Source organism: Lepisma saccharinum, chromosome 1, assembly GCF_977018435.1.
Source record: "Lepisma saccharinum chromosome 1, izLepSacc3.1, whole genome shotgun sequence".
NCBI classification, from domain to species: Eukaryota; Metazoa; Arthropoda; class Insecta; order Zygentoma; family Lepismatidae; genus Lepisma; species Lepisma saccharinum.
In genome coordinates, this window is record NC_139229.1 from 123,250,077 (window position 1) to 123,322,165 (window position 72,089).

Consider the following 72,089-nt stretch of genomic DNA (forward strand, 5'->3'; position numbering starts at 1 on the left):
ACTATATGTCAGGGGTCCCGGATTCTAGTTCGTTTCGGACATGGATGTTTGTGTTTGTTCCAATGAGAATAGAGAAAACAGAAAATTGACATACGTGAAAATTGAGAATATGTGAATAACGGGGTATACTACCGCATAGGGGTAATCCTTAAAAAAAAAGAAAAGTCGTTTGGGTGCCTGGCAACCATTCGAGAGACCTCGGGTTCGATTCTCGGTGGGGAAGAACCGAGATATTTTCCACCTGTTGAAGCGGCTCCAGCGCCCACCCAGCGTCGTATAAAGTGGGTATCTGGAGGGTAAAGGATGCCAGTAACGTGATGCTGATCACATCACCCCCACCTTCGTCCATGATCAAGTAAGTGTGGGGCTCTAACTCCACACCCTCTACGCATTCATGGCATCGCGCAAAGCACTTTATTTTGTAATAAATATAAATATACGAAGACTTATATTATGACCAGTAACATAAGTAAAAGACATGTTAGTCTTTACAAAATATTATATTACAATAAATTAGAATTAATGATCGGTTTGTGTAATTTGGTTGCAAGAAAATTTTCAGCAGAAAGTAACTGTAAAAGTAACTTACAGTTACTTTTGAAGTACAGGTAACTGAGTTACTTCTTAAAATGAGTAACTGTAACTGTTACTATTTTAAGCAAGTAAATGTAACTGTAACTAGTTACCTTTTTAAAAGTAACTTTCTGAACACTGCTTTCATGTACAATATGTGTGTTACACATCGGCAACATGGAGAGACGTAAAATAAGAAAACACTTATGCAACATGTTAACACTAAATTGTGTACGTATTCAAAGTTTCTTTAATACATAATATATATTATTTAAATACATTACATAATCAATTCATCCATCTCCTAACAAAATCTCACAGCAAAAATATATATATAGAAATATAGATTGTCTCTCACATGCGCGCACTCCTATTCCTCAAAACAATTGTTCATGCATTAAAGACAAAATTATTTAGCAGTAACAGTCTGAAGTACATATTTGGTCTTAGTTCTCTCTCTGGCAATTTACAATGCATTACAGAAAACAAATGATATTGCGAGCGAAGCGATAAAAAAAATGTTGGATCCAATTCATTGCAAACTGAAAACAATATCGATTTAATAGGGCGCAAATAATTTTACAGGTCGCCATGGCATTCTCTTTTACAACTTTTTCCATTCAGATCGTTCGGCGCCCAGGACCGACTCCCGTCGCCCCCTAGCTACGGCCCTGAACTTAACGAGACTGTAAGAAAAACAGATATTGCTAGTAAAGCGAGCAAGAAAATTTTACTGCAGAGAATTGAATGTAAAGCACTAAGCTGTGCGCTGTAATCGACTGTGTGCCCTCCCTGCAGTTGCGCCAATGTACTTCATCTACAAACATCAATGGCGGCGATTAGGGGAGGGGGGCAGTTGCCCCCCACTTTTCGTCACCTTTGCCCCCGCACTATGTTAAACCTTATCTACATAGGGAAATATACTGTCTTCCCCCCAGGCCGAAATCTCAGGAGAAAAATTGTTACGCTTCCCCTAGGAGACTCGAACCTGTCCGCGTCCCATGGCCGGAGCCCAAAGCATGACGTCTTAAACCGCACGGCCACATTGCGGGACCTTCAAACATATAACATCTTCATTATTCTATAAAACGATTAGATTTTCAGGTTTCCTAACGCTCAAACCCTTTTCCAGGCTATGTAAACGTTTCCCAGAAAAATGTTCCTACTTCGTTCAAAGTGATTTTGACCCAAATTATTTGTATGTAGGGCTAAGCAACACACAGAACTATTCACTCACAATTCCGTGATGAAATTACGTCATAGTTGAAACCTCCAGGTTAAAGTCTTACAGTAATTACTATTTATATTTCTGGTATTCTGATAGTATACATTGAGCGCTGCAGTATCATTTACTTCCAGTCTTGGAGGTCTTGGGTTGAGCGGCATGTCACCTGATAGTAATACAGTACATAGCATATTTCCAAACGAAGCATTTTGCTCATCACTGTACAACGAAAACTGTTGTTCGTGAAAGCCGTTGGCTGGCACGAAAATATATCTTCTCATAGCACACTTCCATTGTGACACATCGTAAAGATCTGACTTCTACAGCGAGAGTTTGCATCTGATAGCTCTGAGCAACAAGGGATGGGCAGTTGCAAACACAAAATACATAGATAAACGTACTTTGTTAAGGAGCTCACATCTCGCTGCTTACACGATGCCATATTGAAACTCGAAAAGCGTGTGAAAATGATAAGGAGGTCTCCAATCTTCTTGAAGTGGCAGGAGCCGAGTGCACCACTGCGCGGAGAGACGGAGATTTTGATCCCGCAAACACTAACAGAAAACGACAGGAAATTAATTTCCATTATGATAACGTCATATAAATGTAATTCACTACAAAATAGATTTAATAACTAATTATACAAGGTAATCCACAAAGGACGCCCGATTGCGATTGGCTACTGTAAAGCGTAACGCAACTCCCATGCTGCGTTTGGGATCGAACTAAGAACCTCTAGATTGAATTGGGCGATGTAGTTATTTCTCATTCATGTCTCAGAAGGTTACCACTCGCTTGGCCTAAATGTGATAAATGCAAGAGGTTACATTTAAAGCAATGGCGATATAAATTAACTTAGGTTAGATATGGGTTTTATACTCTCCATGACTGAACCGATATGGATTGGGTTAGAAAAGGATATTACTTGCCTTACAAATAGATGAAGATTATTCCTATACTTGTCCTCTCAAATGTCACTGTCTGACCTCCCCGTCAGACATAGATTCAATCACACATCATCGTCCAATAATCGTTCTCCACTTTGCTTCTCTCTCACAATCCGCAGACCTTACTCTCTCTCGTATTCTCGCCCACTGATCATTCTCTCTCCCTTCCAACTCTCATGCCACATACGCCTTCCAAGTCAATCACCCGACCTTTGCCTGATTACTTATTCAGCATTCCTTTCTCTGCTTCCTGCTATGCTAAGACTTTATACTTCTTACCCAATACCTTGGGTACGATACGAAAGTCAACACTGGTCGGCGCTGCCTGGCGGCAGTGAAGCGTAGTAGTGGAATGTACAAGATTGTGTTCGCGCGGTGGAGTTGTTTATTGAAAGAATGTTTATTGTAGCAACCCAACGAGCTTTCCGCCGACTAGGCCAACGCAGAGACTCACCGGACAGCCACACCATTCGCCGCTGGGAAGCGAAGTGGCGCGAGAAAGGTTAAGAGTCGCCTGGAGGTTGGCATGAAAGTAGTTTCCTGGCCCGATGCGATACAGAGACACCTAGCGACATATCAGAGGACTAGGAAGAGAACCTTCCTCCCTTCACCACCCCCTCCCCTCCGCGTGACTCCCGCAGTGAGGTTTCCAGGAAAAGGACCCCCACCTGTTTCTTTTCATTCTGGTTTCGGAGGCTAAAATTTCTCCACTGGCAAAGCAATTCGCATTTCACTGCTTGCTGGCTGACTCTTGCATGGAACGAGAAGAGTGGCAGGCTCCCGAGACGGAACCTTCATCGCTGAAGTTTTGATTGAATAAATTTGGTTGATTACAGTGGCTACTATAATTATGTTGAATTTTCTTTTTGAGGTTAGAATTATCAATTGAGAGTAAAGAAGGAAAGAAGGAGGTAGAGAATATCAGTTGAAAGAAAGTATTTTTTTTAAGGGGGTGTTCTTTTATACAAAATCGATATATAATAATAATGACAATAATAAGGCAAGAATTAGTAACAATTATTATTGCAACTATTAACGAATCGAGTCCCTCTTAGAGATGGGCAGGAGCGAAACTACCTGGAATTTAAAAAGGGGAAACGTGGACATGCGTAATAACATATGGAAAAACTAAAAAGGAGAAAGACGGACAAAACAATGTAACAAAATGTACAGTAGTAACAAAGATGTCAGGAAACAATAGTATAATATTGAACATACACTTTGATGAAGTAGTTTTCTTTGTTATGATCTGAATTAAGTCCCTTTGCACAGTTCTCATCGTTGGAGTTCACAGCAGCTTTAATCGGCCAATATTGATTGATTTTGTTTATTTTACTTCGCCTTTCTGCCACTCTTGGCTAATGATGATATGATGTAATCGATGAAGAGACGCTCACGAAGGACACGTATGCCCAGACCGGATTCGAACCCGGAACCACTGGCGTCGTAGCGAAATGAGATAAATACTCCGCCACGGGGCCGGCTAATCGGCCTAGGGTGGGGACAAACTCTCAGTGGTGATGGGAATCCCCTGTGGAAACATATGACCAGTTCCTGCATCACATTAGTTGCTTTCTCCTATTGTGATTTTTCCCAATGTTAATTGATTGCTTCCCAAGTGAAATTTCAGTCCAACTAATGATAGTATGATCTTCAAGGTCAGCACTATACGTGTTATGAAGAATTCGAAGTAATAATTTGTCAAGTTAGAAAGTCAGCAAAAATTATGTTTTTATACTAAATTTTACATTAATTGAAGATTTGCAAAGAAACAGTAAACCTTTTTGTTGGTTGATTGATTTAGTGTTTTAAGTCCACTTTATGCACAGTAAGGCTAAGAGGGACTGGACCTACAGTTTAAAGTTGAATCCGAACCACTACGTGCCTCCACCGGGTATCGAACCTTGAACCCCTTGATTACAAGGCGGCGACACTACCACTGCACCATCGGGGAGGCCAGTGTAAACCTTTTCGTAATCGTTCCACTCCAAAAACAGATGTTTCTGTAAGAGCCACATCAAGTTTGTTTGGAAGTAGTGATGTTCTATGACACACACACACATATATCTCCTCAACAGGTCCTATAGACCAGCAATGTCAAACTCAATTCGTGAGTAGGGCCGCATAACGATAATGTCAAAACTATCCGGGCCACACATCTAGAACCCCAACACCTTAAAATCCAGAACTAAGTGGTTCGACCCAAGGGGGCCGAAGGGAGGGGGGGATTCCAGTGATTATTATTGCAGCATCGATATGTAAATTATATAGACTTCCCCCCATATTTTATCATGGTTATAGTATTTTACATGTTACTTTCGAGTATAAATTGGTTACAATTGTAACTGTTTGTTTGCAATTATAGTTTCGTTTCGCACAGATTTCACTGTTTTTTTTTTAACAAGCTTCTCAAAAGTGTGCAATAAGTTTTTTGTTAGCATGAAACTCTTAATGCAGACAACAAATGTTTTGTCAGTCATTCTTGATCATTCGGCTGTTTCATTAATCTTCATTATGGAAAACAACTTTTCACCAAGGCAAGTGCAACCAAAATTAATAAAATTTCTACAACAAAATAGCTTATTCGAAGATACTGCTATGGGAGATATAAGAAAAATCAAGGATAGCCCACCTATATGAGTTGCACTGCAATTAAATATGTTCCATTCGAAGTCAGGACTTGCACACGCATCATTAAAAGAAAAGGGACCAGAGCAGAACAATATTATTGCCCTTCGCACCCTCTGAAGTCTTGAAACCTGTTTCCAACTTCATCACGTAGTATTTTTACTGTGGACAAATATTCCTGTCATTCCTGGTATTCCTGAGAAGTTGGGAAGGACAAATTATAACTTTATTAAAAAGTTTTAATATAACGGAAGACTGTAACTTTGCAAAATGACCTCCACTTCCTTCAAAATATCAACTCTTGTGTCACGGGGAGGAATCATTCAAGTAGTTTTACTGTCATATCGAGATAAGAATCGCATCCACGAATGAAGGGAGCTAACCGAACTAGCTCACAGACGTGCGTAATTTCGCATATTGTGAGGGAAAAGGCAACAACACGAACAAATTTCGCTTTCAATTGTTCATTGACTAAGTCATAAATCCTCTCCTCAACTGTATTTCTGATTTTTTTTATTAGCGTTGCTTTTCTGCCAGGTTTGCCTAATGGCGACGATGAGGATGAGTAATGATATGATGAAATTGATGAAGGGACACATACAAAGAAAACCCATGCTCAGGCCAGGATTCGAACCCGCAACCTCTGGTGTCGCAACGGGTTGTGCTAACCACTCCGCCACAGATTATGGCAAATTTATTTCGTGATAAAGAAATACTTCTGAATGGATTTATTTTATCAGGGTACAAAAGTTCTACGCTTTTCAGTATTCACTTCACAACAAAAGTAAGCATTTCACTTGAAAAATCTACATTCCTCTTCTCTAGTCCTTTTCTTACTCCCACGAAGTTTGGGCAGCGATATGGTTCTCTGAAACTTTTACAGAAACTGGCTTTTCTTCCAGGTAAATCCTTGAAAATCAAGAAACAGACTCATAGGCGACAGAAAGTATGCACGCTGCCCTCCCCCAGCTGGCAAGATATTTTCGTACTTCAGAAGTAACGTGTCAATCACCTTGCTTAGTTGACACAACACCTACTCTATAATGGAATGTATACCTGTGTAGGGAAAATTGGTCAATGTGTTGAAGTTTGGATGAGTCTGCTCTTGTATCTCGAGAAAAGAGAAAACGGGATAACTAAAAATGTATAGATAATTTCAAGCATGAAGTGTTAAGTGGGGCCAAGGCGGGTCGCATTAACAGATGCTGGGGCCTACAAGCGGCCCGCGAGCCGCGAGTTTGACTGGCCGAAATATCAGGAGAAAAGTTGTTACGCTTCTCCCAGGAGACTCGAACCTGCGCGCGTCCCGTAGCTGGAGCCCCAGGTACCAAAACTCGGGACCTTTTGACATTATGAGGTTCATCTTTACCATTACGCTATAGGGGAGGCAAAATATATCCGAAACTAAGAAGACATTTTGAATGGACATGTAGAATGTAGGAGGCAGGGTTCGCGCTGAAGAGGAAGAAGACAGGGAATTCTCCCTCCCCTTTCCTAACCTGTACATCTCTAATGTAATTCTCAACCAAGCCAAGAATCTTGTCCTTCTACATTTTATGTCGCTTTTGTTATTGTTAATGAAGAATTCAAATTAATAATTTCTTTAAATCTCAAGTTAGCAAGTCAGCCAAAATTATGTTTTTATACTAAATTTTACATTAATTGAAGATTCGCAAAGAAACAGTAAACCTTTTCATGATCTTTCCACTCCAAAAACAAATATTTTGTAAGAGTCACATCAAGTTTATGATTGGAAGTAGTGAAGTTCTAGGAACCACACACACACACACATATATGTAAGCAACAACAATAGTAGGCTATTGTAATTTGGAGAGGATGTGATTTGTGAGCGGAACAAGCATGGGAATTTAACGAAGTTCCTTTGCGAATCATCAATTGTGCGTGTGTGTGTGTGTGTGTACACGTATTTCCTATCTGCACAAAGTACTACATGTGAGGTAAAACTATCGAAATGTAAAAAGAGGAAGCGCTACCACCCTCCCCGCCTTTTCTACATTTTATTCAAATCGAACACGAAGCACGTATCTAGATATATATTTCGGAGGGGCGTCCTAACGTAATGTCTCAAAATAATAATATTAATAATGTTAAATTAAAATAAGTATAATTATATTAAATTAATATATTTTTATTACATGAATAGGTAAGAAGGCGGTATAACAACAGTGCAGTATAACATCACGTATTCATTATCTAGCTTACGTGTAGTTAAGATCGGCAAAATTTGTAAATAAATAGAAACTGCCCTGGCAAGGAAATTAATGTCAAATAGATAAAGAATATAATATTTATTGAGTATGAAAAAATGATGTTAGATCCAGTTGACGAAAGTAAAATTCCTGGTAATATTTTGTTTGCATATTATTATAAGTAGTAATAATTCTTGCATAAATCTTCTTTGGTACTGTCATTCAAAATCGTATTGCTTTCCAATATTCTTGCGGAAATAAACAATTTGCGATTAAACAACAACCTTATTTTCATTACTTAATTGAAGTTATTTTATAATCTCATTATTTTCATTATTTAATTTTTGTACTTGGTAAGTCTTTCGGGGGGAGGTTGGGACACCTGGACCCCCTAAATACGTCCTTCGCGGTAGGGGTCGAGATAAAGTTACTGTGTCACTGGTTGCAATTCACGGTAAATATGCTCTGCTTCTCTACACTCAAACATACACAAACTCATGGCCTTCCTGCTTTCTTGGTTTCTTGCCTGGGAAAGAGGCAATAAATCAAGCTGTGACAGCTACGGGACCTTCTGACGAGGGGACGGAACCCAGCTGTGCAGAGAATTAAAACACCCGCTCGAACTAGCCCTCCCGTCACCCTGGGGCAATTTTCGAACAGAGACATCTAGTGGCCAAGTGGCGAACTATCATGAATGAAATTCGGCTGAAGCGGCCGTATCTTTCGCCGTCGATAATACATGACATTTTTAAACAATCATTTTGGGCTGTGCAAGTGACTTTTGAAAGAAAAGCCCTCCCTAGCTTAGTCATAGAAGGATTGAGCATTACGTTAGTATGCATCATAATGGCCATTTTCGTTGGTGCTACCCACAAATCCTATAACCATTCTGTGCTTATTTACGTATTTCCTTATGGGAAATTGAAAAAAAATAATGGAATTTGTGCACATTTATCGAACTGAAATTGCATAAATGTGTCATGTACTCAAAGTTTCATAAAGTAAGTTCACATCTACTGCGTGTTTTCCGGCAAATTTTTGTCCTAAAACGTTATATTCAACAAAATGCAAAAAAGCCCATGTTAAATTTAAGCACTTTTCACGGCGACCTTCGCCAAACTCCACCTCCCTCTTAAGTTCGAAACAGCACGTCTCCTGGCCGACCCCGAGCCGTAAGGACACAGGAAAACATCGACCGTGTATGGGCCGACATCCAGAGAAATCCACGAAGATCAGTGCGCCACAGATCGCAAGCACTACATGTGACGTATGGCAGTTTGCATCGCATTTTACACTTGGATTTGCATACGCGAGCGTATAAGGTGCAAGTAGTGCAAGCAATGACCCCAGTCGACAAAGTGGCACGTGTTCAGTTTTATAACACGTTTCTCAACATGTGGGCTCAAGATCCACGCATTGTCGACAACCTCCTGATGTCTGACGAGGCGCAATTTTTGCTGTCCGGGTCGATCAACAAACAAAATTGCCGTTTCTGGGGTACAGAAAACCCGCGACGATTGCATCAGCGGAGTTGCACAGTCCAAAGTTAACTGTGTAGTGTGGGATAAGTACATCAGGAATCATCGGACCATACTTCTTTCGAGATGCCACTGGTGCAACATGTACTGTCAATTCAGAGCGCTATGTGAGCATGCTCCAAGACTTTCTCGTGCCGGCGCTCCAACGCCTTCCTCAGATCACATGGTTCCAACAGGCAACGACACACGCAGCCCGGGTTTCCATGGCCAAATTGCGCGACCTCTTTCCGGGCCGCCTCATCTCCCGACGAGGCGACGTGGCTTGGCCGGCACGTTCGCCGGATCTGCCGGCAGCCGATTTTATCTTTTGGGGATACTTGAAGTCCCGGGTCTACGAAAAGCGCCGCTATGAAATCGCCGCTATTCCTGTTGCTATGCTGGAGAATACATTGTGGCGTAGCTTCGTAGCTCGGCTGCATGAGTTCTCCGACAACGGTGGTGCCCACCTGAGTGATGTGATATTCAAAACCTAAGTGATGAGTGATGTGACATTCAACATCTGATTGACATATCTTGCGTCAAACTCCCATGTCTGTGTCACACCTCTGTACTTGTAGCTTGCAATTATTCGCATAAATAAAGTGATGATCACCAATTAATATCGGGCGTCCTTTCTGGATCACCCTGTATAAGTGCAGAAATATGTGCTGGTTGGTTGCCTAACCTTGCCACCTAAGTTGCATTGCATATCGAACATTTCAGTATCCACAAAGACGAACGCCAAATATGAAAGTTACGTTGCATGGAATAAAGGAAAAATGTTAAAAACACATCTGTTTTAAAAAATATTGAACATTTCCCAGAGGAACATTACCAATGCCAAACAGACCAATCACGAGTAAAATAAACGCACCGCCAATGTCGTTCATAGAAGGAGAACGAAGAGGCTCCATATTGTCGAGTGCGTAATTTAGAGGAAAAGCTAATTTCCAGGGGTGATGAAGAAGAATATCCTCTTCCCACTTCACTATCATTCCAGAATCCCTCCGAGGTCCCAAAAACTCATTGAAACTCATAAGCACAAATTAGTATGGTGGATATGAGAAGTGCCCAGACAGTAAGAAGACGTAGTAGAAAGTATCTTGATTGAGATGTTCCTACTCCTGTCATAATCCTAATAGAGTTCAAGAAGTGATAGCTATACACGCGAATTGAGTCCTCTACTTCCAAGGGATCTCCATGTCGTTCAAACTTAGAAAATATCTTAAATATTACTAACAACAACAATGCATACATGACAACAATTAACCAGGTTAGAGCCTCAAATGGAGAAAATATACTCCATATATAAACAAATCTTCGAGGCTTTGGGGTTAGAAAAGTTACACCAGAGGATGAACAAAATACACTAACATCAAAATACATGTCAATCTCTTGAGAGATATAGTCTGCAGGAAGTGCTGCTTGATATTTTAGACTCTTAAGTTTCCAAAAGTAAGTGTGATTACCAGCATCATCTATAGGGTATCCCCAATCATAGTAAGTAACTTCTGGAATCCAAGTGAAGTTGAGCTTTCTTGAGAACTCTAGCAAGACTTTATAATCTGTCCCGTCGTAGCTATCCTCAGTAACTATGGTGGCAGGGCTGTAAATCATTAGAAGTAAATTCATTGAGATCCCATTCAAATTCGAAAACTTATCTTTTTTGAAATCAACCCTTTCACTGAGTAAACCGTTCTTCCATGTGGTCGTTAATTCAAGCGCTTTTGGCTTCAAATTATCCCGTGTATCATATGTCATGATGTTGTATTCGCCACATTCAGAACAACACTCTACTGGTGTAATTGCAACAACATAAGGAAAAAATCGGATCCATTCTCCCTCTAGAAGGGAGTGTAATTGAACTATGTCATTATGATGCACCACAATATATTTATTTTTGCTTCTTACGATAGCTTCTGTTACTGCATCATACAGGGTAGAAAATGTATCCGATACATTCCTAGGTGCTAGAATAAAACTTGAACAGCCTAGATTAAGGCTTTGGAGAAACAATTCCTTTCTTAAATCAGTTATATAAATAACAGTTATGTTTCTATCAATAAGTGGATGAATTTTGATATCCTCTCGCTGATTGTCTTGTACTTTCATGAATATCACCACACATGAATTATTCTGAAACATATCGATACCAATTTGATTGAATAACATCCCCTGTGAATCTCTTCTCTCTACAACATTGAGGGTAGCTCTAGAAGATACGACGACACTGAAGATGAAAACTTCAAGCAGCAATACCTTCATGATGAGACAATTCAGTTTCTACAGAAGAAAAATAGTTTTGATTTTTACATAGTATCTATGACTTCTGAACAAGATCTTATGTTACATTCATCCATAGCTGCTAATAGTTTTTCTTGCATTACATTAACTCTACAATTTTACAGCAAAATTAAGTGTAATATGGTGTGGTATTAATACACATAGACCCATGCCTGCAAATATGCTGTCTCATCACTGGATTGAAAAATAGGACTATGTAAATGGAATTATATTCAATTGGTTAATTAACGGAGAATACACAAGTGTACATGTTGTTAAAAAGCGTATCAGAAAGGTGATCCACGATCATATTCTTCCAATTTTAAACAACTAGCTTTACACACATTAATTATAATTACATTAACAATAAAAATATTGTTATTCCATTTAACTTTGTTAAGTAAATGTGTGTGTGTTATATTAATAGACTTTCAAAATCATCAAGTAATGTACTGTTTTGACCAATTTTGAGATGTTTCATTTTAAATTTTATTACACATCATTATTACATCATTTTGTGTAAATGTTTACTAAACCAACGTGGAGGAAATGGTTGGGCCCATTAAACCCTCCTCTCACATACGGCCAAGCATACTAATCAGAATTTGCCACATGCGGAGACCATATTTTTATTTCCTTATAAACGGTTTTATCTTTATCCTGAACAGGCGAAGAGAGGTAACAAGGTTTAATCAAAACGTTGTCTCATTTGTAATTTATTCCACAAAATATTGATATGAATTATTTCTGACACAGTAAAAAAAACATTATAATTCAGTTTGTTGTTGTCAAAAATATAATTACAGAGAAAATTAATGAGGGCAATGCCACGTCGAAGTTCTCAATTTATCAAGAAAAGTTATCATATTTGTGATTAATTTTGAAGTTTTTGTTTGTCTGTATGATATTCCCAAGCATGTAGAATGAAAATATTTTACAGTCATTGATAATAACTCCAAATTTGATATAATTAGGATCGATAATTTATAAAGAAAATCGAGAACTTGTATAGCATAACAATTTAATACAAAAGTAATTTATTTATCAATCATAGTTTATGTGAATTCTTTTGTTTATCTTAGCTATTAACGATCAAAATCCAAAAGAAGAAAGTTTATCAGAAAATGTCACCGAAATGTCACAATCAAAACATGATATAACTACCGATATTTTCTTAATTAATTTCCTTTCTGCTGTTGATGGAGACTTATTTTTCAAATGAAACATTTGCTAAAGCAGCCGCTTACTATGTTACTTACGTGTTGGCAGAACAAAACAGGTGGACAAAGTATGATATACGCATCAATACGTCTGTTGTTGGAGGGTATTATTTGAAGTAGGCTACACTGAATTCGTTCAGGCAAAATTCTAGTTTTATATTCTTCCACTGAAAAAGTCGATTCGATTGTGTCAGGTTTCGTTCAACAAATTATATATTGCATGTTTGTACGGTTTCCACAAATGTGTATTGATCGGAGGCTGTTTTATAATTCCTCGTTATCACAATTGTTCTTCAGAGGAAATATAGAGTCACTCGGGGGAACATGCCAATATTTTTTAAAGTTTGCCGCTAATTATCATCACTAAATATAGAATTATTCCAAAGATAAATATTTAAAATTACACCTACAGGTTTCATTATAGATAACTGTACAATACCTCATCTTAAATTTCATAGCAACAGAACTATAGACAAATAAACAGAACATCATCATTCCGGGCGAATTACCCCGTGTTCCGGGTAAGAAGCCCACTTAATAAATGGTAAAATGGCCAGTGCAATGCAATGTACAACTTGAACTTTCTTTTACTTTACTTTTTTGTCTTTAATCCTTGCGGGTGAGAAGGTTTGTTAATAATTGAATCTATTAGTAGACCTGAAGGTTTTGAACACTAGAAACAGGCCAAATCGTTCTTGAACGAAAATCCACATCAGTTAGCATTTAATCTTGTCGTTTTCGCTTGGAAATAATAGTTGGAATAGGTAATAGTTCTTCAATGGTATCTCTGTTTCCTAGTCTCTCGGAGACCTTGTGCGTCTCCTACAAGCGTCTCCTCAACCTTCAGCTTTACTAACACTGGGGGGTCCATTAAATGATAAACTTTCGATCTCGACACCGAAGTTCCGGTTTCGAATTCCAATCTGGTCATGTGTGTTTTTGTAGGTGTTCCTTTATCAAATTCATTTAATCATCAATCATCCTCATCGATGTGTAGGTTCAAGCCCCTCCGGTGGCAGAAATTTTTCGTAAGTTTTAGGGATATCCCACCACTTCGTGAAAAACGGAATAATTCAGTTTGGATTTAACAATGGGGGAGGGGAAATATTAAATTACAAAATCTCCATTTCAACGAACCGAGAAGTGGAGAAAAATTGGATAATTCTTATAAACATTAAAATTACATTCATGTTTTTAGTGATATAATCGCAGGTAAAATCAAAGATATTACGTGGAAGTTTTTTCTAGCTCTGAACTCAGCCAAAATGCTTTTCGCACCGATCTAATACATTCTCTAATACATTTCAAAATGTTAATGAATATTTCAAGTCGATAATTTGATCAATGCATCAATTCTTGACGCTGAGACGATATTTTCTGCAACTACCTCTTCTCTCCTCTAGTCTCTAGTCCCTTCTGTTCTTCTCTTCTCCTTATTCTCTCCCCTCTTTTATTTCTCTGCTTTTACCTCATATCGCCTTCCCTACTTTTCTCGGATCTTCTCTCCATCCCATTCTTCTCCACTTGTCTTATATCCCCTCCTGTCTTCGATTTACGACTCCACTGCACTCTTCTCCTCTTCTTTTCGTTCTTCTCTTTCTCTCTCTTTTACTCTACTCTCCACTCCTCTTCTCGTCTCCTCTTCTCTTCTCCAAACTCCTCTTCTCTCATCTCCTTTCCTCCTCGTATCTCCTCTTGCTCCATTTTCCTCATCTCTCCTCGAATATTTTTTGCTATCTTCTCATTACCTCTCCTATCCATTTCTTCCTCTATTTTCTTCCCTTCTTTACCTTTCCTCTTCCCCTTTCTTTGTTCTCCTCTCTTTTGTCCCCGTCCGTTTCCTCTCTCCTCATTTCTTTGTGTAGACTCATCAGCAATGAAGTACTAGAATTTCGATTTTCTTTCTTTCATAAATTATTTCTCATTTGCTACAAATGTAATACTGATATTTTTTCTAGTTTTATTCAATAATAGTTAGATTTATTTCTTTCGCGTATTTCATAGATATATATTGTGCATGTGGCAACCCTGAAATTGAGCCTAACTCTACACGCAACCCACCAACGCTTTGTGTAAATTTGGTTGCCTAGTTTTAAATGTCGTTGTCCTAAGAATTTTGCGAGACACTGTACAGAGAATCTAATCAGATTGATTGATTGATTGATTTAGTTTATTTTACTTCGCGTTTTGTGCCTCTTGGTTAATTTGCGAAGATGGGGATGAGTGATGAAATGATGAAATTGATGAATGGTCACAAACAACCAAGCCCGACCGGGATTCGAACCCGGGACCCTTGGCGTCGTAGCGCAGTGTGCTAACCACTCGGCCACAGGGTCGGGCGAGAATCTAATCAGAACTGAAAGTACGTATAATTCATGTGCTGAGCCTTTAGCACGCACTCACGTAGATTATTATGGAGTTAATTAGCTTAATTTTAATGGTAATATTTTCGCCGTAACTGACTCAAGTTTAAATTCACTTCACTACACAATTGGTAATGATAATTATAATAATAATTTGATAATGATTTTGACGACGATGCTGAAGTATAACAATTTCTGGAAGTTCTTAGTTCAAACAAACCCTCTCCCAGTTGCGAGTTCTAAAATGCAAATCAGAGTCCATATTCGAAGGCAATTTAATAGCAATTGCACCAAGCCAAGAAAAAGTATTATCATGAAGTCAATTTCTAAGTGGTCATGTCTCCATATTCTTCCACCTGTTCCTTTTCTTCTTCTGGCTTTGTAGTCCGGCATAAACTTCATTCTTGTGACGTATTTTCTTCCATTTTGATTAGCTCTTACGCGGACCATCTCCTTGAGGTCGCAAGTGCCATCTCTTCTGCCCTTGAATCGGTTCCTGAACTCTTGTCCTTCTAGTCATCATCCCATGCTTAACTCTTCCGTCTGGTTCATGTCCAAACAATCTTTGTGCCTTCAGAAACTATGAAACAAGTTCGTGTCCTTTTCTTCATTATCTGCCAACCTTCATCGATCGCATTACATTCTTAATATTTTTATAGTTTGTTTTCTGAGATTCAAGCTACTTTTTGTACTCCGATATGAGTTACAGGTTATATTGAAAGAGAAAAAAACTTGTTAAAATTGTGACGAGAATGGGACCAGGTTCTTCGAGACTCTTTGAGGGAAGACCGAGAACATTTGCTTGAATTTTCTTTTAAGTCTACTTTACGTACAGAAATGCTACTTGGAACACCAGACTTACAGTTTAAAGCAGGATCCGAAGCACAACGTAACTGCACCGGGTATCGAACCCGTGACCCTTTTTTTATTTTGATTGATTGAAGTAAATAAAAATTCTGCGTGCGTCAGCACTTAGGTTATTTGCATCCGTCATATTATACGGGGTGCAGCTTCTTACCATAACTAAAATTGACACATGTCACCGATGACTGAAATCTCCTTACCGAGGTTAAAAGCTGAGGCTGTAAAGAGGCACTCAGCACACATAAGGACAAAACACAGGACAACACACAGCCCTGTAGAGCATTATATTGAATGTAGATCCAGACGCCAGAGCCTCGTTGGCATGCAGCATTGCAATTACTGGGGTGTACTTCAACAAAGTGAGTTTGGCTTTTGGGGGCATACTGCGAGAAAACACCTCATACATCTCCGGTGGCACTTTGTTTACAATGGAACGACGTTATCACTACGCCACCGGGACGCCTCACGCATGTATTGATTTGATAATTATGTTTACATAATATTGATTACACAATTAGGTTTTCCGACGATTCGATTTCGCCGACTCGCTGCACATGTTGTTTATACTACGTATTTCGAGATTCAGATGATTCGAGACTGAGATGTTTATAAATCAAGACGAGACCGAGAGCAACAATCCGAGAACGAGACAGACATTTGCAACTCGAGAGGAGACCAAGACTCTGCCAAGTCTGGTCTCATCTCGTTATGTCATCTTAAGCTTCTTCCGATATTATGCAGTGGATAGATATTTTAGAAAAATTTTTACTAGCAACCTAAATTAACCATGTATTACAGGAAATAAACAAGCCCTATGAGTTTTGAATTTTGATGAAGGTCCATACAAGTTAATTTTGGTTCTTCGGAAAAACCGCGAAAGTGAAATTTTCGCGTTTATTCCGTTTCGCGGTTATTCCATTACAAATAAAGAACTTGGTTTTGTTGTTGCCCTTTTTTTTTCGTTATGCGAGCATCGTTGAATGAAACAACCAGGACGGGAATTTCTTTACCTTGAAATTTGGACTCGCAATGTGAAGGCTTGCTTTTGCGTGAACAAAGGCTAGCGGTTTGCCTTGATGGAATGTGCCACGCCTTTCAAACGTGGAAGCAGATGCCTTTTCTTTTTTGTTCTGTGGCGGATCTTAGACTTCCCTGCCATTTCATGGCATGTGGTGCGCTAAAATGATAGCCATAGATGGACAGCCTGGTAGTTAACAACCAAGGTCAATAGCGAAAACAAAAAGACCTAGAGCATGGAATAGCCCTTCATTTATTACATTTACACTTGTTGGTCATTGAAAATTACTCTCTACATCAGCAATAAAATACGTGAAGGGACCATTTCAATGCATCTTGCGCTTTCTCTTTAAATAAAAATAACGCAGTGTTACCAAGTGGAAATGTGTATTTGAATTAATACACCAGATGCGGATATTTACAGTACAATCTCGATCTTAGCAAGGATGCGGCAGTACTTAGTGGCGCCTTTTGAAATGACCCCTAGGGCAAGAAAATAAAAATAAATAAATAAATAAAAATCGACCGCCTCTCACAATATAGTTCGGTGATGCCCAACGCTAACTATTCTCGTTGTTCAAACTATAAGATTGTGGAATATGTAGAATAATTTCTATTCTCTCTATTCTGTTAGAATTTGTGGGTTAGACATTGGGAGAGTTGATTTATTTTCTGTGTGTGTGTGTGTGTATGTATGTATGTATATATATATATATATATATCAAGTAGCAAACGCTTTCCTTTGCCAACTGGTTGAAAATACCAAAAAATTACAACAGTTGAAATTGTTTTATTATGTAAAACCTTTTGTCTAGTTTTTTTTAATTAATATAAGTCCATTAGATTTCACACTTATATACTTATCTTGGATTCTTGTTTTACTTTTATTTCGTATAGATTGTTAATTGTCTCTTGAAAGAGAGAGGTGGAGAAAGAGAGAGAGAAAGCATTTAATACTCACAAACACAGAGAGGCAGAATTTATTCTTCGTGCTATTGTCTGCTTTTAATATTATCATTAGTAAAGTATATTTGAAATCAAAACTAGTTGCTTATCTTTGTTTTGTTTTAACAGAAACTCCCCCTACCCCGAGATTTTTGGTGGGGTGATTTTTTACAAGAATGATGGTGCGGGGAAAATCCCATCGTCCCACCATGATTTCTCACTCTTTTTGTGTTAACCCCTTCAATTCAGGAGAATAAAAATTCTAGATTTTATGTACATATTTACTATACGAATAAAGTATGCACCAGTGAAACAGAAAGTAAAATTCGTGTGGGTATTAATATGTCTGACAAATTTACAATTCATGATGGGTTAAAACAAGGAGATGCATTATCTCCATTGCTCTTTAATTTTGCCTTAGAATATGCTGTTAGGAAGGTAAAAGAAACTAAAGAAGGACTAAAATTAAATGGTGTGACTCAGTTGTTAGCATATGCAGATGATGTAGACTTACTGGGGGATGATGTGAATACAATTAAGAATAATGCTAAAATATTTTTCAAAACTGCTAAAGAGATAGGTTTGGAAGTTAACAAAGAGAAAACTAAATATATGCTTACAGGCCGAAACCAAGTGTTATGTAATAATCAAAATCTAATTATTGATAACAACTCGTTTGAACCAGTTTCCAAATTCAAATACTTAGGAGTAATATTAACAAATGAAAATTATATTAAAGAGGAAATAAAAAGTAGGCTTAATTCAGGAAATGCATGTTACTTCTCTCTTCATAAACTTTTGTCTTCTCGTTTAATATCTAAGAAACTAAAAGTTAAAATATACAAAACAGTAATTTTGCCTGTAGTATTATATGGATGTGAAACTTGGTCCCTTACATTGAAAGAGGAACATAAATTAAGAGTATTTGAAAATAAGATCCTTAGGAAAATATTTGGACCTAAAAGGGATGAGGAGACAGGTGAGTGGAGAAGGTTACATAATTTAGAACTACATAATTTGTATTCATGTCCAGATATTATTAGAATAATTAAATCAAGAAGACTTAGGTGGGCAGGCCATGTGGCACGAATGGGAGAGGAACGAGGAGTTTACAGGATTCTTGTTGGGAAACCTGATGGTAAGAGACCTGTAGGAAGGCCAAGACGAAGATGGAGGGACAACGTTGAGATGGACCTAAGGGAAATCGGTAGGGATGGAAAAGAGTATATAGAACTTGCTCAAAATAGGGAAACATGGAAGGCCTGTGTTGCTGCAGCCATGAACCTTCGGGTTTAAGAAGGCTAGAGAGTTAGTTAGTTAGTTAGTTTACTATACGAATATATCGAAGAATTAATGTTAGGAACATATCAATGCATATTAACCATATTATTATAAATTTTGATTGTGTACGTCAATGATTATAAGCGTATAAATTCAATTATTAATACGAAAATTTGTCACTTTTCCCACAATTTCATATAGGCAATAGTTTGTCTACTGTTAACAAACATCCTCAACATATGTTCATATTCAGGCACAGTGCATTAATTGAAGAAGGTGTGTTTTGAAGACTATGCATTGCAAACAAAGCAAGAATTAAACGTGATATGTAGTTTATATGCGAAACGTATAACCATTAACCCAAACCTGCAATGTTTCTGCATTGCTTAAAAGGCAGAAGAAGGTTGGTGAGCCATTGTTAATCTGTCACTGGAATTTAAAGGCAGACTTAAATTATTTGGTATTCCTTTTAAAGTTCAGACTGTTTTGGAATTTATATTGATCAATTAGCATTCCATAGGCTTAATATTGCGTTGTTGATCGCAGGAACAATGTTAATCCTCTACCGATGCAATTCAATGTTTGATGTGAAACTTAACAATTAGTAAGTGACCTTGCCACTTGTTTACTCAATGTAGTTCAGTTAGAAATACTTATATCTTCAGTTACACGCTCTCAACTCATAACGATTAAGTTATACAATGGTGAGTACTGAAGAGATTATTGAAATACATTCGACTACTTATTGATTATTCGATTAAAACTAATAAAGTTGTGCTTGAAGGGCGTTATCTACCACGGCGAATTCTCGTTTATTTTACTGCCTACCTAAGAGATTTATCGATTTTTATCAAAATCGTTACAACTAGCACTATAATTAATTTTTAATGAATCGGTATCACGATTATCCCGCTTTTCCATATAAATATGCTGTATCATTTTGTATTGCTTATATTTTCTTACGATTTGCTTTGAAACACTTTTCTAGCAGCAGATAAACTTTTATAGTGGCTATGCTAACCCAACTTTGTGACAAACAAAGAGGTTAGGGGTTAGAATTGGTCAACCCAGTTATTCCAAATAAGGCAATAGTAGTAGACCCTGGAGTCTGTGGAGCAAGGCCGCGCATAACAGAACAGAAGGGGGTATCTACACCCACTGACCTTCTTGCGAGTTCATTGGTCAGGTTCTCAGAGCGATCGCATTGCGCAGAGACTTGTATTAGTTCGCTCGCTCAAGATTTAACTGGACAGAGTATACATACCGGCTCGGTGGCCGTACCCTTTCAGTTATCACCACCTGATGGCGCAGTGGTAGCGTCGTCGCCTTGTAATCAAGGTCCCGGGTTCGATCCCCGGTGGAGGCACATAGTGTTTCGGATCCCCCTTTAAACTATAGGTCCAGTCCCGATTAGCCTTACTGTGTATAAAGTGGACTTAAAACACCAAATCAATCAATCGATATCACCACCGAAATTCCCGAGTTTGAGTCCTGGCTTCAGCATGGGTGTTCTTTGTGAGAGTCCCTTCATCAATTTCATCTGATCGTCACTCATCCTCATCGTCGCGATTGGCCAAAAGTGGCATTAAAGCAACGTAAAATAACGAAAATACAAATTACAAATATTAGAACAAATTAACTCAAAACAGCCTTGCTGATGGTGTAGCGTTAACGTCGTCGCCTTGTATTTTTGTGCACACAAAGCTAATCGGGAGTGGACCTACAGATTAAAGTGGAATCCGACTGTGCCTTCACCGGGTATCGAACCAAGGAGCCCTTGTTTACTAGACGACGACGTTAGCATCTGTGCATTCAAACACACAAGCAATTAGCTACCAATTTTTATCGGAAGAAGTAGGAGTATTCTGAAGAAAAAACAAATGACGGCAATCATTTCAATCGATTTCCTTTATTGGCGGCGAAACCAGTCGAACCACTTTTCCGGACTCTTTCACACCACTCGTAGAATAACTGTTCCCGAACCGCACAAGTGGCGACGTGCAGTCACGCGGGTAGCGCGAAACCTCCCCACCTCCTCCTCAGCCACGCCCTTGCACCAAGGTTAGTAGCCCTGAATGAAGGCCGCAGATCGACCTTGCACTTGTTGCGGCACTCTCGTCATAGAGAGGAATTAAGGAAGGAGGGTTTTTTGTTTCCAAAAAGCGATAAGCAATCCCGTGCTGTTTTTGATCTAATCTCCAGCACTACTGTCGTCAATCAACAAGCAAAAAGCAGGTATAACAGTGCATTGAAAAGAGTGCCTTCAAAGATTAGTATAATAAAGAAGATAAGATAATCTACAGATAGGAAGGAAGTCAAGAGTTAGATAGGCATGACACACCCACAAGCACGACCGGTAGTAGATACCGTTATCACAATTCTAGACCACGCAATTGACCAAGAAGCACCTCTCAAAGAAGAGTCTACACAATGTCAATGAGATTAGGAGTGTCTAGATAATAAGAGGAATACTAGATATAAGACCTTCTTAAACATCAACCCTTTCTTTTTCAATCTCCTTCTACCTTTACTCTAACACCTATTAATATCCTGCTAACTAATCTTGAATACCTGATCTACCTTATCCTTTCCTGACGCCCTAGAAATCCCAATTCCCTGCTCCCGATTAAACAAACGAAAGTTACTCCATAATCAAACTCGGGAAACTCACAACTACATAACCTTCCTTTTCTGACGATTCCAGGAACTTATATTTCCTGAATTCCCAGAAAATCCTTATCAAACTTCTACTTTTCTGCAACCCTTATAGATCTATCAAAATTCCTTTCCCTCTTTACTTTATAAAAAGGTAAAGGTAGAGTGCTCCCCTGTGCTTAGCACCACGCCATGAAGGCGTATAGGGGGTGTGGGGGTAACGCCCCACACTTTCTTAATCCGGTCGTGAGTGGGGGTGATGTGAGCAACATCACGCCCCTGACCGCCTTTACCCCCCAGGGTTTCCCCCAGGTACCCATGTTATTCGACGCTGGGTGGGCGCCGGGACCGCTTCCAACGTTAGAAAATATTTGAACCGGCCGGGATCGAACCCGGGACCTTGAGCATGGTCTCTTTACTTTACAGATATACTTTTTTAAATTAATCTATCTTATAAATATTATATTTTCTTTATATGTATCTCTTAAGTACATTTATATTGTAAAACCTAATATCTGGATTTGTCCCGGACACTGGAACAACTTCAGACACAAACAAATAATCCATATCACCATGTATGGTAAAAGAATCAACCTTTGTAAATCAAAATGAAATAAATAAAAACCCAAGAAAGACAGGGGGAACAAAATTCCGAGGATTCAGACGCCCTGGTTTTGATTTAAGGACACGTGCAGGATGATAAGACAATACCCTTGAATGTATGCGGGTGGAGGTTGGGCATCTTTCGGGGTTCCTCCCCTTTTTGTCCATTCATCAATTTCATCACATCATCACTCATCCCCATCTTCGCAAATTAGCCAAAGGTGGCACAACAAGCGAAGTAAAATAAAGCAAATCAATCAATCACTACACTACGGAGGCCGATGTGTAAAGTATCCTTGCAACTGGTCACCACGATTTTGACGAAACGTTGCTCTAATTCAAGGCTTTTGCACGCTGTACCGTTGGCGCGACTGGAAACGGTCATTCTGTCTCTTCCACATCCAGAAGAAGCAACTCGAGCTCACACATGTCCACTAGTCGCTGTGATTAGTTAAAAATACCTACAAAATATCCACTGCAAGAATCTGCACTCTCCTTTTCCCTTTCATACCTGGACGCCCTCAGGGTTGCCAACTGTAGTTAGAAATAGGTAATTTTGCCCGATTTGTATTGGCGAAGAAATTAATGAAAACAACAAGCAATTTTTAATGCTTCTTTGGGAAATCTATGGCGACTAATGTGGAGAATGCACATGATACGTATTATCATCACAATTTTATATAAACGTCTGCATAGGCTGGCCTAGCCAGCTCGGTGGCTCCCCGCGTTGAACGGTTTAGTTACGATCTCGACATGGAAGGTCCCAGGTTCGAGCCCTGCTCTGGGAATAGGGTGTTCTTTTTTTAATGATTTTTTAACAATTTCATCTCATCATCATTCTTCAGCGTAGCGATTAGCTAAAAGTGGAAGAAAAGCGACGCACATGGTAACAAAAATACAAAAAAAGAAACATACTTCCTGTCTCAAATTTGCCACCGTTTTAATACTGTAGTTTTATATTTATTTGTAAAACACTTTAATATGACCGTATGTATTACTAATTATCTCTTTCTTATCACTCCCGCTGTTCCTATCCACTCGCCATCGGTATTTCTTTCCGGAACCAGCTGGGCTAAGCTTCCATTCGGATTTATAAGGAAGCGCGTGGTCCAATGGGCCACGTTTTGGGGTCTGTCTCTAGATAGCTAGACGATAATGGGATACTAGTTGAAGAAGGAAGATCAGCCCTGGAGGTGAGTCTTTGATTGGACGCCACCACGTCTGGTTTTTTTTTTATATCAAACGATGTCGTTATCTTACATTTTAGTGCTTTATAGTGATTACCGCAACGTGCTGTGATCCACGAAAAGGCATCATCATCATTCATTTGTAGGATCTTCTTTCTCGAAGACTATATTAGCGAGTTGAAAGAATTGGTGGTAGTTAATGCAACAAATTTAGGATAAGATATATTTCTAAATGTGAAGCACACAATACAAAATAACCAACGACTGGTAAGCTCAATAAATATAGGGTAGAATATTAGGATATATCGGTGGTATTGTTGGAGGTGAATGAAAGTTAAGTAATATAACATATAGCTACATTTTATTAACTTTTATAAATGCATAACAATATGAGAGGAATAAAGTTACTGCTTAAATAGTTCCTGGAGCTGGAGCAGTATTAATGTGAGTGCTGCCAATAATATGCCCTGGAAGGGGGGCGGTGTGGACAGCGCCTCTGGTGGCAGCCACGTAGCTAAAATTGGAAAAATAGCGTAACATCAATATGCATTCAGAACTTAAATTTACGTTCTTATTAATTTATTCAAGGGAAGAGAGTTATATGAAATAAACTAAGATACGTGCTATGTATAATGTCGACAACATCATGAAAATAATTTTAAAAAGTTCTATGTAACTATCAAACACAAACTGAAACCTAAAATAGTTCTTCTTTAATTTTCCCAAACTTATAAGAATTATACAGTAGAAGGCAAAGAAAAGTTTAAATACTTTATAAATATCTTCTTTAAAAATATACATACATACTTACTGGTATTTTATAATAAACAGAACATATTCTGTTACATAATTATTCACAGAATTTAGCACCAGCTAACCACAAGTGACCCAAATAAAAACCGTTCAAATCTACAACTTAGAGAAGGTTTTTTTTTCAGCGAGACATGAGTTTAGATAAATTTTACTTGGTGAAAAAGTTTCCAACTGTGTCCCTGCTTTGATTTCACCAAGCCTCTAATGAAATGGGGACCTGGATGCAACCCTTGTGGAAAAGACGGTGCTGAGCACATCTGGTGCTGATTACATCACTTCCAAACCAACTTCACTGGCTTGTTTCAATATGGAGGAAAATGCTTTACCTTTCTAACAAATATGTATGTTTGTAACATGTATCAGTAAATGCTTTCAAGATGGTAGTAATTTTAAGTTGAAATAAATTTTCACTAATTTGAGAAAAACACCATCGTACGTACTAAATTCAGAAAAATAAATTGAACATGAACAATGAGAAAGAGTATGAAGACATTTAAGATAATGCTTTGTGATGCTATATATTCCAAATATAATTATGAATGCAGGAATTAAAATGCTGTATTTTGTTACTTTTGTTACTTTGGTTACACCGACAAGTCAAAAAGAAAGAAAAAAAAACCTTTCATCGAATATACCAAGGGTGAATATCTTTCTACCAGGAAATGACTTTGGGCCATCCATCAGAATAAAAGGTGTTAATTTGAGAATGTTTTTCGTGAATGACAATTTCAATTAATAAATAAAAATAATAAGCCAGAACATTTTACTTTCACTTATATGTCTATCTTGTTTCCCCTTCTGTCTTTACTCTTTGTAAAAACAAACTGCTCTAGGGAATGTAAGGAATGCAATGGAATAACTTACCTAGCACCGATGGGGGCGACGGCGATTGGGGCAGCAATTTGGGCAGCAGCGATTGGGGCGGCCAGAGGAGCGGCTCCCCAGCTGTAGCCGATGGCTGCTGGAGAGGACAAGAGGATCTGGGCAGAGGCCACGGCCAGGATGGCGAGGAGAGCAATCACGTACTGGAAATAAAAACACGAAGAAAGAAGTAATTGATTGATTGATTGATTTGTTTTATTTTACTTCGCCTTTTCTGCCACTTTTGGCTAATTTACAAAGATGGGGATGAGTGATGAAATGATAAAATTGATGAATGGTCATTCACAAACAACCAAGCCCGAGCGGGATTCGAACCCGGGACCACAAACCTATAATGAATTGACGCCTTGTTTTACCTTACGCAACTGAAACATTTCCAAATTTCAAGTTCCATTGAGGTTTTTGATACAATAAAATAAAATTTTGCAAAAGTAAACAAAATCTTAGTTCCCTCATTTTGTATATTTTATTGTATTTTGTAGCATATTATACTCGATAGCTTAATTGGAGAAACATTCAACTTTGTTTATCCTTGTAAACTAGGTGTCGTCAAAATGCAAATTTTAAAATATGTTATTATTAATCGAATAATTTTCCTACACTTTACGATCTCTGTCATTTCGTACATCTATACCTACACGTCGATTAACAAATTCTTTCAAATGATTCCGTTTACACTTTCTACTTGAAAATGATTCGAAATTAGATTCATGTTATAGCTCTTTCCCAGTGTTACGGCGGGCGCTCTACATGCTGGCAAGGGAAGTGGGGAGCGGGGAAGCGACCAATCCAGCGCGGTAAGCCTGTAGAACGAGGTGAACGTGTAGTTGCTCCCCTCGACGTCGTAACTCTCGGCGCCACCGCTGTTGCCTCGTTGGTCTGCTGCGTATTCCCCTCTCCTCACTTCCCTTTCCAGAATATAGAGCGCCCGCCGTAAGAGTAGAAAGGACCTATAATATTATACTTATACATACGCGTATAAAGATTATACAAGTCACGTTTTACAACTGCAGTGCTTTTTTGAACATTGCACACTACTGATCTTTAACAATGAATTTTGCAAGGTAATATCATTGAATGTAGGCGTTCTTATGTACTTCTTGTTATTTTTCTTCAATTTTCTACTTCCAAGCTAATCTCGAGTGCATTCATCACCCTAGGACGAGTGATGAACTGATGAAATAAACCACTGGCTTCGTACCAAGCTACGCTAACCTGACTAGAGAAGATAGTCAGAACAGATTCCTGGGCGAGAAAGCATTACTGACGAGAGGACAGTACTGAATCTGAAATAATCGTGTTTTACAAGCCTGTGCTGGATTCGTGTTCGTATTTTGACAATTCTGCCACATGAAGCTAGTTCGATTGATCGAATTGTTGTTTTAAGTCCACTTTATGCACAGGTAGGCTAATCGGGACTGGACCTACAGTTTAAAGTGGGATCGAACCACTGTGCCTCCACCGGGTGGGTAGGTTCGCTCGAGACTGTCTCCTCTCCGCTCCTTTCTTTGCCCACAAAAGTACCACTCACCTTCATGGTGCTGTAGGAGCGTTTCTTGGTTCGCAGATAAACTGATGCAATACTCTGGGATTCTGTCTCCTTTTATATACGCTAGCGAAGACCAAAAAAATAATCGACCTTCAGAAGTAGACAATTTGTGTATATGTACTATATCGTCGTGTTGTGCATTGCATGTGCTAGCATACGCCCGATGGAAGTGCGACGAATTCGTCTAGGTTCATTTCAGAAGGGCAGGAAGTGATGGGTGTGGTCACTGTGTACTATATACGTTCAAAGTAACTTATTCTACAGAATACTTTAAAATACACTTCCTGTAATATTTATTAGTTAAACATATATTATAAATTCTGCAAATTCATGGAACAACGTTTGACAGTGAGTGTCACAAATAGCTTCCTATCATCGCTGTAACATATTTTTAAGAATAAGATCAAGACGCTTCATTCGTTCATTGATTGATTGATTAATATAACTATTGTTTAAATAATAAACAACAGCTGATATATTTCTACAGCATTATATTGCATGTAAGCCTAACATATTGTTGTAAGCCCGTTTTACCTGGGCTCTGAGGTCACAGGGAAGTTTCATTTAAACATTTAGGTAGAGCTTAATAATAACTGTTGGCTGAACCTGCTCCGTTAGGAGGGTAGAGATATGGAAAGTAGGTGTAAAAGGTTATTCACGCTTGTTCATACCTGGTAGATGTGTGTGATGTCTTGTCCTAATGCTTCTCGCAGACCGAATCGTGACAGTTCCAAGGTTCTATCCAGCGACCCTCAGTTCACCAAGCCGGGCGATCCCTTGCGCCTTGTAGCATGCTAGGCAGCGGTAACTCCGTGTTCCATCGTCGTAGTTAGCAGTGTAACGTGTTGTAAAGTAATCGGACTAGTTATCCATGTAGCGTCGATGAGTGTCAGAAATCAAAAGAGAGCTAGCTCCGGGTAGGAGCTTGCTTTTATCATTCTAGGCGTCGAAAGGTTGTTAAACCTTTCAAACGCGGTAGATCCTGTTTAGATCCACGCGTTTGCCTTTCCAGTTCCTGGTTTTTACGGAAGTTACAAGTTAGCGCATTCTTGGGATCACTCGCTGGTCGGACAAGTTCAGGAAATAAACAAGTGTGAATATTAACATGACGAGGTTTTCTCGGTTTAATGGTCTCCATATCTCTACAATATAGTAACTTGATAATGGTACCACGAGATAAAATGCAATGTGCTATAGAAGATACAAATGTAACTGCATATACATGGACGTAACTTGGAACTTAACTTTGGAGGGGCATGTACAAACTTGAGGCTCAACTTTGTGGGGGGGGGGGGGGGGCAGAGTCGGGAAGTTCTACATCCCAAAAAAATAGTGTCAGGATTATTTGCTAAATAACTGTTACATTTGCGAAATCATAAATATTATTAATTATTACTTGGCTCCTCAGGTCTTAAGATGTTAACAAAAGTATCCTCAACTTGTACATTTTAACAAACCTGCCCTCCTTGCCCCCGCCAAGTTACGCCTATGTGCATGTAATACAAATGCACTCTATACCATATTATATCAATGCATTGTTATATAATATAGAAATATTATCAAATTGAATGTTGAGAATAGGCTATTATTAAAGTTCATATATGTGGTATTATTATTATTTCCACTACAAATACAACCACATAATATAACCTCATATTACATCGTGTAAGAAAACAATGATTTTTTCTCTGCTTCTGTGTAGTAAGAGTTTTTTTTCTAATTCCGTGCCTCGAAAACTCAGCAAATGGCTGTTATTCTCCTTAATTTTTGCTATTGCCACCAGGACCTTGTTATTTGGAAATTGACCTACTTTCCATAAGGATTCATGGTATTATCCACTAAGATGTACAATTTTGTTACAAACTTTTTAGGATTAAAAGTGTTGTAATTTTGAACTTGCTTTGAACTATAATTCCTAATGAACATGTTTATCGGGAACTTCCACCACCTGTCTTCAAAATACACCAATAGATATGTCGAGTAAGGTGTTGAGAATTCTGAATTCAGAACTATGAACAGAAATCAAATCGATTTACATTATAATTTTGATAGATATTATTTTACATTGGATGAATGATGATTGACTGAAATAGATGATGGGACAAGCGCAATGACACATCCATGATTGAAACTTAGATAACTTCTTGCCTCGTAGCGCTTTACGTTAAACACGTGAAGCACACTTGTGCAAATTTGTTCTTTGAACTTGGCCCTCACTTACCTTTCAAGGAAGTTCGGCCTTGAACTTTCGTAAACAGTCAAGAATATAGTTTCTTGGGTGAGCAAGGCATTTTACACAGAGCAAGATGTGTGGAAGAAAAGCAGCAAACATGCTTCTCTCGTGCCTCAAGTGACCATGAACACGAACATAACAATTCAAGAAAAATGGACTGTTGGATGTTTAGCTTTTCATCTGCCAAACATAGAATTAACGAGCCAAAGTATTGACGAATAAATTATGTTTAATTTGGTGTGATTGGATTTCATATCTTGTAGATGAAATGTATTGTTATTAGCCTAAGGATGAAGTTTAAATTTCAGTAACTTTCTCTTCAGAGCGACATGCATTTTCTGGCCATGGTTTGTGAAGATTCTGCAACGCATGGCGGTGTTACTGAAAATATGAACTTACGTTTTCCTTCAACCACCTTTAAAAATACAAATTCAATCTTTCGATAAATGTTCTGAGATATACTCCACCTCAAAATATTTGATTTCATGCGTTTCCATAATGCAGGAAAACCTTTAAATTATCTTTATAGTCAAAGTCTAATTTTGTTTTAAGTACTTTATGCTCAATTAGGAGTGCCGTGAAGTAATTGGTTAGAGTTTGTAGTAAAAGTCACAGGTCTGTCGTAGAATCGATTCCCACCTCTAGCAAAATATATTTCACCTGAAGACGAGAGAGGGAGTGCTCTCTCGAAACATAGTGTTAGAATATGTATAGTTTAAAGCACTAGACATTGGATAATGTCCAATTAATATTGCATGCTAATGGTATTGATTGTTTATAAGAAGTGAAATAGTGTTGATAAATTTTGAAAATAAAAACATATATCAAATCGTTATATGTATGGAATTTAAAACAAGAAATATATTTGAGGTATCGAACACCTCGCCATACCAACGATGCATTTTGTGCAACTGGTCTAATGCAGGAAGCTCACTGATTTAATTCTACCAAATGAAAAGTTCAATTGCTATTAGAATCTTTAGCCTGAAAGCGACCCTGTATTTGGAGGAGTAATATTCCCAGATTCGAATCCCGGCCGGGCATGGATGTTCTTTGTGAGTGTCACCAATTTCATCACTCATCCTCATCGTCGCGAGTAGCCAAAAGTACCAAAAAGCGTCGCTAAATAACCAAAACCAAACCAAGTAGTGATACGAATGAGGAGGAAGAAACCACGCCCAACATTTCCGGTTCTTCTAATCGAACTGCCTTCCACTGCACTGTTTGGCTTGAGCGTCTCTAGTGAAGTTCATTGTCTTGCGAAGGTCGTTCCTCTTGTTTCCTGTCCGCTCCTTCAGTTCCTCCGTCTGCTGACAGAAGCTCACGAAGTTACATCATTCGATTCACTCCCGTATATTTCCTTATGAAGGTCAGGTTTCAAGCCCATAAATTCTATTTTTTTTAAAAAAAAAGTTCGTTGTTGACTGAAAGAAAAATGATGTGTCTGTTGTAATTAGGATTCAAGGCAAATGTGTGAAAATATACCATTAACATCATGAATTTTCTGTATGTTATTTTTTCACCAAATCTCCGAACCTCCTAAGTTCATTCATTGTTCCGCTTCACCAGGCCTATAGCCAGAATTTTATTTCGGGGTGAGGGGGGCTTTTTACTAATCAGCAGTTGCCTTATGAAGGCGAAAAGTGGAAGGGAGTACAATCCCTGATGTTCAATTTCTCAGGATATTACAACTTATTATACAACATATTTAATCAATATTTGTTGCACTCTTGGTTAATTTCAAGTCGAGCCGCTTTTTCTGGAACTTTTGGCTAATCGTAACGATGAGCATTAGTGTTCCTATTGTGAAATTGATGAAAGGACACCCACAAATACAACACTAACGAAACATTTCTTGACGTTTGCTCATTATAGTGTAAATTAACTTAACCTATCGAAATACTGAATTGTTTCATCACGTGCGTTATTTTGCCACTCTAGTGGAAACTTGACCAAAAGACAGAACCACATTACTTTGTCACTTGATTTGAAATGTGACCCAAGTACAATAAATAATAGGCCTACATCATTTTGCCACTCGTCTGGAAACTTGACCAAAAGTGCGACAAATATCACTTTATTTTGTCAGTTGACTGGAAATTTGATCAAAATTACAACAAATGCCACATTTTTTTTTGTTCGTGTACTGGAAGGATTATTTATCGCATTGTAATTTCTCCCAGAGACTATCAGAACTTAGTTTCAAGGTAGAGACGTTAATACCCTTCCCAGAAAGTTTCTACTACGATTAGAGACGGAAAAATAGAAATAATAGATCTAATGCTCATGCCATTTTGACAAGTATAAGCATGCGAATAGGAGGTCCGGACGACCACACCCAACGCTTCCTGCTCTACAAAATAGCACTAGTCGTATCCACACGGTTCCGTTCGGGTGTGTACCAGCACGTGAGAAAAAGATGATAGAAGCGATCACTGCCAAATCAAAGTCTTCCGAAGGCCGTTTCCTTTTTTACTTCCATTTGAGATATGTATATATACTTTGACCGAAGATCTGCTAGATAGATCACTTCGACTGCAGGAGCGAAGACAATCATCACACCACCATGAAGGTAGGTGAACTTGATTGAGTACCACCAATAGTTCAATTTGCATGTGGAGTGGACAGACGCAAGAGATGGTATTTCAGTTGAAATTTGAGTCTGCACTCTTGTCCCTGCACTACGAGCTATTTAGAATCTGGAGGTGCGAGAAAATACTAGTTTTCCAGCGATTGACTAATTGATTTGGATTATTTTTTACTTCAATTTTCTGTCACTTTTGGCTATTCGCGAAGATGAGAATGAGTGATGATCGCCGCAACCGAATTGCGCACACTTTAGATCCAGGATTGCGCACAAATCTCACTGACCTGTTTTGCGCACAGATTTTGATCGAACTTAGCCACTTTGATAGGTTTAAAGTCTGTTCGCAAAACTGTTTTTTTTTCTTTAGACAAGAAGAGAGAGAGAGAAATTTGAAATAAAATAGTAAATCATACCAATTTACTCAAACTCAAAAGTTAGGTTACGTTAGGTTAGGTTAGGTTAATGACTTCAAAACCACATGGAAGTCCACACACACACAAACATAAAACATAACACAACAGAAGTGAGAACGGCTTGAGAACATTTTACGTACACCTGACAACATCGCCTCATTTTTTGTGCGCAATCCTGTATATTGTGACAGCTTATCAACGGCTTATCAGATACCACTGATAAAACCGGAAAAGTATGCGCAATCCAGCTGTAGCCGTGATGATATGATGAACTTGATGAAGGAGACACAGTCCTGCTGTTATTTTATTTAAAATAGCTGCGCATTCTAGAAACATTGGAGGCACCTGTCAAATTTTATAAAAACTGCAATTTATTTAATTTATTTTATAATTTATCTTGTCTTCCGAAATGTGTTTTCAAACAATGTTACTTTTCTTCAAATGAATAATCGCAACATATCTTATTTGAGTTGTCAATACATGTTTCTCTGTTAATGATTTCTCTGTTGCTATTTAAGGAGGAGGGAAGAACACTTTTGTGTTTTTTTATTAATCTTGAGTCTGGAGGGGAGTGATTTTTGTGTATATATATCTTCCTGTTGTGCACCTTGTTACATTTGTACTTGGTACTGAATCTGAAGAAGACCTTGCTAGAAGGTGGAAACGTTACGTTTAGTTTATGTTTTAAAATAAAATAAATTTCTGTCTTGGTCAGAATATTGAGTTTTTCACTTTTGTCATAGAAACTTTCACAAATCATGAATGAAAATTTAAGTTTGGATATTACTTTTTAATAATTTCATTCACTTAATTATATGTCAGCTTAAAACAAACTTATATACATGTTTAGATATGACAGTTGAACAGTTTCATGACTAATCAATGAAAACCTATTTTCAGTACGCCGTTGTTCTTTTCGCCGTTTTGGCTGTGGCCTCTGCCCAAATTGTCCTCCAGACTGGTCCAGCCATCACAGCCTATAGCGTGGCTTCTCCTGTAGTAGCTGCAGCCCCTGCAGTTCTCTCAGCTCCTGCAGTTGTTGCTGCTCCAGCTGTTCGTGTTGCCGCGCCTGCAGTAGCCGTTCCAGCTGTTGGTGCAAGGTGAGTAACAGGAAGACAATTTATCATAGGACTGCAAACTTCTTTCCACACATTACGCCCTGAACCAGTGCGGATTAACATTCAGTTTACACAATAGCTAGAAAGAGGAATAGTAGTAGTTCGAATATTGATGAACTATCACAGACTGCAAAATTGAGTTATCGTTTCAAATGAACCTAAATCTGTGAAATGAAGAAATATGCATGAGAAATCTAATTAAAAGTACAATAAGTAATTAACGATTATAATACTGTTGTTATAAAAATATATTCCTGTTAGGCCTACAGGACCGTATGCGAAATTCGTTCTTATTTATATCGGTAATAACCAGAGTTGAATATTTGAATAATTGTTGACATTTTAAACAAAACTATTCCGAAAATGGTGGCTTAACTCTACATCTTTACACTACAAGTTTACAAAGGCGTTGCTATTCGTCATAAGTAGTCACACGTACGTTTAAAGTTAGATATTTGGTCCAGTTAAGTATTTCCATGGATTTTGTTTTCAAAGTACTCATATTGATAGCAACAATATTTATTTCAAATTCAGTCTTCATATTCAATTATGAATACTATAATGTTACATAAACTGTTACAAGGGATATACTTTTATGATTACAATAAAATGTTTCATATCTCTCTTCTACGGTTACGATAAAAGCTCCATATTATTTACTACGAAGTAATAACCTACTTCTATTATATCTGATTTACGTGCAATAGATACTATTTAATTTTTTAAGCATAATATAATATGTTCATGAAGGATGGTAATTATAGCATAAACTGAATATCTTAATGTGCAATACTCTAAGCGTGTTTACTTCATGTGTATTTTCAGTGTTTTTTTTTTTTTTTACAAAAAGGGGGCTTTTTGTAACGATTACACGTATCTTACCTCTCTATTTTAAACTGCTGTATTAGGTTGACATGATGATTTTCAATAGTTAAAATATTTATGTATTTACATGAAAATAAAATATAGTAAAGTTAATTGAATGACATGCTTCTACTGTGTAATTATTTATTTTAGACCAATATGTTAATAATCGTTATCTCTTTTAGTTACGTGGCCGCCACCAGGGGTGCTGTCCACTCAGCACCATTGCCAGGCCACATTGTTGGCAGCACACACATCAACACTGCCCCTGCTCCAGGAACCCTTTAAACGAATATACATATGAACATCACAGAACGTGTTCTTCAAATCTGATAGTTCGTCAATAATTGGCTGTGTTTTTGTTTTTAGAAATATGTTTTACAAATAAAAAATAAATTTAAATATTTGCGCCTATTTATTAATGGAATGAGAACTCATAAGAAGCTCATGTTGCACAGCTTTCCATTTGTGCAGTTGACCAAATCGAAAATCCTGTCTTGCAAAATCATGCTGAAGGTAAATATTCAAAACTGTGTAATTAATCTGGTTGTCTGCAGTATTATTGGAGTTCTTTCGGGAATAAAATAAATGCGACAAAGGTCATAAATTTAAAATGCGTGTTGTAAGAAAAAAAAATATAGCTTCAAGCACACACACACATGGACTTCCGGAAGGGGGCAAGAGGGCGCCACGTCCCCCCCTGGAAAATGGATGTGTATCTGACAAATATATATTTCACACAATTTCATTTCAGTCACAGTAATTTATGTTAATTATTATAAATTTATTGAAGAAACATGATAATTTCAAACTGAAATGGTGTTTTTTGAGGAAAATATGCCTCCTTTGCCCCCTGGAAGAAAAATACTTTGCGTGCCCCTCCCTGGAAAAAATCTTGCGGACGTCCATGCACACACATATACAGGATGTTACAATTAAAAGGTAACAAAGTATCCAGAACAAATCAAAAGCATTGTCTGGCCATCTGGGACCATCCTTACCCAAATACACGCTTCATGTGGAGTCTGTCAACGTTCACTGCGTCATCGATGCGATCAACCGTGGCAGCACACTGATATGTAGTTGTAGTAGCAGTTAGGATCAATGCTTGCGCGTAGGTATTGAAGAGCACGTGGTACAGACGGGATCAAATGAAATGTACTTCCCTTTTCCTACCAACTGAGAAGCGAGTTGGAAACTCTTCATTGCTCCTGTATAGATAAGAAAGTGGGGGAGGGCAGTAGCAGACAAGGCCAGCACGCAAACTTGTTTCAAGCAAGCTTTCTGTCGGAGTCTTGGCAGTTTGTGGAAGGATTTTTGTGTTCCTACCACCCCCCTCTCCGCCTCTCTCTTTCTCTCTCTCTCTCTCTCTCTCTCTCTCTCTCTCTCTCTCTCTCTCTCTCTCTCTCTCTCTCTCTCTCTCTCTCTCTCCTTGTATTTGTGTGTGTGTGCGCGTGCACGACACCTGTTTCATTTTAAGTTTGTCTTATTTGTATTGCATTGACTAATTGCTGGCCCGACTGGGTATGAACCAGGTTAGCAATGGAGACATAATGAAGGATCAAAAATACAACAACTCCTGGCATAAATTGTTAGTAGTAGTAAAGGTAAAGTAAAGTTCGTCGTGCGTATAGAACCGTGCCATAAAGGCACATTTAGGGGATGTGGCAGTAGGGCGCCGTATATTCTCGAATCCGGCCATTTTGGAGGTCATATGATCAGCACCATGCTCCAGCCGTCTTTACTCCCCAGGGATGTAGTAGAAACGATTTTGATTTGATTCTTTATTTTATTTCGATTTTTGTGCCACTTTTGGCTAATTTGCGAAGATGGGAATGAGGGATGATATGATGAAATTGATGAATAGACACTCAGAAACATCCATGCCCAGGCCAGGATTCGAACCCGGGATTCCTAGCGTCGTAGCGCGATATGCTAACCACTCCGCCACAGGGGCCGGCTAGTAGAAACGAGAAAATAAAAAAAATACATTCTGCGTATGTGACAGTATTTTTGGGATATTGTCTTGGAAGTATCTGTTAACATCCTAACCAGCAATTTTGTTTAAGGATAAAACTAGTTGAAGGCCGCGAGTGTTCCTGAGAAGTAATGAGCATATCACAGATTATTGTACAATAGTTTATCTCGGGTTTTTCGAAAAAAAGAAGGATATACAAATCAATTCTACGAATGCTTACGTCATTGTGACCATGGAGTGCATTTTGCACACTAACGAGGTTCTGGCGTCTAGACATAAGGCCCGTATAGTGGTCTGTGGGGTTTGGACTGTGTCCTATCCATCTACGTTTGTAGTTGTCCTTTCACAAATTTCATCATAACACACCTTTCATCCTTATCTTCGTGATTACCCGAAAGTGGAAGGAAAGTGAAATAAAATAAATCAATAAGTTATTGTGTCCCTGCGTTTTTCAATTTTTCTTCATGACCGAAAATTAATGTTTCACTGATGTAATGCATCATTATAATCATGTGAATTATTTTCCGTCATCATCGTGTGCTTAATCATTCCTTAAATCATAGACTCTAACGCTGTTGTCCTTAGTGTAATTGATCTTATTCAGTGGAAGTTTTGATGTAGGCAAAAGAATGGTTAAGAATAATTCTGAATTGATTGTTCGAAATTTAAAATATAATAACTCCGACGTGACGAATATTAACTGTTCTTAGATCGATGTCATATAACGATTTCTCCTAATTAAAAGAGTTAGAACCATGTTAGAGTGGTTAGCACAGCTTGCTTAATCACCGGCCTTGGCATTGTGTTCATTCGGTGTTCACTGTGAATGTCCCTTCATTAATTTCATCATTTCATCGACCATCCTCATCGTCGCGTTTAGCCAAAAGTGACACAAGAAGCGAATTAAAATAAAGCAAATCAATCAATCAATAGAACAGAGGGTCTCCAGTTTCATAGAGCAGTATGCAAAGCACTAGATCATGGAGGCCCTCAAAATTGAAATAATAATTGCAACAGAAAACCTGATATTAGAGTATTTTAAGAGTTTAGGCATATTAACAATTCACGTCAACCAACAACACTTTCACCTGAATAGTGTGATATATGGTTCTGCCCTAACACTTCATTGATTAATTTGCTTTTATTTGACTTAGCTTTTTGTGCTAATTTTGGCTTATTTCCGAAGATGGGGATGAGTGATGATATGATGAAATTGATAAATGGACACTCACAAACATTCATGCCCAGGTCGGGATTCGAACCCGAGATTTCGACCTGTGTATGGAACCGCTGGCCATCCACAGTCGTGAGGAAATTGGGGAGCTAAAAATGAGTAGCGTGACTTGGTCACGGAAACCTACAACGACTGAAGGCTTGTCTTGCTGACCACACGTCACCCCATAATTCCCACCTTAGCAGGTGGATGTGAGGCCGGCAGTAGGTAGGTAAGACCTGGCCCTCACGAAGAGAGAGAGAGAGAGAGAGAGAGAGAGAGAGAGGCGCAGAGGCAGGGAGGGGGAGGGGGGAGGGTGGTAGGAACACAAAATCCTTCCACAAACTGCCAAGAATCCAACAGAAAGCTTGCTGGAAACAAGTTTGCGTGCTGGCCTTGTCTGCTACTGCCCTCCCCCACTTTCTTATCTATACAGGAGCAATGAAGAGTTTCCAACTCGCTTCTGAGTTGGTAGGAAAAGGGAAGTACATTTCATTTGATTCCGTCTATACCGGCTTGAAACACCGTTCCTTTAACACAACCCACAAAAAAGCGTCACACATGGTGAGATCCTGGCTTTTGGCGAAATGGGAAAAGGCAGATTCTCTGGAAAGAGTTCGAGTGACTCCAGATTACAATTGCAGATGTGTGGAGTGGCCCCATGCTGCTGAAAGATTTGCTTCTGGAAATCCAAATCAATGATGTCGCAAAAGATCTGTAAGAGTATAAAGGCCTGCTCCCGGTACACAGTAGCGTTGACAATGATGATCCAATCAATGATCTTGAACGGAATTCTGGCCGATGATGTCATGAATGCACATAGCCAACCACATCACACGGTGACTTTTTCAGAATATAGAGTCTACAGGTATTCACACTCACCTGTCCACCACCATTCGCCGATGGTTAGTGGATCAACATAGTGACAGGCACAGCATTCCATGTGGGCAAGGAAATCCGGAGGCGTTAACGCATGAAGCATCTGAAGTTCCTTAACCAGTGATTGCCAGTTGCAATTCCTAAAGCCTGAATCACACGGAACTGGATTTCCAGTAGAAATGCCCTAGTTGGCGCTGGACTGGCTACCCATTTGCTAGTTTTCGCCTCACACGATACTTGTTACCGTTCTTGTCGATAGACTTTTGTTCCCATAAGACATTGCGCAGAGCAGACAATCTGTAAAGATGGACGAGAAATTTGAAGAATATTGTATGAGAATTACTGCTTAGTGCTTTTATTAAAAATTAAAGAAAAGTATGGACTAGTGATTGGCTCGAGAAAAATATGGTAATCAATGTGTACCGAACAAGCTTTTTAATTAACTCGAGTATGCATATACTTTGAGAATCGCACGATTCATTCACAAATTTTAAAAATCGAACATTTTATTTAATACACTAATAATAATAAGGATTTTCATTTTCGGGTAAATCATATTTCTCACGTACACATCTCATCGCTTTGCATAAATACCTAAATAATAATGAACTGCACACGAATGCACTGCACGTAATCTCTTTCCTTTTTTATCGATAAACTAAAAAAAACAGCCAATACTCCAAAACCACAAGCAAAAAACTCCTTTGCAAACTCATAGATTATCTTCACATGGCCAAACTTTGCTCTGATTGGCTGCTCCACAGAATCCAGTCGAGGAAAGCCAGTAGCAATTAGAACATGACCTATTCCTCCAAACCAATCAAGCAGTCAACCAAGCAGACATCACATCCGGGCAGGTAGCCAGTTCAGCGTCAACTAACTGGATATCCAGTTCCGTGTGATTCGGCCTTAAGACATGTGACGAAAGTTCTTCGGTGATTCTACCACAGATAAGGGTATCTTATCTATTATTCTACCTTGTCATCACACGCCCAAAATATTAATTACTCCTGGTGTTATGTGGTCTCCCCGAACGTCCTTCATTATGAATGCCCACGGGTGCACGTTTCTAGCAATGGTCTTGGAGCCCGGTTGCTCAACGTCAACTGTAAAAAACGTAAGATATCGTACTATATTACCTTACCTTTAACAAGAAATACAGACACAATGCTCATTTACCTTATTTTACCTTCCTTTATAATAAGAAATATGCTCAGTTATACGTTCATTAATTTTTGCATATTCTCGAGTAACTTATTGCTCCTTCCAAGCAATTGATTTGCGAGGTGACTGTATTAGTCCAGGGGCATATATGTCAATATTTCTATAGTCCGTGGGTTTTTGAATGAAGGGAATATATGACTACCGGTAATATGTTGCTAGTGTGGTACACAATAACGTACTACCAGGTGTTTTGCCCGCAATTCTGGGAAAAGGCCTGTGTGACGTCATAAATCCAAGATCGCTACCGCTTCATGCACTAACTAAGAAAATCCATCATAACTCCTTTAATAGTAGTTTTTGAACTTTTGTTATAGATACATGTTTTGTTCAGAATTGATAAGGAAACTAAACGGATTCTTACAGATTTTTTCATATCTCGCACTATTATGGAGATATATCTAGTGAAATTATTTCGTGCCCTTTTCTGCAAGGATTCTATGCATATTTTACACTTTACTTGACATTCTGGCATATAAAGGGGGAAAATTACTGCCTGTGATATTTTGTTGATGCCTACTATTGTGGCGTATTGCCTGTGTGACATCATACATCCAAGATGGCTGCCTCTGCAGACATTAACAAAACAAGAACGACCCTATCTCCTTAACTCCTTTAGGAGTAATTTTGACCATTTGTAAGTTCGTTGGGTTTTTACAAGAAGGGAAGACGTGTGTATGAAGGATGCTTTCATTTGGAGGCATGCAATCATGGATTACAATTTGTCAGAAACCATACATGACGTCCGAAATCCAAGATGGCCGCCTTGGAGGTTCTGCACATGATATACTGTCCATATCCTGATATAGAGTTAGATTATCAGTTTTTCCCACAGACATTTCCTGTTAATAATTAAAAAGTGAAAAATATTATTATAATTCTTATAAGTACAGTAGTGTCCAATATTTAAGCATAACTAAGATATGAGAAAATGTTTTATTAATAAAGTGACAGAACTGCATAAAACATAGTGAAAATTAATGAAAACGTTATATGGTATACAATAGAGTAAGAATACATGAAATTAACAATTGTTTTTTTAGTGCAAAGAGACATATGCAAAAAATAAGAAAATAGAAGATACTTCCTTGACGAAAAAGAAAGAGGCTTGTATGGGGTGGTTACCCCTAACAGTTACACAACCTTGCAACGACGTAGCACGCTATTTACAAGGTGGTTCAAGAGTTCTATAGGCAGCTGGTTCCATTGCCCTTGAAGAGGAGTGCGGAGCTCTGGAAATGTATTTGGTGGAGGATCGCGAGCTAACTCGTCTCCTGACACTACAGAATTTATGTCTGGGGACCGTGGTGGCCAGACCATGCGGTGCATTTATTCACCTTGAAGAAAGTCATCTACCAATTTGGTTCGATGCGCACATGTATTATCATCTTTTCATCCTTGAAGTTGAAAACTGAGCCGACTGCGCCTCTGAAAAGTCGTACATGTTGTTGGAGTACCTCGTTTCTGTCTCTCTGGGCAGTAAGAGTACCTCAATCAGAGATGTGCCGCTCCGTACGTTCAATGAGCATGATGTCGTCCCATACCAGTATTCCATCTCGACCAAACTGATCCCTTTCCACTATATTCCGTGGATTAAATCGTGATCGAGGTTCTCTCTAGATGAATGTGCGACAGGAATCATTTTGCAAACCAAATCTGAACTGATCTGTGAAAGAACACGTTCCTCCGTTCTTTCAGGGTTCAATTTCGATGATGCTGACTCCACTGTAAGCGGGCCCTTTGACACTAGTAGCACTGTTGCCTATGTGCGTAAAGGTGAGTTACACTCCTTGATGATTATTTATGGTGATCGTGCAGGTCTCCCCCTTCCATTTTTCTACTTTTTGGACACTATCGTATGATGGTAAAGGAGTAATAACGTCGCCTGTGACTTCCTCATTCAATATTCTCTGGAGATCTAGGCAGTGTTAATACAGACAGGAATGATCTTCTTGTCATCCTCATTTTCTCTTTTCCCATCAACAGCCTATTGAGATGGGTAGATTTGGATGATCCTTTTCTGCTTTTATTTGACTCCAAATACTTGAAAATAACTCCTTCTGATAAAAAGTGTGAGGGGAACTTTGGTTAGAGCAAGACGTGAGCCTTGAACATCCCTTTTCGCGAACAGATACAATCTTAAGTTGCCGAAATATTTGATTTTGGTGTAATGCAAAATCCTATCATATTCGGGCTGTAAGAGACACCCAAATATGAACCTCACTTCCACCAAGTACACCCTGGACTGCATTTTGCAGACTACCATTGCTCTGACGTCTAGGGCCTCCTCGATGGCACAGTGGTATCGTCGTCGCCTTGTAATCAAGGGGTCCCGAGTTCGTTACCCGGTGGAGGCACATATAGCGGTTCAGATCCCACTTTAAATTGTAGGTCCAGTCCCAATTAACCTTACTGTGCATAAAGTGGACTTAAGTAAAACACCAATTCAATCGATCAATCAATGGTCTGGCGTCTGGACTCATGGGACTTGAGTTGTATGCTTCCCCTATGTGTTTGTGATTGTCCTTTCATCTATTTCATCTTATAATTAATTTTCATCTTTGAAATTAGCCAAACGTTGCAGAAACCAGAAGAAAAATAAATCAATTCATTCTTTCATTCTGTCATCTTGTTCATCGAATACAAGAGAACCAAGATTTGCAAGAGATTCAAGCACATCATCATCTGCGCCATCAAATTCGATCGATCAACAACCACTTTTTTGCCTTCTTTGCAAGTACAAACACAAACTGGGATACCATTAATAGATAGTGTGAACGCTGCCGCCAAAGTGACCCTCACACCTGTCACCAGGAGGAGTTACTTCCAAGTATTGGAGTGAAATAAAAGCAGAAAAGAAACATCCAAATCTACCCATCTCAATAGACTGTTGAATGGAGAAAGAAGGAAATGAGGATGACAAAAAGATAATTCTTGTCATATTCACACTACCTAGAACTTCAAAGAAGTTGACATGTGGTTGCGGAAAGTGGAAATGTTCATGCATATGCCGGGATCGGTCCCTGCGACGTACTGAACTGTGTCTTTGTAGTGCAGATGAAGAAAAGTGTGAAAGCAATGATTTACAGGACAGAGACTCAGATCAGAGTTACGAGGAATTTGAATAAAGTTACTATATTGATGACATGATATCTCCCAAATGATTACAACCACTCTCAATCTTGAAGACAGGTGTGCTGCTTAAATTTCAAAAGACAATGCGGAATTCACAGGCGATGTTATTAGTTATTACTCCTTTACTGTAAAAAGGTAAAGGTAAAGTGCTCCCCTGGGCTTAGTACCACGCCATGAAGGCGTATAGAGGGTGTGGGGGTAACGCCCCACACTTTCTTTATCCGGTCATGAGTGGGGGTGATGTGATCAGCATCACCTGACCGCCTTTATATGCCAGAATGTCAAGTAAAGTGTAAAATATGCCTAGAATCCTTGCAGAAAAGGGCACGAAATAATTTCACTAGATATACTATCTCCATAACAGTGCGAGATATGAAAAAAAATGTAAGAATCCGTTTTGTTCCATTTTCAATTCTGAACAAAACATGTATCTATATGCAAAAAATTATTCAGAAACCACTCTTAAAGGAGTTATGATGGATTTTCTTAGTGCATGAAGCTGTAGCCATCTTGGATATATGACATTACACAGGCCTTCTGCCAGAATTGCAGGCAAAACACCTGGTAGTACGTTATTGTGTACCACACTAAGCCCCGTGACAGGTTAACTTTGCAGCTGATGTTATGTATTAATCCACGCTAGAACAGCGCTCAGCATATCCTGTGCCAGTCTTGCCTTAACCGCCGAGCTGTTCATATCACAGACAGTGAGAAAATCGGTAGTATTGCAGCGAAACTATATTCTGCGCGCACGTTTGGATCTACCTGTATATATGTGAAAAGTTGCTGCAAACTTAACCTGATTACTGGTATTCATACATTCCCTTCATTCAAAAACCCACGGGATTACAATTCCTCCATGACTTAATAACGGAATTACAAAAATTCTAATCCCTCGTATATTGATTGATTTGGTTTATTTGACTTCGCTTTTCTGCCATTTTTTGTCTATTTTCACCCATGTAATAAGATACGCTCTATGTAAAATTACGGATTTTCCAAGTGAAAGTTTAGGGCCTCCCGGATGGCGCAGTGGTAGCGTCACCGCCTTGTAATCAAGGGGTTCCGGGTTCGATACCCGATGGAGGCGCATAATTGTCCGGATTCCACTTTAAACTGTAGGTCCAGTCCCGACTAGCCTTACTGTGCATAAAGTGGACTTAAAACAGTAACTGAATCAATCAAGTGAAAGTTTAGAGCCAAATCACCAACTACGTAATCTACTTGGAAGTTTTATTAATTTTCACATAATATTTCTGCATCGATCTAAAGAAAATCATGACTAATTTTGAATTACCATTATTTGGACATTTAATTCAGAATACTACGTAGAGTTGCTGAAAATATGGGTGTAACACTACACTGATATCGGCATTTCAAAAAAAACTAAAAATCGGTATACGGAAAACAATTACTTTTGTTTTTTCACTATTTACGGTATTTCCGACTTGTTGTCGGGGTGCAGGGTATTTTTGTTTGATAAATGTAGTCACCGGCAATAAAACTGGGACACCTAGATCCTTAAATACTCACTTTCCTTTTAGGAGCTGTGTGTTGCCTAACTCTTCGGCGGTGGTAGAAGTTACTATTGAAAATTTGCTATTAAAATACACATGTCACCGTAGAGTAGGGAAACGAACATTTCAGGATCTACGTGTTCCACATTTATTACCGGTGACTGTACCTGATTGGAACCTTTCGTCAACTAAGTTGGACACCAACTGTGAGTTTCTTCATCTAAATTTCGAATTAGTACACTAGTAAAAAATGTAGAAAATTATCATCGAAATACAATGGATTACAAAATTGTTGTGAAAAATGTGTTTTTCAGGATTCATCCCAAAATCGATGAATATCATTACATGCATAGTGCCAGAGATGCATCCAAATGTAAGCGAGTCTAAAATGATCATTTGGGTAATTCATGAATGAAAATTCGGAAATTATTTATTTTTGGGCAGAGCACAATTTGTGGCTTCTCCATTTAAGAAGGGTAACGAAGAAAATATAATAGTGTAAGATTAGATATTTTATTTATTTACATACTGAAGAAATTGTGTTCTTACAACTCCAATTCAACAGCGGAAAATAAAATCAACCCTTCAGATGGTTCCTGGAGCTGGGGCGGTGTTGATGTGTGTGCTGCCAAGAAGATGTCCTGGAAGGGGAGCAGTGTGGACAGCGCCTCTGGTGGCAGCTACGTATCTGGAAAAAGTAAATATATACTTAGCGTTACTACAATTTCATACTTGTGGCAATTACTCACAATAATTTAATATCTTTAGAGGTGGATATCATTACTTATTATCTACATTTATTTTTCAATGTCTGAGTAAAGTGTGCTGTAAAGCAAAACAAAAACAAATATGCACTTTTCTTCTAACTGAATTAGTACTTCAGCAGGCTTGTAAATTAGCTTCGGAAATATGTTTTTATTTTAAATTCTACTTTAAAAATGCATTAATCAAAATTAACTATGGAACCGGTACCTCAGAATTTTCTTTCTATATTTATCGTTACGTATGTATGTGTATTTTAAATTTATTGTAATTAAAGAAGAGAATTAATATCAACTTACGGGGCACCAGCAACTGGGGCAGCAATTGGGGCTGCAAGAGGTGCTGCAACGTGAGCGGCGTAAGGAGCTGCAAGAGGAGCGGCATAAGGAGCGACTACTTGAGCGGCATAAGGAGCGACTACTTGAGCGGCATAAGGAGCGACTACTTGAGCGGCGATGGGGGCAGCCAGTGGAGCACCAAGGGTCCTGTAGGTGGCGATTCCTGGCAGAGCAGAAATCAAACCGCCTGCAGAAGCGGCGGCCACGACGGCAAGGAGAACAATCATGAACTGAAAGTAGAGAGAAAAATTGACGTAATTAGTTTTGGAAGCTGTCCCATATCAATAAAATACTTAAGTATTCAACATAGAAGAGCATCTAAATATTATTAAATGTGTACATGTGACAATGTTATATCAGTGCTTTAATTGAATTTAAGCTGATAAACGTGAAACATTAATTTAATATCCATTCCAAAAGTTAGGATGGGCTGTGAGTAACATGTATCATTGTTATGATTTCAATGTCAAGTTTTATTCTCGTGTAGTGGATTTAGTTTGACTCATTTGATCACCATCTGCCACTACATTTACTTGCCGATAAATTTTGTCGCAAGTCTCAATTTCAGTTACAAAAATTTGTAATACGGTTATAATTTCCAACTATGTTCCAATAGTGTCAAAGTACATGCAGGTACTATAAGGTGTTATTGATAGAGAGAGTTAACACACAGAGACTCGAAATAGATTTCCTCGAATATGTTTGTGTTACATGAAGGAGGCACTCAAATATTTATGAGGTAAAACTTCTATCATGTGCGATGGCAGGAATGGAAAAATTGCTCAGTTATTAATTAATGAGAATATTAAAAATCTCGCTAAGTTAAAGAAAGTGTATTAGTTCCAATTTTGAAAAGATCGTGGAATTCAAAATATTGGAAATCATTTCATAGACAATAAAAATGTTTATAACTCGTTAAATGTAAGAAGAAATAAATCTGAAGATTTGAAGATTGGAAGACTTTCTAACAAAATTTTGGTCTTTCTTTTTAATGTGTTTCAAGTATTGTTTAGTCATATAACTCTACATTTTTTATTTTTTTCTATAATTAAAAGACATATGGTTAAGAAAGTCTATCCCATAATGATGTTGGAAAAAATACATCAATCTAATTATGATTGACAATTCGGTGATTTTTTTTTTATTTCTAAGTAATTTCTATCTAATTTTGCGAAGTGGCAAACTATACTCGATATCCTTCTTACCTTCATGGTTGGTGAGGGAATTGTCTTCTGTGTTCCTGAACTGAAGTAACGATCTCAGTTGGTGCCAGCATTTATATACCTCTGCGCCAGGCAAACGGCATTGAAAGAGGTAATGACCTTCCTTCTCTTTGCTTCCAGCAGTAACAGGAATGTTTCGAGTAGTAGGAAGTTCTGGGCGTGGTGCAACGGCAGTGAAGTTAGTTATTACACAGAATAGTTAGTCTTTTGGCTGCACTTATTCTAGAATTTCCATGTGGAAGGTGAATTTTTTGTAGATAGAGTAGCGATTTCGTGCAGAAAATGAAATGCTGTGCATAAAAATCACGGGTTAGAAACTCTATAATTGAATGAATTTCGTTCTTTTTGTATTATCATGTTAACAATATCGGTTAGGTTACTGAGCGATATGAGGAAAGAGAAAACAGTTGAAGGTGTCCGTTACTTACGTTAAATGTACAATCTCGTCATATTAAAGTAGGAAACCTTTAGGGCACAAAGTTCGCGTTCGTAACTCATAAAAAACACTTGCTTGGAACGATCGGACAAGAGATAGCATTAATAGATTTGAAAAGCTGTGTTTTAAATGTACCATGTGCACTCGATCCCCCCCCCCCCCCTGTACAAATTAATGTGATAGAACCGTCTGAAATTGAAAGAAACCTTGTCTTACCGAATTCATGCTTATCCACAAACTTTATTTAATCACATAATGGATTTCCTGATTGTGTACTGCACTGGCGGGTTCAGAAGTGAGAAGTGGTAGATAAGGTTTAGCATAGTGCGAAAGCAAAGCGACAAAAAGTGAGGTGGAGGGGAACAACTGCCTAATCGCCGCCACAGGTGTAGTGGATAACGTTTTCCTCCAGCAGGTCAAGGCTTCAATGCATACATACCAAATGATTCGAGTTGCACTTTAAACTGTAGATTCAGTTCCGATTAGACTTTCAGAATATACAGAATGGCCCGTAAGTCCCTACTCATGCACATATTTTATGTGTCCAGTGTATCTATGTGCTGTCCTTCATTCTCGCTGCATACAATTATGCGACGCCATGTTCTGCGAGACATTTTTCGCAACATAGCAGGGGTTATTGTTCCAAATGCAGCTGTAACAGCTGCCCTCAACTCATCATTGGAATTATAACGTTGTATCGACACAATGTCCTTTATGTATCCTCCGAGAGAGTTATCACACGTTGTCCAAGTCCGGACTTCTTGCGGGCCATTGCATAGGCGCCGGGGATGATAATATGCGCATCAGCACACAGAAAACTATACACGAGATACATAAGATATATATGAATGGATAGGGACTTACGGGCCACCCTGTAGAGTTGAATTAAGGCATGTTTTTTCGATTACTGCAAACATAACTGAGTTGAACTTTGTGTGATGAGTAAATAATTTATCTTGGAAATAAATGTTTACATGTGTGTGTGTGTATGTTGAGGCGGGAGTGCGGGTTGGGGTGCAGGTCAGAACAATTCAGGGGGAGATAGTTCGCCCAATTCTCATTCAAATTTCGGTCCCGGGATCGAATCCAGCTTGGCCATGGATGTTCTTTACCAGTATATTTTCATTGTATTATCACTCATCTTCGCGATTAGCCAACAGTGGCACAAAAGCGAAGTAAAATAAAGCAGATAAATGAATCAGCCATTCAATTTCTATTTTATGTATCGACATCTGGATAATTTTGAAAAATTCCACACTTGTCGCTCTTTTAAATTTTAAGCAGAAAAAATATTATGTGATGTAAATATACCAACAGATTTTAAAGATGAAATTGGCCTGCTAGGAAAATCATGTTAATTTTATTTTTAAACTTAGTTATATTTGTAATTTCTTTCAAGTCGAAAGTGCTTTTATAACATAAATCAGAAACAAAGTAACTTAAATGTCTGCTTTGAATTTTAAAGCGACTTTTCCCCTCTATATACTTGCAATATGTAATGTGTTTTTTAATATTCCAGTTTCTAATAGAAACAGTTTTATTTAATTATTGTGTAACATTTTGACAACTGATTGTATTGAATCATCGACTGGCAAAATCGGCACCGAATTTGGCTTTTAGCCTGGCATGGACCTTTTTTGTGCATGTTTCTCTCGATGAATATCATCTAGGATGAATATGATCTATTAATCATTTACCTCTCATCTTCACATTAACCTAAAATTGCAGAAAATTGTAAAAGATAAGAAAAAAATCAATCTTTTGTAAACAAACGCAATTTAATATAAACACAAATGATGTTAAAAGATATGGAATTGCACGGGAGAATGCTACATAAAATAATGTATTTATTGCTCTTATTTACATAAAATACATAAAATAATGAATGCTACATAAAATAATGTATTTATTGCTCTTATTTACATTTTCATCTACTTTCTGCCTGGTGTTCTTGATTGTAATTATCGTGGGAATGCATATCAATAACTGTAAACTAACATAATTGAATGAATTTGAATACTGGATGTCGGGAGGGTAGGCTAAGCTGACATGATCTAAAGTGTCTGACGTTTTCTGTATTCTTATAAAGGTTCTATACTTTCCCAAACGCTATTATTTCCTGTAATGTAATATGAAAGTGTAATTGGAATAGCTTGAAAGAGGAAAAACTGACAATTCGAAGATTTTCTATTGAAGGTAATTTATCAATTCAACTTTCTCTTACAATGCAATTTCTTTACTGCTTCTTCCTTGTTCTTTAAATTTAACAAACGTTGCACACTAATCGGCGTTACAACTGTAAAGTTAATTTAATAGATACCTTGGCCTTGAAAGGACACTTCCTACACTTTATTGTTTCCACGTGTATCCATTTGAGGAATACAGACATTTCTAATTCCACAAAAGAAAATCATCGCCATCGGAATAATATATTTGAAAAGTGGTTTTTAGTGATAACATTGCAAATATAATTAATCTTATAAGGAGACTATTAATATTTTATTTGTGGTTATTGTATGTCACATTTTACCCTTCCCAAGCTTAATTATCATGATTATGACCCTGAAAATATATGCCATGACTTGCAGAGGATTTGAGCCTGGGACAGTTGACTTTGCAGCGCACTATGCTAACTTCTCTGACAAGAAGGTTGACCTCATAACTTTTAATTAAATATTCTGCACTGGTCTCTACATGTAGGTCCAAGGTGACTTTCTGCTACTGCACCAAAAAATAATTTAATCGAGAATTCTACAGCTACAAGTTATTTTTCCTGTCTGCATTCCAAAATCTCCTAATGAAACAATTTCAAATTTGATAAGTTAATTTTATCAGAGTCAATATTAATAGGAACATAATTAAAAATATATATATATATATTTTGACGAAATTGAAAGTAAAGTGAACTTTACACTGTAAAAAATATTTTTAGGTTATCTATGGCGAAATACAAAGTGTTTCAAAAGTAGCGCAACCCAAACTTTGAAAATTTATATCATGAAAACCGTAAGAGATATTTACACTGGGTATACTGCATTACAAAACCTCATTCATTGAAATATTTTTCAATGCTTAACATTATCAATTTATTCCATACAGAAAATTAAATTAATAACTGGCGGAAGGCAGCGTTAAAATCTTTCCAGAAATGCACTCATGAGTGAGAAAACTATGCAAGAAATTATCGGAGTCATAATTAGACGTCTAATGAGTGATGCTATTTCAGTGTCGTTTGCAACCAATAATGATGATGTACAGTCACGGACACTTCTGGGTTGTAACGACCCTATTGAAGAAGCACTCAAGCAAGCCATCAATGTCTGACCACCAAGCGCCTTGTGACTAGACAACCCAAACAACATTGTAATTCTGCGGCTTGTATACCAGTCACGGGCATACATTTCTGTAAATTGAGCAGTGATGCCAAAGAGAAATACGAGATGAAGATTGTCGGAAGTAATGTCTCGTGTTCTCGACATGGAATAATACTCGGTCCACGTTACGTTCCATTATTTAATGTTGTTTGGGAACGAACCTGACGGACTGGGTTAATATTTTCACTCCTTGCATTACACTAAGTTCTATATTTTACAGTTATATTAATGCTTTGAACGAAAATAATACCTAGAACAACATCCAACACACGTTCACACCACTCTTGTCACACACATGCACGTGAAAACGCACACACAAAGCTAAGTTTTAACTTCCAAGTGAATGTCCAAATGACAGTAAACGGAGAAGCATGATGTGCGAAACATGTGATATTTCACAGAAATAATGCGTCTATTTTTGACGTACGTGGTTTCTACTAATAGAGTATTAGACAATTATCATTATATTAGCGTGCAGAGCTTTCATCAGCGAGGTCTGGGTTCGATTCCCACCATGGGCAAATATTTTTTTATTATTTTCTTGCAGTGAACAAGTTTATTATATTGTTTTCTAGGCATTTTAACGAAAGGATACACATCAAATTTAATATTTTAATCTGTCCTTTCATTCTTCTAATAGGTTCTCTATCACAAGCAATATAGAGATTCTCTATCTTGGCGAAGGATATTTTCTCAATAGTTCCGTAGCTACGATTCTCCAGTCCCTTCCACCCACTTATTTATTTACTTTCTTCATATCTACTCACGAAATACCATGAATCTAACGAAAAAACACAGATATAGTTAGAACAAGAAACACACCTCGCATCGAAGGTTCCAGGTTTGAGTTCTGGATTTATTGCGAGGGTGGATTATTCCTGTGTGTCTATTTATCATCATCTTTTAAAAAGCATTTCTCACTATTCCCGTGATTAACTTATGGAGAGACCAAAGCTACTCAAAAAACAAAAGTACAGAAAACGCAAGACACACCTGGCTACGCATGTTATACCTTGGGAATTAGCAATCTGAAAATAAACTTTCGTTTTGGTGGACTACTTGAAATATCGTTTCGTGTTGTCTCGTTTGGAGTGTTGGTTAGCGTGTTGGACTAACATGCGGTCAAGCTGAGTTCGAGCCCACCAGAAGATAACTTTTTTTTGTCTAATTAAATCCAACCTTATTTATAAAAATTGAGGTTTCTTCAAAACCTTTTGAATTACATGCCACTTCGTATAGCCTGGTGCAAATTCTCAGAAATGTGGCTGTAAAAAGTGTAGGAGGCATTTTTGAGGAAAAACGAACAAACAAAATTTTCTGAATGTAATTGATGTGCTGATTACGAATATTTTGTTTGCCACTCTCGATTTTGATGTTATGTGCTTCAAATCGCTAAAAAACAAAATGGCGGCCATACGAAATGAGGTCCTAATAACTTTTGAAGGAGCAGAAACAAAATAGTGATCTTGGTGTCAAACATTATGTTTTTGGGTATGCTGAATCCAAATATTATGTTTTCTAATCTGAAATTTTAAGCTATGTGCTCAAAATCGCTAAAAAAACAAAATGGCGGCAATACGAAATGAGTTCCTATTAACTTTTGAAGGAGCAGAAACAAAATAGTGATCCTGGTGTCAAACATAGGTATGCTGAATCCAAATATTATGTTTTCTAATCTGACATTTTTGAAAATTGTTGTAGTTTTTTCCTCTTTTTTAAACAAAAGAACCACAAAAATGACTAAACCTATAATCTATTTTTTTATTTTTTTACTTTATTTCAGAATGTTAGAAATATAGAACCTTGGATCCACTTATAAATTTGAAAAGACCTGCACCTGTGAGCCATCATCTTAAGATGTTTCTTATCAGATCCTCCAGAACATTGCCACAAACAAAGGATTTAGCTACTTCAGATATTCAAGATACTCTCCTCAAAGCTGAAACACTGGACCAAGTAAAGCTAGACACCTTCGAGAAGGAAAGGATGACGGCCCCTGGTAAAAGTTACACACAAGTCAAGTTAAGTGATCCTCTACATAAGTCAAATGCAAAGACATTTAAGTCCCTTTATGAAGTTAAATTGGTAGTAAGTGGCAAGGATACCATTTTGAAAACTGACAGGAATATTCTCCAGCGCCTCGTAACTGCCTATGAGGCAGGTCGTAATGTGGATCTAAATCGCATTTTGTGTCATGAACTAATGCCAATTCCAATCTCCCGTGCCAACACAAACGGAAGTCTGAGAACAGGAAACAAAGCCATTCTAGCTGATGTGATGACCAAGGATGTAATTTGTTCACCTGATATATCAATTCCGTCTGCGTCATGCCTTATAATAGATGGTCAAGCATTAGTTGTTGCACTTGGAAAGCCTGCAGGAGTTTTTAAACTTTGGTCAACTGGCAGATGTATTTCTTAACCTTGTTCTTTCTATGGGAAGAAACTTTAAGAGGATTGATGTCACCTTTGATCGGTATAACGCAACTTCAATCAAGGCTGGAACAAGGGATAGGCGCTTAAAACATGCTCATTTAGTAAGGAGAGTAATAGAAAATGGATCCGTGCCAATCCAACAAATTCAGTGACTTTCTTGCTAACTCAGAGAATAAAAAAGATTTGGCCTGTTTTCTCTCTGATCATTTGATCAACAATTCTCCTGAACACAAAATATTTGTGGTTTCCGGTGGATTTCACAAGGAGGATGACGTACGAACAAACAATCGTGATTTGTCTATTGAAGGATTGCAGGCAAACCACGAAGAGGTGGACACGCTCATTGTACTTCATTGTCTTCATTCTGGTACTGATAACATTGTCGTCTCAGCACGTGATGCAGATATATTAGTGCAATTGGTAGCGTTATTTCACAAGATTCGATGTACAAAATTGTGGTTGCGAGCAGGAACAAAAAAAAAAAAATACATTCCACTACATGAAGTCAGGCAGAAACTTTCATTTACGGATCCTGTCTTCGAAACTCTCATCCCATTCCACGCCATAACAGGATGCGACACAGTATCCTACATTGCTGGGATCAGTAAGAAGACAGCATGGAAAATATTTAACACTAATAATAATGATCTACTAAATCTTGGTGATGACGAATTGAAACAAGAAACAGAACACAAGGCAGAGAAGTTCATATGCAAGTTGTATGGTGTACCGGATGCAAGCAGCTGTGATGAAGCCAGAGTAAAGCTGTTCAGCAAAGGAAAAACACCACAAGCACTGCCCCCCCCTACCGATGCTCTACGGTTACATGTACGACGTACCCACTATCAAGCCATGGTGTGGAGGCAGTCGGTCATACCAAAACCTGTGTTACCACCACCTACTATTTTGGGATGGAAAATGGTCGATGGACAGCTCATTCCAAAACTTCAATCGCTGCACCAATTCCACAACCCTTCTACGACATTGTCACCTGTGGATGTTTGGGTAGTTGTATATCCGCTACATGTTCCTGCAGGAAAGGCCAGCTTGTATGTACTGCAGCTTGCAAATGTGCACTAAGGAGTGCATGAATATCCGTGACTAGAAAAATGTTATACTATTTTTGTAGGCAAAATAAGGTTGAATAAGAGTAACGTGCAGATTTATCATACACTGGTACTGTTAATATTTCAATATGGTTTTATGCTTTGAATAATCTTATTATTTTGCATCTTTACTTTAGCAATGTTCTATACTTTTTCTTTTCTGTATTAAAAACCTACTGTTACACTGTTTTATTCCTAGTTCAAAAGTATGGATATGAAACATTTCATGGATGCACATAGCCGCCATTTTGTTTTTTTGCGATTTGGAACAAACAGCTTAAAATTTCAGATTAGAAAACATAATATTTGGATTCAGCATACCCAAAAACATGATGTTTGACACCAAGATCACTATTTTGTTTCTGCTCCTTCAAAAGTTAATAGGAACTCATTTCGTATGGCCGCCATTTTGTTTTTTAGCGATTTGAAGCATATAACACCAAAATCGAGAGTGGCAAACAAAATATTCGTAATCAGCACATCAAATACATTCAGAAAAAGTTCTTTGCCCGCTTTTCCTCAAAAATGCTTCCTACAGTCAGAATTTTCTAAAATTGTCCCAGTCTAGTATGTTGGCAATCTGAAAGCAGCAAAGATGAAAAGTAATACGATTTTTATATTATTCCCAAAAAATGACAATGAAACCATTAATAACGGTTTTTGCAATGTGATATTGATATATATTGAAATACTAAAAATGGAGAATTTCGCTTAAACCAACTTATAAATGATCATATCCTGATGTAAGATGCACGATCAGAAAGCCTAAATGTTCAAAACTGCAGAGAACTAACTAACTAACTAACTCTCTAGCCTTCTTAAACCAGAAGGTTCATGGCTGCAGCAACACAGGCCTTCCATCTGTTCTATCCTGAGCAAGATCTATATACTCTTTTCAATCCCTACAGATTTCCAATAGGTCCAAATCAACGTAGTCCCTCCATCTTCGTCTTGGCCTTCCTATAGGTCTCTTACCATCAGGTGTCCCAACAAGAATCCTGTAAACTCCTCTTTCCTCTCCCATTCGTGCCACATGGCTTGCCCAACTAAGTCTTCTTCATTTAATTATTCTAATAATATCTGGACATGAATACAAATTATGTAACCTTCTCCACTCACCTGTCTCCTCATCCCTTTTAGGTCCAAAGATTTTCCTAAGGATCTTAATTTCAAATACCCTTAATTTATGTTCCTCTTTCAATGTAAGGGACCAAGTTTCACACCCATATAATACTACAGGCAAAATTACTGTTTTGTATATTTTAACTTTTAGTTTCTTAGATATTAAAAGAGAAGACAAAAGTAACATGCATTTCCTGAATTAAGCCTACTTTTTATTTCCTCTTTAATATAATTTACTTGTTAATATTACTCCTAAGTTTTTGAATTTGGAAAATGGTCAAAACGAGTTAGGTAATAATCAAAATCTAATTATTGATAACACTTTGTTTCCGCCTGCAAGCATATATTTAGTTCTCTCTTTGTTAACTTCCAAACCTATCTCTTTAGCAGTTTTAAAAAAATATTTTAGCATTATTCTTAATTGTATTTATATAATCCCCTAATAAGTCTATATCATCTGCATATGATAACAACTGAGTCACACCATTTAATTTAGTCCTTCGTTAGTTTCTTTTGCCTTCCTAACAGCATGTTTTAAGGCAAAATTAAAGAGCAATGGAGATAATACATCTCCTTGTTTAAATCCATCATGAATTGTAAATTTGTCACACAGTAATACCCACACGAATTTTAATTTGTTTCACTGGTGTATACTTTTATCATATTAACAAGCTTCTTAGGTATTCCAAACTCGACTAATATATTATATAATTTCTCTTATGACCGAATCATATGCTTTTTTTAAATCAATGTATAGCTGATGGACATTTTGATTATATTCCCACTTTTTTTCAAGTGTGTGTCTGATGTGAAAAATTTGATCTGTAGTTGATCTGTCACGTTTAATGTAATTACATAAACTGCACTTACTACACAAAACTGCAGAGAACAATGCATTATTGTTTAACAGTTTACCATGCATGACTTACGAATAGTGAAATTTATTTTCGTACTATTATAATAGGAATTTAGTTATTAATATAAATAAACAAGAGAAAAGAACTAATGATGAACTAAAATTGTAAACTAAAATAAAATATCTTAAGTTTCTCAGGAAAAAGCACACAAGTCACAAACTGCGAACATCTGATGATTTCATCTAAGGAGAGGCTACGGTTTGGTACGGGACTTTCTATAGTGGTACGGTACCCTGCAGTTTTTTTTAATATTGAATTAAAGGAATACACCTACTTGTCAGTATCCCCAGTTCTTTACATTTTTCTCAGTTGTCATACATGTCAATTTTCTCTATGTTCTCTTTATTCTCATTGCGACAGACAAACATCCATGCCCGAAAAGAGTATTGATAATATCGCACGTTAGCCAGCAATTTCCGAGGAAAAGTTTAATACCCGGTTTATATGCGAGTGGTTGGGATCCCACTTTAAACTGTAGGTCCAGTCCGGTATAAGCTTTCTTACTGTGCATAAAGTGGACTTAAAAGAAGAAAAAATCCGAGGAAAAGCGCTTGAATGTTTCAATGCTTTCCAAGTGCCTTGATGAGGAGATGCTATTGTATGACAAAGTGGCCAGGTAGCCCCTTAGTAGCGAATAAGTATCACATCCCGAAGGTTATGGGTTCGATTCCCGTTCTACTGCCCAATTTTATTTTAACAACTCGAGCAACAAATGTTTGAGTTTATTTAATAATTATTGAAATAAAGGTGAAATATATTTTTACTTAATTTTTGGATGGAAATCTCTATTTTACCGTTTTAAATTTTATTTATGGAAATATTTTTTAAAGATAGTTTTCCACTTTTCTCATCATTTTACAAACATTTACATATTAAATTGTCCACGTGTTTTATTCAAAAATGTTATACCTGGTGAAAAGTATATATTTCTTTAGAGAAAATGAACCAGGAATAAATATAATTCTATTCGCAAGTAATTATCGTAAAAGTTTGGAAAACAAAATTCAATTCGAAATTCAACAATTCGCACAGCAAATAAAATAAGAATGTGTGCATTAAATAAAATGAAATAATTAGTTGCTCGAGTTAAGAAAAAAATTTGAGGCAATCAAATGGAATCTAACCAAGTACCTTCTACGTGTCAAACTAACACGCTACCACCACATCACGTGCATGTGTGTGACAAGAGTGGTGTGAACGTGTGTTGGATGTTGTTCTAGGTATTATTTTCCTTCAGAGCATTAATGTAACTGTAAAATATAGAACTTAGTGTAATGCAAGGAATGAAAATATAAACCCAGTCCGTCAGGTTCGTTACCAAACAACATTAAATAAAGGAACGTAACTTGGACAGAGTATTATTCCATGTCGAGAACACGAGACATTACTTCCGACAATCTTCATCTCTTATTTCTCTTTGGCATCACTGCTCAATTTACAGAAATGTATACCCGTGACTGGTATACAAGCCGCAGAATTACAATGTTGTTTGGGTTATCTAGTCACAAGGCGCTTGGTGGTCAGACATTGATGGCTTGCTTGAGTGCTTCTTCAATAGGGTCGTTACAACCCAGAAGTGTCCGTGACTGTACAGCATTCGATGGATTTATGACTGGCGATTTTATGGGTTGAGTGAAAAAGTGCCATTTTTGGGACATATCTCCGTAGTGGGCAACACTAGCAGATCGAAATTTTGTCACCAGACGCACGCAACGAATGTAGCTACATTAATTAGGCACATATTTACGTGAAAAATCTTAAATCCTGATTTTGTGCCGAAATTTGACTCTTGAGAGAATCCTAAGCTGCCCCTGGCTACCCTGAATTCTCTTCGCTCACGCTTCACCACTGCAGTGCCTAGTTGATTCAGCATGGCGTATTTATTGGAGCAGCGCGCGTTCATTGTTGAGTATTTTACTACTCATTGTTACACTGATGTGCAACAAGTTTTCCTGGAAAAATACCCTGCTTCTGCTGTACCTCACAAAGCAACTGTTTAACGACTAGTGCGTAGATTTCGGGAAAGCGGAAGTGTACGTGACAAAATACGAAGTGGTCGCCCACCGGTTTTAACCCCTGCGGCAGTGGGGGATGTGCGTACATGTCTGGAAGAATTTACAACCAAAAGCTTGTATAAACTTGCGTCCCAAGCAGACTTGTCCATTTCCAGTGCTTATAGGGCTGTGAAGGAAACTACCCTAAAAACTACCCTAAAACCATATCTTGTTGGCGCTGTCCAAGAACTGCAGAACCTTGATAAGGATAAACGCTTGAAGTATTGTAGGTGGTTTCGATCTCTCATAATTCTTTATTTCACTGATGAAGCTTGGTTTCGTTTGAATGGTTATGCTAACAGCAGTGGTGGCGAGGGGGCAGTTGCTCCCAGTTTTCGCCACCTTTGCTCCAGCACTATGCTAAATCTTATCTACGAAGGGAAATTTACTATCTTTGACCCCGCCCCCCCCCCCCCCCAGTTTTGGCACCTTGACCACCCGGTTTTGGGACCCAATCGCCAGCACTGGCTAACAGCCAAAACAAGAGAACGTGGTCCGCTGAAAATCCTCATGCGAAAAAACTGAGTTTGTTGTACTGTGACACATGAGTATTGCTTGGCAGTCTGGAAGAAATAGTGCCAGAAAGACGTGAAAACTAATTCCATCTTGAGTATCCTTTTGTCCTGCTACTCAGATTCTACTAGCCTTTTACCTCAATGTTTGCCCCCCCCCCCCCCCCGTGCGCACGCATATGATTTTAGTACCTTCAGCTTTTTTGATATGTTCTAAATAAATGCAATTAAATACTCCATATGCAAAGGTTAAGTTTGATTGAACGTTTTCAGTACAGCAAAATTGTCAAATACTAAAATCGTTAAGATAGGTTTAAAAAATATCAGATTTCGTGCTAAAAATTTTAACATACAAGTATTTGGTTCTTATATGTAGGGTTCGGCACGAAAACCGTAATATGATACGTTTATCTGTACTTGAACTGAATACATGCTTAACTGCAGATTAGATTATTCAAATTTATATCTAAGTATTAATCCATCAGTTTCATTTTTAACATCTCTTGTTCTTTCCAATAATCTACATAATCTATTCTATCAGTCGTTTAGTCTCACGTACACAGTCACACGTACAACGCTACAAGCCTTTACCCTTTCTAAATGCATACAAATGTCAACCTCTTTCCTACGAAGTAAAGCCTGGTCTGCATCTTGCAGAATAACGAATTGTTTTAGATTTTAATTTCATGAATTTCATCTCATCACCATCCATCTCAATCTTCGAAATTACCTAAAAGTGGTAAAACAAGTTAAATGAAGCTAACCGATCAACTTCGAATCCAGGTCTTAGCATGGGTGTTAATAGTGTGTTCCTTCATCAATTTTATCATACCACTCATTCTCATCTTCAACAGAAGCCAAAAGTGGCAGAAAAAATAAAAATCAAACGTACACATTAATTTTGGAGCTTTTGTTAAAAAGTATTGTTAACATTGCACTCGTGCACTAGCTACTGATTGAATTTTCTAATTATTATTTTAAGTGAATTTGCAAGTGACAGAGCCAGGGAACCATCTACTTCTGCCTACCCATCCGGAAAGAAAAATGCTTAGTCCAGGTATGCATTTCTATGGTATTTAGGTATTTAATTATTGATACTGCCCTCTCTCCCAGAAATTACCCTCCCCACTCTGCTTCATTCATTTCTTTGCCTGGTGCAGTAGTTGCTTGGCTTTATCTATATAGGTTATAATTGGGATGATAAATTGATGAAATAGGTTACAGAAATATTGAAACCAGCCCTCGAATTCCTTATAACTATTCTCTACTAAATTCTAAGAAATACAACAAAATATAAATATCTTATTTATTTGACAAATATATGCATATCCAGATATATATTTTTTTAGATCACCGATTTTTGAGGACCTCAAAGAGGAAGATTACGAGAGTGCACAATATAGATTAATGCTCTAGATGGTTCCTGGAGCAGGAGCGGTGTTGATGTGGGTGCTACCGAAGAGGTGGCCTGGAAGGGGAGCAGTGTGGACAGCGCCTCTGGTGGCAGCTACGTATCTGAAAAAAAAAATCTGTTAGTATGGTTATACCACAAACTTTGCCAAATGAAGAGCTCACGTTTGACTGAGGGTAATATTCAGAATCCATATGCTTTAATAAAAAGCCTCACGATATATTTCTGCTTAACTACAATTTATGCAATATACGATACATGAATTTATACTTTTGACAACTGCCATTGTATTAACCAGTCTAGATGCTTTTCAATTATTCATTTAGAGAATACATTGTTTTATCGCATAACAAGGATTTTTATCAAACTGAAATTTGCAAAAAGAACCATATATTTGGAAATAAAGGATATATGCATTCCACAGAAAAAATATGATTTAATGGGTGATCGGTAAATTAGTGCTAAAGTCAGTAAACAATCACTTAAAGGAGTTTTGGGATTAACTGAATATAGATGTAAATGTAAAAACTTACGGGGCACCAGCGACAGGAGCGGCGATGGGGGCAGCAACTCCATATCCATAGGCAGCGTATGGGGCAACTCCATAGGCACCATAATGGGTGTTCAACAGGATCTGGGCAGAAGCTGCGGCCAAGATGGCGAAGAGAACAATGGCGAACTGAAAAGGAAATAATTGCAATATTAAGTACACAAGTAAAATATTGAATTTTCATGAATATTCTTATTATAATGAAGATTGGGTTGAAATTTTATGGAAAATTGTAAATGTGATTGAATTTTACTCAACATAATATGCACTGTGCTGAAATCTGAAGCAATGTCAGTGAATGTTCGTTAGATCGTGATCATATTTATGTGGGAGGAAGAATTTTTTTTTTTTTATGGTAATTCATTTCACATTCATAAGTAAACAGATTTCTAGGATGGACCAACTTATGTTACTGTAATCAATATCCTAAATTAATGTTTAATATTACGAATGATCATACATTACTGATCGTCGTGAAAAGTTCCACATCACGCAGAAGAGATCAAAATAAAAATATGCAAATTTGAATTGTCCACCAAAGACCTGACTTTGTGTTAGACAATATAATATCTTGCAGAATATGGGGTTTACTTTTCTTTTACAGGTTACACTTTTGCCAAAGGTAACTAGGATTGCAATAGACAATATTTTGACTAAGCCCATAACTTGCAAACTTATGGTTAGTTTATTTCTGCAAATCCAATCTCAATCTCTTAACGTTCATTAATATTCATGATAATGTAATATTTGGACGATTATATTACAGCATTGCATGGTTACTCTGAAGCAAAGTGTTTGAAATGTATAAACAGCAATCCTCAGGCAAAAGTTTCTATTGTGTTCCTTCTACATGTCCAAGGGGAGAACATCTCACTTGAACTTTCCTTACCTTCATGGTGGTGTTTGAGAGGCTTCTGCGTTCTTGTTATGAACTGAAGTAGATTGTAAGCTCGTGGCACTGTTATATATAGTGAGAAATATTAATGTAGAAAGCAAACGGCCTTCGGAGGACACAGAATTGGAGGTGTGCAGACTGCAATTTGTGGTGACTGTGCGGTTGTGTGTACACGCCCGAATAGGAAGTTTGAACGTCTGATAGAAGGAAGTGTTGGGTGTGGTCATCGATAATCCATTCAAGTATCTCCTCCCCTCCCCCTCAGAAGGCACGCGTTGTTAATTTCATTTGTGGCACCCTGGCACATCTAACTATGTAAATGAAGCGGATCCGAGTAGTGATTTTTTTTTAATGTGCCTTGGAAAGAATTTGGAGAGTTAAAATAGGGGTAGATTCGGTTGCTGAGCGGTGAGTGGCCGATTCAAGCTCGTCATTGATTGCATCTTATGCATCTTAGCATACAATGAATGTTAATTGGTCATTGGGAGTGCTGTGAAGTGCAGCCAAAAGAAAATTTATTCAGTTCAAGACTAGAAAAGTGATGTTCTGAGTGAATGATTTGTTTTATTTTACTTCGCTTTCTGCCACTTTTACCTACACTCTGTCCCTTGAATCTGTGGAGCAAGGCTGCACATAACGGCAGAGAAGGGGAGAAAGCGAATGGGCGGAGCAAAGCAGTGTGTGCTGCTGAAAGAGACTGGTAGCTGTAGCCGCGTTTTCCCCTCCATGCACTCACTTCCCTTCTCACTTGTCGAACCCTCTAGTGAATAATTACGGAGACATTTGTTTTAGTTAGCTTGCTCCAGGATTCCTGGAACAGTAAGCGCAAAAGCTACCGTCTCGAAACGAAACCATAATAAAAGTTAAAAAAGGACTTTGCAATGGATAATGTCCAATTAACATTGTATGCTAATTACTATGTTAAAAGTGAGAACTTAATTCATTATCTTTAAAGAAACATCTAAGATTATATTTTTCATTTAACAATAACGTAATTGTACATTTGTGGAATAGAAGTAGTATTCATAGGAATTCTTCTGGAAACTCAGATTAGGAGACTAAAGTTTGCCAATTCAAGACACCTTTTCATGGAATTCCCGTGAACATTCTCTGAAAACATTCGCTTAAATAGAAAGTCAATAGTTGTAATTTCATCAGACAGTTTTCACCTGTGAAGAATTAGCAAAGCAGAACATGTCTTTAGTCTTAAGATTATAAAATGCTTAATATGGTATCAAATTAACGCGAATATAATTTTATTGCAGACATTACATTAGTCTCTTGTGACCGTAATTTATGCTCCACTTTTAATCAAGCCCGATTGAAAGTGGATAAGTCCAACTTGAAACTGTCAAGCATATATACTTAAAGCAGACTTACATTTCGACAACTATGAGAAAATACAGCAAAATTAATAATTGAACGGATTCGGCAGCGAGACTTATTTCAACCATGAATCAAGTTTGTTGATACATGCTGTGATACTGGACATGCAGATTCGTGCTCACGTTACAATATAGGTCTACTGATTTACCGATGGAAAATATTGGTACTAGTGTTTTTCTTGCTGCATTTTGCTTTTCTGTAACTTTAAGACTAATCGTAACGATGAGAGGATGAATGGTGGCGAACAGTGGCGGCGATTGGGTTCCAAAACTGGGTTTGGGGCAAAGACCGTATATTTCACTTTGTAGATAAGGTACGGAGGCAAAAGTGACGAAAAATGTGTGGGGGCAACTGCTCCCCTCGCCCACCCCCTCCCAATTGCCGCCACTGGTGGCGAGATTCCAAGTGCAGCACACAACGTGATATTTTACTGAGGGCACTACAGAGCCGTAACATTCTTGAATAACACACGAAGCGAGAGGTAAGTGCACTCGCTTTTGCTTAATATGATTGAGCTGAAACTTCGCACTTCCTTGATATTTACCATTAATATAACATTAACAATTACAAATTTAGCAGCTTCAACGTGAATGAGGATCTGAGCACTTTAAGGGGTCATTCCATCTATACTACAGTTAAACTTCATGAAACAATCTTGTTCTCTATAACGTTAAGTTTTAGATTCTCTACAGACGTCAATTAGACAATGAATATTTCCAAATCCATACTGGAAGGCAGAAGAGGAAAAAGAAAACCAAGGCTACAGAGGTTGTGTTAGACCTGAGAAAATGCCTGTGGGAGGAAATGGTGCAACAACTAACTTATCTTTTTACAGTCTCAGTCACGTGACATTTGGAAATAAAAGAATTCGACATTGTGTGAAGCCTCAAGGCTACATAAGCCAGAATTCACAAAGAAACTCCTCCCTGATTTTCAAGGCTAGTATATTTCTCAAAATTGGCTTTCAAAAGTTAAATTTAACGCAATACATCCAGGCGAAATCCCTCCTACTGGATATTTCCATGCCTTTTCTTCTGGTTTAAAACAATTATTCTTTTTGTCATTCTTTTGAAACGTTTCTTTATCAATATCAGGACTTATATGGAGCCACTACGGAAAGGGAAGTGTCTACAGACTACCCCCCAAAAAGGAAATTCTGACCAATTTATATTTTTAATGTAATAAATCTTCAGGTTAATAAATATGAAATTGTTTTACTTTATTGCTAACATTGTTATCACTTCAAAATGATTTGTACTTTTCATTTTACAGTCCCATTTCAGTCACTTTTGACTAATCACGACAATGTGTACGAGTATTTAATAGATGGGAGGACACTCGTACAGATAACCTATGCTCAGGACGGAACTTTAACCCGGAAACTTTGCTGACAAGATCTAAGTCACTACTTAATGTTCTGTCCGAGATTATTAGTATTTTAAATTCATTAAAAATATTTTTAATGTAGGAAGCGGAATTTCTTAATTTTCAGTATCTGAATTTTTTTAAAAAAATACCTGAACATTCGGATTGCTCAAGCTTTAACGTCTCCCACTTTTTTCATTTTTGCTCCAATACTATGCTAAACATTATATAAGCATGTATTCATTATCTACATTATGTTTATTTAATATCAATAAATTTTGTAAATCAGCTGTCCTATCAAAGAAATTTATATACAGGGATGTAAAATGAATTCTATATTTAATACCAAAAACTTTGTTAGGTCCAGTCAAGTTTCTGGTCAATATTTATATGCTTATTATTAGTAGTACGCATACATTTTTGAATCCACTCAAATCAAAGCAGTGTAACTAGTTCTTAGCCTTGTGTATGTTCAGCAAGATCAACTTCAGTAAGGAAGTAGTTATATTATAAGCAAAATATATTTAATATGAACTTCATGTGTGTAATGTTAGCGCTAATGTAAATGAACACTTAATGTTTCGTTAAAACGAATGTGAGGTAAAGATTTAATTTACATTTTTGTTCTCTCCTCAATGTCTTCCCGACTGCAACAATTGGCTGCTCATATCTATTCCTCTGTATTCTCCATTCAGTTCAATTATCACTATGATTTTGAGGTGGAACTCCCTTCGCATTACTGTCATGACAACGGTACGAAGATTTACATTAACACTGTTCACACCTGATATTCGCTGCCATCAGGAATATTTTATTACCGCCACAACCTAGAAGAATACATATTGTACTTATGAATACAAAAAAATACCTACATACGCACGTACACTTCGCAACATCTTATTTGACCGCCCTGAAAAATTTCAAAGTCCGGAATTCGTAAATTTGGCAGCATAGCGCTTCATAGCCAACTAAGAGTAGCTAACTTTGCAACATTTCTTCTTCCTGAATGAAAACGCTCGTGATTTTTTTTTCATTCTTTCACATTCCATAAAGTAAAGATACCCTAAAGCAGTAATAAAATATATGAGTAGGCAAAAAAAATGTTTAGAAATACGAATGTTGAAAATATTTCAAGATTCTTAGTTCTGAATTTGAAAATAGGAAAATGTATGTGCATTGTGAAACACCGAACAGATTCTCATCCACCTGGAAAAAAATGCGGTCACATTTGAATGCAAGAAGGCAAATTTATGATGATTTTATGATAAATGTTTAGTAAAGATACCTTGCACAACACCAAACGATTCTGCAAAGTATGTCTTGTCCTTGGTTCTTGGCGAAAAATGGTTCGAAACTCCGGCACAAGGTTGCTTCAACTGAGATTAACGTGTTTTACTGAGCTTTCTGTTAGCAATCTCCTGGAGTAGTTTGTTAGATGACGGCACTTTCGTTTTTTTACTGTTTTCGTCAAGATCGAAACATCGTAGGTTCAAATCCCACCCTTTCCTTATTATTTTTTCCTTTTTATTTACCGAGTACGAAGTGTTCTAATAACGTAATATAATATTATATGATATTACTGTAAATATTTATGCGATGCATGCTCAGTGGCGGCGATTGGGTTTCAAAACTGAGGGGGCAAGGTGGGGGAGGGCAAGGACAGTTTCTTTCCCTTGTAAGAGAATGTTTCGCATAGTGCTGAGTCATCTGTCCCTCCACACTCCCTAATCGTCGCCACTGTGCATGCCTCAAGTAATGCTTCTACTAATGTTCTTAATCTTTCAGTGATTGGCAGGATTTTAGGAAATACTTTTCCATTCATTCAGCTGTTATAAGTTAACACATTAAGAACTTACATGTTAACTTTCTGCATCAGGAAATGCTGGACATAAATCGCATAAATATCAACGGAAATATCCAAGAAACGTAGATAAGCATTGTCGTCCAAAGCCATTTACTTCCCGAAACAGATTTCGCAAAGAAGTAGGTTTGAACCCATGACCTTCCATTCCATAAGCAAACGATCGCCCTACACCACACGGTTCACGTTATTTTATGCACTCTGTTCGGATTCCACTTTAAACTGTAGGTCCAGTCCCGATTAGCCTTACTATGCATAAAGTTGACTTAAAACACCAAATCAACCAATTCATCTCCTTCTATGATACTGTAGTCGGCCAGTATCCGAAAATACAGTTCTGCTTCGCGTATACCAGAGTGTAATTGCATTTAATATTGTGACTAATTTTACTTTAAAACTACAGATTAAAGCGATAATAGTGTCCAGAAAAAGAACCTCAAAGTAGATATTCACACAAAGTATTTTAATCCATTGCCAAACATTTCAGTTAAGAATAATATTATGCTTTACCATTGACCGTATTTTCGATTCATGGTGAATTTGCTAAAAGGACCATGTCAAGAAATCTAAATATGTAAGTTTTACTAGTAAATGCATTTAAAATGCACGAAACAACAGGGGAGGAGAAAAATAAACCTCAAAAATAAGTAAAAATGAAAAAAAAAACTAAAATACTGACAAATAAACTAAAATCCAAAAAAGGCCGAAAAATGCAAAAAAAATGTAAAATAGAAAGTGTTTTCTGGCTCTAACTGACGGGAAATGGACATGATATCAGGTTTAGCATTGTTTTTAAGGGTCAGAAAAAAAGTAGATTTTTCATCAACTTCCGGACCCTAATTAGTAATTATGACCATTGAAAAAGTTGGAGGTAGCTTACTTAAAATTTTCTTGCTGATGGATCGTATCGTCCCATATCTCCACTTCATAATAAAGAAAAACATCAAGTTCATATTTCGAAAATGACTGAGTTTTCCACCACGAAAATATGTTTTTCACAGTTTGAAGTTCGTTAGTATTATCTTTCAAGGTTTCCATTGTTTTAATTTCACACATTTTACATTTCATACGTTCCTCTCTTTTCATACAGTCTTTGGAAAAAAGCTGAAGTTTCTTGTCAAACGGGGTCTGGTTCAAATTACTCCTTTCGCTCTCCTGTTCATACTTTAAACAAACAAAATACTTCGTAACTAAAAGATTGCTTGTTCAAAACACGGAATTTTTACACAATTTACAAAATATGACAAAACGCCAATAGACATGTTCATCATTTTTACCTTTCAGCGTTTCTCGATTTTATCTGAATTCGTTTCCTCATGAAAATTGCCATGAGGAAATTATAGATATGACATTATGTGTGAATTGGTTTCTTCAAACTGGTAGCAAATTTTAACATGAGCTACCTGGAGAAGAGGTAGCGTGCTTGATTCTTACGAGGGAGGTCGTAGGTTCGATTCTCCATGTAGGCAGAATGTTTTTCATGAGTATATCGTTGGGTGTAAATTTTATCCACCGTGCTAAGAAGTTAACATTGGTCTCTGTATTTCACGAGAGGAAAGGAAATAGTAAGAGAAAGTTGTTTCGATGATAGGAGGAAGTCACATGCCACGTGGAATGCGCAGAATCAAGTTACATAGAGCTAAGTCTGTAATGGTGGTTTCGAATATTGCAAATTTAGTGCGGAAAATTTGTTATATCTGATACTCGTACTTTCTGTTCAAAGAAGACAAACATTTTAGATACAAAGCAGTGATGAATTAACGATCATTATGAGGTTTTGAATTTTTTGTTTGTCACTCACTATATAAATACTTATTAGTAGTTTCTTATCGAATCGGCCTTCGTCGCAATAACAATTTATTTATGTTAATAAGCGATTTACTATTAGTTTTAGACGCTTGGTAAGATGGTGGTGAGGGGATTGACAACTGTCATTACGAAGGAACTGACATAACATTAACAATCTTAGCACTTTGAACTCATTAAACAAACGCTCTCCTTCGTTACAGTACTGCACTACATCACTACTTAACATAACTGTATATCTTTTTTTAGTATATCGAAATTAAATAATCAATATTTTAGGCGTCAGTGAAGAACAAACAATACATAACTTAAATAACATTACATTTTGCATCCTGAATACATATATGTGATTTGTGAATTAATCATGATGTGTGTGTTAACAGTAACTAAAAAGAAAAGTTTTAACTTTAAATCCTGGAAATCTCCAACTTCTAAGGGGAAATATGCGCAGAAGGGACGTCCCTCAAGTGTGCTTCGGATTCATTTTTAAAATATTCTAATATCAACGGTTCAGCAAACAAAAAACAGAAAGAGGAGAGGGTGGGATTTGAACCAGCGACCTTTCACACTCGATGAAAAATAAGGATAGCAGCGCCTAACCAACTGCTCTACGTTAACTTAATGACGTTATATACTTAAAAACATGTTGACGTTTATGAAGACTCCCACTTTCCTGTGTTTCAAGCACATTTTCTCGACAAATCGTGTCAAATATGTTTTTGAGAACTGTTCGATATTATGCAAGGTATTGTAAATAAAATGTCGCATAAGCTCCTCACAAATTTGCTTCTTTCTGCACAAACTTGATGGCAATTTCCTCCAGGTGGAGAAAAACTCTATTCAGTGTTTCAAACCCCCCAAATTTCAAGTCTAGCAAGCAGAATCGTAAATATCCTTCAAGGTTCTTTTTCCAATTTATTATATCTGTTTGATTGTGTATTATAATAGCGGTTTATAGTTTCTAAATTCATGGAAAGTGTTAAATTGAAAACTTATCACCGCAGAGTTTATCGTCTAGTGGAAGGACCTACTCAAAGTTGGCTACTCTCACCTGGAGCTGAAGTGCAATGTTGCTAAGTTTACGATTTCGGGACTTAGAATTCTTTCGGTGCGGTCAAATAAGATGTTGCGAAGTGTACACTATTATTTAAGTAAATAATTCAACTTCCTCAATTGTAAGAGATAGTGAATTCAAATTTGTTCTATATCACTTCATTACCGTAAAATTAAAGCATTTAAGGATGTAGTTTTGATAGGCCACCACGTAGCATAACTATAAGACAGCAAAGGGAGAAAACTTCACAGCATCACTAACGCACTTCACATTGATAACATTCAAAGTGAACACTAAAGACCTTACCTTTGTGCACCATGGACCGCTGCTGCTGCGTAGACTACTCCTCTGCTGCTGCTGTGTAGAATATGCTGTTGATTCGTCTGCTCACATGTGGCATGAACTCTTCTGTTGCCTGCGTTGCGAACTCATTTGCTCCTCTGCGCCATGTAATGGAATTTAGTCAGACATGTTAAGAGATGTCAGCAATGTTATTGAATACTGATACATAAATGATCAAACTATGTGCATTGTTTTAAGTCTCATTTGCTAGGCAAGTATCTATATTCGGTCTCGGGAGTGTGTGGAGTAACAAAAACAAGTGTTCTGCTCAAGCAGTCAATCGAGAGTGCTCTACCAATGAACGCTTGAGAAGGAAAGGTAGTGTATGGAGGACCCAACGCGACTTCAGCTACTACCGGTTTACAGCATACACATTAAGTTCTCACGGCACTGAACGCAAAAGCTGAATTGAATTGTTTTAAGTCCACTCCTTCTACAGAAGACTAATCTTAACTGGACCTACAGTTTAGAGTAGGACCAAACCAGTGTGCAATGTGCCTTCACCGGGAATCGAACCTGGGGTTCCTTGATTACAAAGTTAGAACTAAGATCTTGGAGAGTCAATTGAAAAGTTGTATGATAACAATATAATCCTTGTCTTTATGAAAGTTCAGTTGAAATTCATCAACAAGCATTTTGCTTGTAAGTAAACTATATTTAAAACGTCCTTGATACTTGTAATATTAGTATTGTTAATGAACAAATGTGTTTCGTTAAAACTAATGTTGAGGCGATGCCGATGTATAATGAAAATTATCGGTTGGGATTTATATATTAATCCCAGCCGATCTTTCCTTACATCCGCAAAAATTGCCGCGGGACACTTTCGCGGACACTAATTATCGTGATGATTATGCAATATTCCAAGTTTTTATTTTACACAAGTTTTACATCAAAAAGTTATTATTTTGGTAACATACATGTAGTTGAATATTCTGATCTAATTCAAGTGGAATACTTTCACACAAACGTTAATCAATATTTTGGTCAATTTTAACGTATTATAATTTTCAAGTATTGCTATCAGTGGGAATCTAAGGGTGTGTGTATCGGCTCAACCCTATGTAAAACAAATTTGACAAAGTTATAACTAACTTACTTTGCTTTATCCTCAATGTCTCTGGCCACAGTTTGTTTTCCTGCCTACAATAATTGGTTGCTAATTTTCTGTAACCATATATTCTCTATTTCTCTGTTCAGTTCAATCGTCAGGATGATCTTTAAGTAGCACTCCTATTCCCCTCACAGTGGCTGCCATATCAACTGCACTAAGATTAACCTCAACACTGGGCACGCCAGGCTTTCGCAGTCATCTGGTATTATCTACGACTACCGCCACCACAACCTAAAAGAAGAAATTTCACTTATAAATAGAAAATACACACACACATAACTACTTCAACTTATTCGAATATTAGAGATAGTGAAATCAAAGTCAATAGATTAATGCCATTTTAATATTTCAAATTTAAAGAATTTCAATTTGCATTTTTAATTTGAGTATCCCACGCAACATTACTTACAGCAAAGGAAAGTGATAAAAATATAGCTGCATGATTAACTCTTTTCACGTTGAATAACATACAAAGTGAAAAGACTTGCCTATCAGTGCTGTGGACACATCTCCTAATCATTGAAGTCGACCAATCCGTCCTCTGCGACGTCTAATTTTCTGCGCTGTCGAATAGTCTGCACTGTGCTCAGGGTACCCATCTCTTGTCTGCACACACCTCGTCTATTCTAGGGATTGGTCTACGCTGATCATTTATCTGCTCATCTCTGTTGGAGACACATCTGCGCCTGACTTAGCAAGATAATTAACGCACCTCATGATTGATAACATACAGGGAAAACTACGTATCTGTAAGTATCTTGTAATATTAACTCACCTCATCTACTTACCAAGATCTGTCCTTTCCACTGCTCTCCTCTGTCACATGCATCAATTTCTTAAGAATCACGCTGGAAAAAATGAAACTTTTATTAAGACGATAAAGAAAAATTCTGCACCTACCTTTTTCCAGCTATGGCATCTGTCTCCCATCTGGATGTATCCTCTGCTAGTTACCTCAATCCATTGTGGAATTACAAAATGATCTGAGAGGCCGTCCTCACCAATGCACGCGCTGCTGGGTACCTGTTGCCAGGTGAGGCAAAACAGATCGCTCACCAGCCACTCCCGAAATTTACATATCGCGAACTTGCTACAACGATCCTTTCTAGGACAAACTTAAAATTGCGGTTTCTCGCACTAAGTGACAACGTAGACATGGTAGCTGCAAGGAGAATATTGTAGATTAATAGTACAAGATGGAAATCAAGGGATACGGCACTTACCTCGGGCATTGACTAACCTGGGATATTAATTGATATTTAGTGTGGCATCCTCTGCCCTCTGGCATCATCTGCTTGTGTTTTTTGTTGAGCTTCTCTCATGGGAAAAGCTCTACTCTGTCCCTGCCATGGACCCTGCACTCTGGACAGCTCTGCATTGTAGACCTCTGATTGGTCATGCCTAAAATGTAAACAAAGAAGTCTGAGTTACTGTTTATGTAACAAATATAACAGATTTTATACATTATCTAGATTAAGTCTGGTTAAAAATCACTAAAATTGTGTAAGTCAGTTGTCCTATCAAGGATAAAGAAATTTAACATTTTATTCATTTAGTACCAGAGTATTTTCAGGTAGAGTAAAGTCCCTGCTTCATGCCTTCTATTAGTGGCAGTGGTACGCAAAAATTATAGACCACATTGTCAAATCACAGGTGTATAAACCAGTGGCGGCTGGCCAAGTGCAACAAGTGCAGATGTTTTCACCTAATTTTCAAATTAATATTGACATTTTTCATTTGCTTATTAAATTAAACTATTTCCCAGCAGAACGCACACGATAATACTCAAATAACACGCCGCTCGGCGCTACGCACGTATTGAGTTCGTCCCAACCCAAGAGCAAACACCGCTAGGTTGCGGAAGACTTAGCCGGTTGTCATGGCAACGGTGACGTCACCTAGCGTTGGCCTTGAACATGGTGTCGCCCTCTACGTGAATCAGTTCTCTCGTCGGAGAAAACATCGCATCCAGTGCTTGTGGCAAAATCTTCGCGTTCTCGCGAGATCTTGTTCCGCGTGTGTGTTTCGCGTTTCCTATCGTGTGTTGTGTTCATGTGTTGAGCTGTGGTTTCTACAATGAACCCAGTAAATGACTTAGTGTGTAAT

The 72,089-nt window shown here is 37.7% G+C and overlaps 3 long non-coding RNA genes across 3 annotated transcripts; 1 reads left to right on the forward strand and 2 right to left on the reverse strand.

Annotated features, from left to right (window-relative positions):
- Positions 1-23,859: 23,859 nt before the first annotated feature.
- LOC145987769 (uncharacterized) lies at positions 23,860-26,775 on the reverse strand. Its single transcript, XR_014441687.1, has 3 exons — positions 26,745-26,775; positions 25,196-25,356; positions 23,860-24,032 (listed from the first exon to the last, which is right to left on the reverse strand). It is a non-coding gene; the product is annotated as an uncharacterized LOC145987769 (long non-coding RNA).
- Positions 26,776-31,538: 4,763 nt separating this feature from the next.
- On the forward strand, positions 31,539-33,099 carry LOC145987774 (uncharacterized). The gene is made up of 2 exons (XR_014441688.1): positions 31,539-31,567; positions 32,896-33,099. It is a non-coding gene; the product is annotated as an uncharacterized LOC145987774 (long non-coding RNA).
- A 26,453-nt stretch (positions 33,100-59,552) lies between these two features.
- On the reverse strand, positions 59,553-61,142 carry LOC145987782 (uncharacterized). Its single transcript, XR_014441690.1, has 3 exons — positions 61,050-61,142; positions 60,144-60,289; positions 59,553-59,714 (listed from the first exon to the last, which is right to left on the reverse strand). It is a non-coding gene; the product is annotated as an uncharacterized LOC145987782 (long non-coding RNA).
- Positions 61,143-72,089: the final 10,947 nt, after the last annotated feature.